This window comes from Pempheris klunzingeri, chromosome 9 (genome assembly GCF_042242105.1).
Source record: "Pempheris klunzingeri isolate RE-2024b chromosome 9, fPemKlu1.hap1, whole genome shotgun sequence".
In the NCBI taxonomy this organism is placed as follows: domain Eukaryota; kingdom Metazoa; phylum Chordata; class Actinopteri; order Acropomatiformes; family Pempheridae; genus Pempheris; species Pempheris klunzingeri.
This window is the reverse complement of record NC_092020.1, coordinates 21,243,377-21,315,465: the sequence shown is the minus strand read 5'-3', so window position 1 is coordinate 21,315,465 and position 72,089 is coordinate 21,243,377. Positions and strand designations below refer to the sequence as shown.

General features: G+C 40.7%; 1 protein-coding gene across 1 annotated transcript; it reads right to left on the bottom strand.

Annotated features, from left to right (window-relative positions):
• Positions 1 to 29,287: 29,287 nt before the first annotated feature.
• On the bottom strand, positions 29,288 to 63,821 carry ankrd50 (ankyrin repeat domain 50). Its single transcript, XM_070836749.1, has 5 exons — positions 63,604 to 63,821; positions 61,072 to 62,210; positions 48,938 to 49,170; positions 31,310 to 34,854; positions 29,288 to 31,009 (listed from the first exon to the last, which is right to left on the bottom strand). Exons 2-4 carry the CDS (start codon positions 61,575 to 61,577, stop codon positions 31,313 to 31,315), a joined length of 4,281 nt encoding a protein of 1,426 aa, XP_070692850.1. The 5' UTR covers positions 61,578 to 62,210; positions 63,604 to 63,821; the 3' UTR covers positions 29,288 to 31,009; positions 31,310 to 31,312.
• Positions 63,822 to 72,089: the final 8,268 nt, after the last annotated feature.

Sequence of the window (72,089 nt, the reverse complement as noted above, 5' to 3'; positions counted from 1 at the left end):
CAAGCTTTTGAGCTGGGGTTTGATCAAAGCCGGGCTCACTCGACTTTGTCTGGTTCTCCCCCGTAGGCTTTTCATCACATCACTTCACAAGGACAAGCCAAAGCCTTGAAAGGGTAAGAACCCAAGTCAGAGTGATTACAGCAGACACAACATGCCACCGCTGCCAGGTGTAGAAAGAAAAAGTATGTATTAAGTGAATGCTTTTCAGTAACGGTATGTTGCCTTGATATTGGTATTTAATAGCTTTCGGGGGTCCAAGGGTCATCAAACACAGTGAACATGTAACTGTTTTTAACTGAAGTCTGAAAAGAGAAAAAATTACAGCTACATGTTCCTTTCTGTGGGAACAGCGTATCCTCGGGTAAAAATCCTGTCTTTAAAATGGCAGCTTTTCAAGATCAACAAAAACAACCTTGTTTTGAGCTTTGGCACTGTGTGTTTTAAACCTCATCCAACTGGTTTTGAAAGGATCGAAGGCGGGGCTGAATTTTCTCATCCCAAAGAGGAGAAAATTCTTAATCCCTCATCTAAAAATTGAAAAAATGAAACTCGTCAAAAACTGAAGGAGGAAATTCTTTAAACATTAACAGCTAAATATTAATGAGGATCATTAAGGATATCTTTGCCCGTGGTTTTTGTTCGACTCTGATTCAAGTTCAAAAGGGTGAATGTTTAAGACAAGGATTCTAAAATAACATTAATCTATTTTGGATATGCACTAATTATGCACTGGTCTCCTTTTTCCCACGTCAGGAGACTCACAACCCATCATGCAATTGTCCAGTCTTTGCACTCACCACATGAATAAATCACCTACTGTACACTTATGGTTCAGTTCACTCATCTTTCACATCCCGCCACCTCCCTTTCTCCTCTCAAATGACATCAGACATCACATCTCCATTGTCCTCTCAAGAAATATGAAATACAATCCAGCTGTGGTGTTTCAACACAACCTTGAACTGTGATCATGACTTCGATGCTGTGCTGCAGCAGAGCCAAATATGTTTCACAAGCATTCCACTGCACCATACCTAATGCTCTTCTCTCTTGCTGCAGTGGAAATATGAGAATCTCCAAGTGGTCAATTGTGATGTGAATGGGAATAAACTTTATAATATATATATATATATATATATATATATATATATATATAATATTCCCCTCAATGGTTCAAATACTAAGTGCAGTGGTGTTTCCACACTGCACCTTAAAAAGATCATCTGTCAATCAGAGTGCACCATAGTTCATCTTCTATTTATTGCAAACTGCTGCTGCAGCTGTTAGTGGTATAACGCACATCATCAGGCAGGGTTAGGGTTAGGGTTAACTAACCCTAACTGCTCAAATTAAACTCTGCTAATGTTAGCATTCAGATCAAAGCACAAGTGAGATTACCAAGCTAACAACATGTACCTGTAGAGTTATTTGAAGGTATCCCACATAGCCTAATGCTAAACCACATTCCATTAATCATCCATTAATTGCAGGGTTTGTGGTTCAGTCCCACGGTCCTCCTGTCCATATGCCATAGTGTTGTTGAGCTATCGTAACCTCTCGTACTTTTACATAAAAAGTGACATCCCTAAAATCAGTTAATTATTTTAAGCCATACTTTTCCAGCCTCGTGTTAGGATTCGAGGTTACTGTTAGAAATTAAAGTAAACATGAAATCATGCTGATAGTTTTGATATGATTTCCAGTTTTAGCATATTAATGTAAAGTTTAGCATGTTACCATTTAGATCAAAGTAGTTGTGGCTAGTGGTAACCTCAGTCATTAGTTTTTCTTGAAGAATCATCAGGGGATCACCAAAGTTATTAGGATTTATCCTCTGGGAACTATGAATGTCTACTCGATATGTCATTGAAAATCAGTCCACTACTTGTTGATTTCTGTGAGTTGACTAAAGCAACCTGCTGTAAGCTCTGGAATAGAAAGACAGATCTGTCCCTGGGAATTCAGCAGTGATGTCCTCTGAGCTTTAAAAATGCAATGCAGGAAGGGGAGCAGTGCTACTGGGGTTGTATTGGGTTAAGTTGTAGAACTTTTATTGATTTTGTCCCCATGTTCTGTGTTACATTGTTATAAAATCAGGTATTGCTCTTTTATACCCACTCAACAGACCCAAGATGGAACAATGCGTACTGTGTTACCTTTAATACCTAAATTTGGTTCTTTACTTTTCTCTTGATCTCACGAGAGAGACAGATGGATTTATGTGCTCTGCAAAATCAATTTTCAGCTTTCACCTGAATTCACCTGCACAGCCTAATTATGTTTTGTCCTTCATAATTGGTCACAACTTGCTCTTGGTACAGCAATTACCAACAGCGACAAACTGCCAAGACCTCTTAATTTTCTGACAACAATGGCACAATAACTCAGCTGGAAAGCAACGAATGCTGCTGAACCTTTATTTAGATAGAATCCTGATGGTGCAAGTCAATCAACAGGGCTCCAAAATGTGAAATATGAAAATATATTGTATTCAAAAGCTTGAAGTGCATTGATCTTTTTGTTGTTTTCCATCAGGTATACTGCCAGCCAATGGTCTGCCATTTGACGGCTGTTGACATCAATGACTGCTCTCCCTGGTGGATGTCTGATATGAATGTCAATCCAATGGCTCCTGGGAAATAAATCTGCTTGAGAATAGGTTATATGGTGGTGCAATGGTTGGTGACAAAGCTCCATTAGTGAAAAGGTTACACGTTTGAATCCCAAATATGCAGGATGGTTATGTGGCAGCCATGTCTTCTGAGAATATTTAAAGCAAGCTATATTGGCTGAATTACTGAATGAAATCAGATACTAAATTGATTAAGTAGATCGTTTTACCTACATGATCATGGATACACATTGATTTGATTGATTTATTTAAAAGTCCAATGTAAAAACACCCATAAGGATGCTCTGCTGTAGGGCATTGCCTCGGGTACAATAAGATATTCAATTTAATAACTTTCAAACTGATTTTTTGTAGTTTTTACTTGTTCGAGGGCCATGTAGCCATGTGAAGAGAAAAGAAAATAGACCAGCCACATAAAAATATCGGCATGATGTCTGTGCGGCTTCATAGGTCTGACAGACGTGTTGCACCACGTCCGTGCCCCAAGTATGTCAGCCGTTAGTTTTTATAAACTCCTCAAAATGACTGTTCAGCTCAATGGGAGTGTTATTGTATCTCTTCTCACACTGACTTTATTTTTATTGATGCTGTCTGTGCTTCCACTGTTAGAAAATCTTTACAATAGAGTGCTACTTTAAAGCCTAGATAAAGCAGCACGATGGCATCATCTGTCACCTATATTGGTGTTCTTTAGTGCTGTCATTTGTTTCAGGATTCAAAATAGGTTGTTCTGTTGTTACTTTCTTATATTTTGGTCAGGTACAGTATTTAACTGGGCCAGCATGGCAGCACATGCATCACATTGTCAGTGCTGCAGTCGATTTTGTGACATTACTTGTTTGGGCGAGAAGCCATTAAGTTGGCAGCCTGGTCAATCAATCAAAACAACAGAAATTACATTGTTACAGTCACCTCAGCCTACGTGAAATAGAGAAATATGGGGATTTTTAAAGACTTGATAGTTAGGACACCTAACAAAAATGTACAGGTGACACTGATTGATATAACTGCTGTCTTGTTGATACATTGATGATAGATAGGTGCCATTAGTCGAGAATGCAAAATTAGAAGCAAGGTGGCAAAAGTAAGACAAAAAATATCATTCTAGTGCACATGGTACTTGGTAAATGACTTATACACCCTTTACAAATGATGCCTCATTATGTTGTACTGCTGATACCTCGTCACCAGCTTGCCACAAGCAAAGCAAAACCTTTTTACATTTTCACTTAATTTCAATATATCAGTTGACTAATGTAGGAATGACTAACTTAATGGTGTTAAATAAAGTTGAGAATTTGAGTCTGTATATTGGTTGGAAAAATCTGGATAGGGAGAGTAAATATTTATTGCTTCCATAGAAAAAAAGACCTTTAGAGTGTTTACCCACCACCTGCTATAATGCAGCTGCTCAGTAGCCAACAGAAGACAAACTAATTGTACTGCAAACCTCCTGGGTGTGAATATATGCAACTCACTGAATTACAATCACTGCTGCCTAAACCAGCATGTGGGCTAAACCTTCATAGAAGACCAAATCTAAAAGATGCACAAATAGATAGGTGGATAAAGATCTGCATGGATCTAAGTTCAAACACAGTAAAATCACATTCTATCCTAGTATCCTGTGCGATCACCCTCTGGTTAGCTTTATGACAGATGTGGCACTTTGGCAATCAATTTCAGGCAGGCACCCCCCTGTTTATCTGGAGGCAGGGCACTCTGGTCCCCATTCACGGTATTGATGGTAGGTCCAGAGAGGACTCTAATCTCCTTCTATGACATGTCTGCGACGGCAGCCTATAAATCATCTTCTTTAGGGAGGCTGTAGTAGATCTCACAAAGTACAGTACAGTCACATATGTGCTCACACACGTACACAAAAGCCTACATATTTATTGCTCATTGTTTTCTTCTTTTATTGATTTTTCAAAGGGAAAATATGCCTACATAGTTTAAAAGTAGCAGAGTTGTTCAAACTGATTTTTCACATTTAATTTCAGCAGTGCGTCTTCTGCATTAAGACACGTCCCAAAAAGAATCAGATAAAAGAAAATGTGGGAAAAGAAACTTCAAATAAATGAATCAAAAAATCTAATTTAGATTTAGAATATCCGCAATTGTCAAATGTCTTTCAATGTTTTTTTCAAAAACTTTCTTCATCAAAAAGGAATCTTGATTAGATTATCAAGTTGTATTCTATGATTTAACCTGCAAGCTCCATAACATGGTTCTGCAAGTCTGTAAAAAGAATAGGTCCTATCTTTCTTAATCCATCAAACATACAACACACACAACTGTGAGAGCACTTGCACATGCACAAACGCACTGCTTGCACCTTTATTACAAGGTGTCTCATTCTCTTTTGTCTCTCTCCATCCCATGACTTTTTTTCATCTGTCTTCATCTCACTTCAGAGTATTTAATCTCTCTGTTTTGCCCCTCCTTTCACCTCCACGTCTTTCTCTGGCTCACAGGAAGTGTATCTTAGGTCTTACCAAGCAGCTCCACTTAAGCACGATAAGAGGCCTTGCATGCAACGCCACGAGCCAATCAACTGTCAGCTCTGGCTGCAGGGCCACTGCGGGGACATTGCACTGCCTTACAAGTAAATAAGCCACTTGGGAACTTATGGAGTGCCTCCCTGGAGAGACAGAGGGTGCGGAGACAAAGAGATGAGGCCAAGAGAGCAAGCTTAATGGAAACACTATTCTGCCACCCAGGGGACCCCATAACCTTCCTGAAAAACACTACCATTATCAGCTCATTAGCTGTAACACTGAAGGATTTTATATAGCAGAATGCATCTTATATGAAGAATATATGCATTTTCTTTTCCCAAATACATGGAGAGAGAATCACTCACATGCCTGCCCTCCCAAATTTAATCTGATTGTTTGAAGTGTTCGTAAAGTCAGGATGAAATCCCAGTCCACCATCTGTCACTTAAAAAGCCAGTTCTTCAAACAAGCCAAAAAAAAAAAGCCTCCTCATTTAGATTTAGCTACTGTATGTGTTACTCGGACTAAATGAGCTTTCTGTGTTTCCTAACCGTCGCTTTGTGTTCAGACAGCCGCAGATTAGATTTAGTGAAAATGATTATTATTAAGTCTTCTTGCGGAAAACTTGACTCTGTTCTTCAGTGAAATGGCAGATTGTTTTCTTTAAACTCTCCAGGCCCTCCCAGAGTGTGCCAACACTACAGCTTCCAATGTCAGAAAAAGAGTTTTGCTGGCAGTGACCTTAGTGTGACCATTTTTATCAACAATGCTGTAGAGTAAGATTAGGCAGTTTTCAGATGCCATGAACCACGCATACCCAGCGAAACAACTTGTCTCACATTAAGCGACTGAAAACCGATATCTTGGTAGCTTGCTAGCTAATTAGGTCACTCGCTAACGTGCTTCTTGTAAACAGAACTTACCTTTGAATCAGTTTCAGTGCGGTACATAGTATTGGGCTTTCACAGATGCAGCCACCTCTGTGTGCATTCCCCGGTTTGTGGATATGGAGAAAAAAACTGAGTGAGAGAGGGAGGCTGCATGGCCAGAAGGAGAGGGGCAAAAAGAAAATTAACTTTTATTGAATAATTACACGATATAATTCAGTTCAGTTCATTTATCAATGAAGTGATAATATGCTCACAGACACACACAGACACACACATACCATTGTGCACTACATCTGTGCTAGCCAGTCCATGGAGAATGCCCAATGTGACAGCTGTTGGCACATTTATTTTTTGTCTAAATCAGGATAAACACAGTCGTTTCCCATGAACCATTTTCTAGACCTTGCCAGCATACAATTATACCCCACATCAGCCTTCATTCACACACACACACTCACACACACACACACACACACGAGTGGTATGTCAACAACTGTACACAAGCTAACATACGTTCTCACTTAGTAGTTAACTTTACACTGGATATATTGTTAGATTAAATTCACTGTAGGCACAATCACTCATGCTAAAGACCACTGAGTGTTAAATGCCACACGTCCCAGTCTGTAGCTTTTTATCTCACTACTGCAGAATTAGATGATTTGTTTGCCCTGTTTTAGCTTGGTTAATCAATGTAGCATTTATTGTCTTGCTTTCATAAGAACAAGCTATATATGCAGGTAACTTCCATTTATAAATGCAAAGAAACGCCACATTGATATGGACACTCACTATAAAGTGCCTTTTCAGTTTATCTACATCCAACTATGGGATGCTAGATAGGAAAAAAGCAATTCTCTGCCACCATGAAAAAAATATCTCAGCATAAAGTCTTTGATTTGTGGCGTAAACAAAGCTGCGGATCAAACCGGAAAGTCTCTGAAGTGTCTTTTGTAAAATGGTTTATAACTGACAGAATGAACATCTGACCCCTGTAAGCTTTAGGCTGAAAACAAACACTCGAGCGCTGTCTGTCTTTGAGAGAGCACTGCACTCCCTTAGACGCAGCATTCAAAATATAACACAGGCGTCACATCTGACAAGTGGGTGTGAAATATTTTCATTAATATATTAAACTGAAGGTAACTGAACTGATATAATAGAACTGATTAAATCTCCTTGATTGCATGACGTGGATGCCATTTACATGTAGTTTGTATTTTTTTCTCTTTGAGTAACAAATACATATTGATAAATCATGAATTTTATATGTATATATATATATATATATTTAGCTGGGATACAAACCGGCAACTTAGTGTTTAGTTCATCAATGGCTTTATCTTTGGACTTAAAGAAAATCACTGTCAGATAGGCACGAAGAAAGTTATGTGTATTACATCTGGCATAAATAAAGAACTGGGCAGGTTAGCATGAGCAGCGATAACGTGCACAGGAACTCAAACATCATCATCTTGAAAACAAACAAACAAAAAAAGAAAAAAGACATTACGTAGCCCTTGTTTTCATCCACAGGTGATCTCTGTTGCAGAATACCTGCAGCTGTGACTGATCAAAGGTCAAATCAAGGTGACCTGACAGGGTTATGTCTGAAATCTCTGCCTATTTAGTAATGTACTGCATGTACTATGAGCTGGCTAAAACTAGCCATCTGTTTTGGTTGGAAGGCACAATTGAATAGTCGGCTTTAATGATAATGATTATCAGTTAAAATTTGACAGCTTTGCTACAGATGATCAATCTTCAAACTATACCGGTTAAAAACTATAAGTGTCTCTGGGAACAAATTTTAGATTAGCATGCACATTTTTTCACGTCTGTCCTTAGCGGGTACAAACATGTCTGCACACTCATCACAATGTACTGCAGTTTCTAAGTCTTGCTGTAGATGGTGAATAGAACACTGTATAATACTCTTCTGTTCAATATCATATTGACAATTCAAAAGAAAACTATTTGAAGAATTTTTGACACTTCAATATGGAATTTTGTGGTCTGTGTTTAGTAGTGACTAATGCCATAGCAATCGGTTGTTTTGCAGCACAAAGCATTAGACACAGCCAAACAAAGGGTGAGTCCATCCCAGAGCAATAATGAGAACCCTAACTGGGGAGCAGTTGTAAAAGGTTAAAAGGGACATGACACCATTCGATGAGAATCTTTTTTGGGGGAGGGGCTGATAATGTCTCAAGCTTTCTCTCCGTTTCTCTCCTCCAGCATGGTGGCCCATCCCTCATAACCACCAGTAAACACCATGTAAACAGGCCACAGTTGATCCAGTGCTTTGTTTTAACACAGAGATTTATATAACTAAAGTACTGTAATGTCCGCTGGCTTAAATAAGCATCATGGCATATGAACGTAATAGCTTAGCAAAATCCTATTCACAAAGTTCATTATCATGCTGATTATTAATTAATTATCAGAGTCCTCTGAAGACAAAATGGATTGTTTTTGGTCTGATAGTTCCTTTCTGCTCCACCACATTGATGCTGGTTCATGCAGCAGCCAATCTGCAGCAGCTGTTTGTTTTCAGCAAAATAGTTAGCAGCCAAACAGCCAAACATTTCCCTGAGGAGTTGGTGGAGACCCAAACAAAGCATGTAGTGTGGATATTCAACTTGCATTCATATATATATATATAACAGGTAATATTTTGCTTTTGTTTGTCTGTGTAAGGTTATGGGAAGCTTGTGGTCAAAGCAAATAGTCTTAAGGGCTGAAGACAAAGACTCCATGCATCTATTTGTTACAAAATCTGTCTGGCAGTCAGGCTACAAATCTCTTTGTCCAAAAAATGACTATGGTACATCTTCAAAGTTTTTCTTATTGAGGAAAGGAAAATCAGCCAGTGGTCTGTCCTTTCTAACCTTAAAGCATGACATTTTAAGTTTAAGTTGAACTTTCTTAAGACCAGAAAGAAGATTTAGGGAGGCTTTAAACAGCCTCCTTACAGGTTGAGAAAAGACTTTGAACTATTTGATCAGGACACACTCAGCATTTTAAGGCAAGAGATTCTTTTTGTGAGTGCAGCAATTTAAAGTCTGCTCCAAGGTAAAGAGCAGTGCTGCAAGTACATTCTTCAAGTCTCTTCAAATAACAGCAGCGCTTGTGTTTTCTATAATAATGACATCTCCAGTGTATCCTTGTGTCTAGCACTGCCATATGTGACTTTATTTCAATCTTCTGTACAGTACTGCAAAACCAGAAAAAAACATCTGGTCATTAGGAATGATGACTGAAATAAAGCTCAATGTGTTTACCAATTTCCATTAATAAAATGAAAGTTTCATGAATTACACAGATTACGACTATCATGTCGTGGATGTCAAGACATTTCAACCAAAGCTGCATTGGAAACAGTCAGAATTAATTTTAGAAAAAAGATTGATTATTATACATGGAATATTTTCTCCAGCCTGTCTCTTACTTCAGAACATACTCTTTGGAGCAGCGAGCGCCTGGGTGGGAACAGACTACAAAGCATTACCAACCGGCTCCTGGCCAACAGCCTCCAGCACCCACATCTCTCTCCCAACCCCACCACCATAATTGCAGGGCCCTTGCACTCTTCATCCAAAATGGCTTCCATCCACTGTGATGCTGTTTGATTACATGAGAGTTCAGTTGTATAATCGTGGAAATAATCCAGAACAAGAGGACAAAAAAGGAAAAAGGGCATGGCAACTATAATCTCCTTTAAGAATGAGATGGCATGGAATACATGAATATCTGTATCTAAAAAACAAACGCAGATACAGAAGATAAAATGGATGGATGGAAAAACATATACAGATTAAAAATGGATAGATGGATGGATGAAAAAATGCATAGATTGAGGAATATAAAATTATACAAAAATGATAGATGGACGGAGAGAAATAGGTGGATGGATGGGGAAAATATTTGCAAAATGTGTATGCACACAAAAAAATGGATGGATGGAAAATATACTCATTGATGAAAGATGGATGGATGGATGGACTGATATAACAAGTGGTGGATGGATGTAAAAATGCATGGATGGGTCGATGGGTGGTCGGACAGGTGGATAAACTGACATAGAAAATTAACCAAAATAATGTTCATAATATTCCATAATCTTTATAGTTCTATATAGAACCATAGCCGACACAAAGTGGCATCCAACTAATGTAAACCTTGCCATGTGCCTGTATCATCCTAACATATGCACACTCACTGCAGACAGTGCATGTGCTGGCAGACAAAGACAAATAGGAACCAGGAGCCTTCCCACAGCTCGAGGTGAAGCTGGCCAGGCTCCCCTGCTGTGGCGCCCCACCTTCCTGTCCGGAGTAAACGGACGCAGGGTGCTAACAAGTCAAGCTTCCCTTTCATCTGGGCCTTGAGGGGTGGGGGGGTGGGGGTTGAGTGTGGTGGATTTGGGGGAGAGGACGTGTGGGTGGAGGTTGAGAGGTTCAGGCAGCCGGGCTTGCATCCGCTGATAGTCATGAAATATGTATACACACTGTGGCTCAGCCGGGACATAATTGATCAGAAGACAGCATTAATGGCGCAGCCTGCTTTGGCTGCACCTGTGAACCCCACCCCCATAGTTAACGAGCTATGACGATCAGACAGACACAGGGAGCAAGAGGGAGATTAATGAACGAGACACGCCCAGAAGCTCAGTCACAGCCAAAGTAATCATTTTCTGTCAACGTTAGCATTGTGTCATTAGCATATTGTTGGGTTGCTTTCATGCAGCCAAGCTTGGCTTTAGCAACTATTTGCAGCTGATAAAATATCAAGTGCACTATCGTGTTTATGACACGACAATATATATTGCAAAAATGAAACTGTTGTCACATTTTTCTTGCTGGATGGATTGCTGTTGAAGCACCATTACAGCTAACCTGTGATCAGTAACCTCAGTCACACTCTGTGAGGAAATTACACTGGAAAAGATCCATGTGGAACAGTTTCATTTCATTTACATCTTTACATCGAGGCGATTAGCTGACATTTTTCACCCCAGAGTGATTAACTGTATAAACAGAGAGATAGTGGTGCTTCAATGCTTCTTACAGAGGGCCACTTCATCAGCCCATGTTGATATATGGACGTGTTGGCTGTTGTGTTGTGAGGCTAGATGAACTGTTAGAGACAGGTTTAAAAAACAGAATAGGGAACTGAGATTAATGGATGAAAACAGAGTCGTTGCAGCAGCATAAAAATATAGATGAAGCAATAAAAGCTATAAAGACCGATAAAGCTAAATGTGCCTTTAGAAATGATTCATCCACATGTTTTAGCATAATGACATACAGTATTGATATTTCAATGTTAAATTATAGATTATTTCACTGTGGACAGCTAACTGATGGCAACAATCTCCTTTGCACAAAATAGAAAAGTCCTGTGCCTCTCAGGAACAACTCTGCAAAATACAAAATCAATGATCAGTGGAGCAGATCAGTTCCTCCTCTCAGAGACTGCGTGCTCATCACATACAAGATGCAATACCAGTTATTGTCCTGAGGGAAATTCAATTTGCAAGGCCACTGGAGACAATGGTTCCTATCAAACAAAACAGTGGACTACACTGGACAACAGACAACACACTGCCCCATTAAAAATGTTCAAGGTTCAAGTATTACTGCTGTCCCTGCATTACTGGTGATTTAGAGAGAACAGTGTCTTCATCAGCCCAAATGATGCCTCACTAACCTGCCAAATGAATGTATCTATGAACTCAAAATTGCTGTTGGTCAGTTTATTTAAAAGAAAAAAAACCTTCAGAAGTGTTCCTGATGCAGCTTACAGCTCAAGATAGCTGGTAACTTCAATAATACAACCTGTCTTAAATGTTGTAATTCAGTATAATTTGACACTGATCCATAAAAAATGAAAAGAGATGACATTCCTTTGAAGGATGTGGCTGTTGTTGTTCTTTTGTTCTTATTGTCCATAAATCCTATGACAAGAGGAAAAACAATGTCTGTCTGTGGCCCTCAGGCCCATTTTGTCCTACTAAGGATGTAGATATTTAAAAAAAACATTCAAACCATTTCCTAAATTCATGTGTTAGTGCCAGTGTTAGTGCATTTGTTGTGGACTATTGTTAGTAATACACATTTAAGGCTCCACTGAGTATTCATGGCAAAAGGATTACGTGTGTGGGATGGACTTAAATTAAACTTCAAAGATTGTGTTCAAGGCAATAAAGGGACATTAAAACATTATAAGGTGTTTAGTATCAATTGGTTCTGTATGCAACCTGTTATCAGGCTGTTTTTTTTTTAGTTCTGACCTTCAGTGTTAGGGGGAATGCAGTCTATCACGTTGAAACCGTCCTTTAACAAAGGGCTTGGTGAGTCAACAATAGAATCAGTTTCAAATAAATCCCAAACCTTCCCTTCATGATGACTGGCTGAAGGTCTGGGTGCACACTGGTAACAAAGGATGAATTATCTTCCATTCATTCCAATCTGGTGATTCCTTGTGTCTGTCCAGTATATATCATCTGTCTGTAGCCCGTCAATTCAGCTGTTGCCCTGCCTGTGTGTGTGTGTGTGTGCGTATGTGTGTGCAGGAATAGTGGGGGCTGGTAAGTCAGGAAACCTGTGCAACACGTTTGGACAGCCGCTGAGAGGATATTGATTGGCTCAGAAATTATTAAACCCCCAGGAGTCAAAAGAGGCTGTTTCTGTGCTCCAGGAGCCAATTTTAAAGCTCTGTCCATTAATAACCAATGTAAAGACCAGTCCTAACAAATATTAGTATGCCGCAATTATCTAGAATTTTTATGGAGAAAGCACAAAATCCTGTGAGGTAAAAAAAAAAGAAATACCATTTTGAAGAAATCCATTCCATGGAACCTAGATAACTGAATAGCAAACTGCCCTTCAACACAAAAGATTTTCAGGTTATAATCAGATGCCGTTGTTGAGACCATGCAGCCAACAGTTTAGTTGTCTCAACTTGCTGCTCAGACATCTCCATGGAGCTTACCCACTAAATCACTGTCTCTTTAACGTTAATCTGTTTTTCCTTTAAAGCAGCTAGCTGAATGCAAACAATAGGATTAGCTGCCATGTCTGCTGCCTAGTCATCTGACTAACTTTCTTAAGTTAGCTAATCAGTAGTGAGTGACATATTTGTGGCACAATAATACGGTCAACATAGAAGGTGTGGGAGCAGTTTTATAGGGTGTAATGAACATTTTTTTATATTGATAAAAGAAATGTGTAAATTTAAGAATTGGTATTTCTGTAATGTTAAGTTGACTTACAACAACTTGTTCGGCTGTGTTGATCTCAGCCGGTCTTTAACACCCCATAAGATCATTTTAAATGAACAAGGCCAACTCTGTTCTATTATGTGCAGGAATTATTCATTAAAGGGAATTCATTAACTAAGCTGAGGGTCCTAATCATGACTTTGTGCATAGCTACCTGTGATACCTGCGAGCCTCCACACTGCTCTCAGATGAAGGTGCCAACTGTGGTTGTCAGAATATTTCTGACTCAGCTGCAGAGTTCTTTACAGACATAAACCTTTGACCCACCTGATTTCCTACCTAATGAATAAATTATAGCAGAATCAATATGATTAACTCTAACTCATACACAATTGTGTGGCGAGGACAGTGATCCTCTGGTTTTCTGAGTGAGGTTTTCAGATGTTGCTGCGTACTTCATAGTCCCGTCTGATTGCAAACTGATTACAGGGTCTTGTTTTGTTTATTAGTATTCTGGAGATTAAAGGCCATCGCCTTTCCTCTCGTTTCAATTCCTCAGCCGTGAAATAAAACGTATTAAAAGTATGATGGCTGCATACAAATTGTGACTTTTGATGACAAATGCTGTGAAGTTATTAGAGATCAGTTCACTTCAAGAAACTTTCACCCATACATACGAATTGGAGCTGAAAGTAAATACACTTGAACATTCTGCTGTCAAAGTTGTCTCTTCTGACTTCACATTGTGTGTTGGTCCAGTTCAATGCACTTCCAATGAGGGTTTAAGACAGGAGTCAACCTGTTAGTGTGTAAACAGTAAGTTATCTGTAGCATGATTGTAACACAACACAATAGTACACCAGAGAAATAAAACAGTTCAATTGTCTGAATTATATTCATACTGGAAATAAAGCTTTTGAAGTTTCTCAACTTGAAAATATTATTCAGTGCTATAAAGTCAGTGGGATTTATATTTCAGTATTAAGTATTCAGTAGTGATTCAATTTGACAACTAAGAATTAAGTTGGTTTTAAGATTCAAATCGTGGCCATGGCCATTATTTGCTTCCATAGTCGTCACTAGCAAATTGCATTTGCAGTATTTAAAACAACACAACATTCAAAGATTTTCCTTTCAAAGTTGTGGTTTTTTGCATAACTGAGGCCCTGTGCATACCTGACAATAGCATGCATCTTGGGTGATCTGATCACAAGTGGACAGCTCTCCACATGCACTGTGAGTGGATGTCACGTCCTCGGTCTACATGAATTGTACAAACATTTATAAAAGAGGGTGAACATTTTATTTGAAATATGAAAAAACAAAAAACTATTCAACCTGTAAAGCTCCGATTGCCCCCCTGTGTCCTGAGTTAGGGTTAGGCTGGTTTGTATTTTTGCCTAATCCTAACCCTGGACATTAGCAGGCAAGTGGTGTTTAAGAGGTTAATAGCAATCTCTCCTCTATTCAAACAACAGCTGCCTTTAATATCTTTAATATCGCAGTCCTTATGGAGCACACAGCCAAGTTTTGCATGGCATATGGAGAATGAAGATGCATGGTGTCTGATCCATAGAAAGGAGACTTTAAGGATTTAATATTCACTCGTCACTCAGTGATCATTGGGGCTCAGCGGGCAGACGTGCCGCTCTACCAGAAACATCTTTAAATACACACAGATTTTAGAGATTATTTTATAACATCTTTTAGTTCTGATACAGAGTTAAAATTGCCTTGATATTGGCATGCGTAATGCTTAGGCAGAGGAGGTCAGTTGAATAGGCGGTGAGGCCCATGAGACACACACACACACACACTGCTGACAGAGTGTGGTCATATGTGGCTCAGACCATCTCTGAGTGTGGTCTGAGCAATCGGATCTCAATGTGTGTGTGCATTCACACCTGTACTTCAAGCTGTCCACTTGTGATCAGTTCATAAAAGACGCTTGTTAATGCCTGAGACTCAATCCCTTCAGTTCACAGACATAATAATAAATAGTAGATAATTAAATAGCCATAATATTGAAGATGTATAACTACGCCATGGCTGTCTTTTTACAATGTTCTGGCACTTTTCATGGTCCAAATATGAGACTACAATGTTTTGCTGTGAAATAACTCCACGTTAGATCCTCATTAAATCCTTGTTCTGATAACTTAAGTCTAACTCAAGTCATTTAAAATATATATTGCTGCAAAAAGTGATGATTGATTTCCTTTCACTAGACTTTAATAAACTTTATATTATCACATAACAGGAAATGGATGCAGGCAGCAAGCCTCTGACTACCGCATTGTTAAAAGATGGTTGTGGCGTGTAATGACTTCCTGTGGTAGTACAAGGCTAGTTGGATGTCCTTGTTGTCTCGAAGGATGTGATATAACCTGCTCGCATCCTGCTTGCACTGTGTGACCTATATTCTCATGCACCCGCCACCACCAAGTTCCCTCATGCCAGGAAACACAACGGTAAAGGTGCAATGAATCAAACAAGGACACATTGAGCGACAGACATGAAGCTCCTACACAGGTCACTGAGTTGAATAAAGGAGCTGAGTGAGTGATCGTGGTCCAGTGGGTTTTCTATGCACCACACGGTGACTCTTAACAGACACTGTAGGCATGGATAAACTATAAATGAATGAATATGTGAGTAAGCTTCTTTCTCCATCCACAAGTCACAGTATTTGAAAAATAACACATAAGTATATATTTTTCTTTCTGAGAAACAGACAATACAAGCAAAATATAATTCAAAATGCCCCCACCCCCAAAAAAATAAAGCATGTACAACATGTAATAAATCTCTCAATAATTGCAGATTTGGGGTTCAAACACAACAGAGAATATGTAGCTTCATTTAATTAACATTTTCCCTCTAAAGATATAAAGACTGGAGTTGCAATTGCAGTTTTAGGGCACTTTTTTCCTCTATTCATTGTCCAGTTTTGACATTTCACTGACCCATGTCTCATTAAGAATTCTCTGTCGTTCACCATTCATTCGCCCTCCATGCAGGCTGAGCAGTAAATTGCTGCAGGGGCGTTGATGTGCAAGAGGAGCCGGCAGTCTTAATGGGCGACATGAGTGGGTGGTCTGCACTCTGAGGGCCTTCTGCAGCCCCTTACCTCGCTGTAATGACTCATTCAGTTCAGCTTCGTCACCCTGCTCTTTGCTGGTTTTTGCATGGTATTGAAACATGTTGTAAAATTGCCAAAATGGGCTTTTCTATGCCTTTTATCAAGAGCTAAAGGTCACTGATAACTATCAGCCAGGAAGATTACTACCGTCCGAAGATGTTCTAGTGACTTTTTTGTTAAAATTGCACCTGAAGAAGATGGATATGATTTTCATTATCATTGGCCTTTCTGAAACATTGGCTTCTATTCACTTAAGGGGCCGGAGGAGGGAAAATTCCATCCTGTCATCCTGTTCATCCTATCTTGTATCCAAGATCATCTATATGACTGTTCCAAAAACTATTCATATTTGTTGTGTGTCATGAAATCTGCTTTGACCTCCATGGTTGAAGGAAAAGTCTGGCCTTGATCTGTTTTTCTTACTTTCTTACTGTCAACAGATCCTATAAAAAGGCCAAAACCAACAATGCACTAGTCAGTCTCTTTCCTTTTCAAATTCCCCATCCTATCTGTGCCAAGCCAATTCCAGACAAATCTTTAAAAGATGGGTAACAAATCATTTTTAAAAAGGCTAAAACAGCTGGGCACTGTATTTTTCTATTAAACTTCAGTCAAATAGGACTAAATAGTGCATTTGCTTGGGACTATTTTCAAATGCGAATTAACATGCACTAATAAATATTTGCAGCAGCAGGATGTTGTATGTGGGATTGGTGTAAAATAAACAGGGCCAACATTCATTGTAATCGCATATGACCCAGTGCAATAGTAGTAGAAGTAGTTCCTGTTAATAGTTATAGGTTAATAATTGAGCTTGATTCACAGAGGAATAAGATATATCAGAGTTTTGATACACGTTCATGATTCTTTGTTGGGTTTTGTCTTTTCATGGGCTTTGTAACAACATTTGTAATGAAATAGAAAATATCGCCAGCTTAAAGCTTTGTGAGTAAGATAAGAACTACAGTGGTCATGGTTAGGAAAAGTAATCCTGACCGTGCTGGTTAGAGAAAAAAAGCCGACTGTTGTTAGAAGATGGGGCACACTTTGCAAACCCCTTCATCCAACATCACACTCTTTAGGATATTGTTTGCATCAGTGTAAAGTGTGTCACACTCCTTCTGCCTTTGGTACTTCTTGAGTACCGTCATTATTTGCAGCACCACAAGAGGCTACATGTCGGGAAACGTAAACACAGATCATTCCACCGCTAAAAGCAAATTGCTGCATCAGTGCTACTTATCATCTGACATTTCAACTGATTTCATGCCTTAGACTTCAACTGACATTTCACCCGACAGCTGACCGTCAACTACTTTCAGCACTTAATGCAAACTGACATTTCAAGCTTCTAAAGGGCTTGAACTTGAAAGTAGCGTTACATTTCAACGGCTGATTTCAACCGCTTTGTGCCCTTACACTTTTAGAGTACTACAATACTTCAAACCATTTCGCTCCTTTAACGTTAACTAACACTTCAACTGCTTTAAGTGCACTTCAGCTGCAACGCCCATGCAAAGTTCCTTGTGCAAACATTTAACATTTTAGATTGTTTATGGTGTCCACACATGCTGTTTTCAGCACACTTCTATTGGTATAGGAAATTATGTCTTTTCGTGTATCATGTGTGTTTCAGTCGAGTGTGAGTACTTACTGTTTTTCTACATCACAAGCTGGTCTATATCTCGAGACAGGCATATATCTATTTATAATAAGGTGTTCCTCATTTCGAGTGAGATCAAAATCAAGTCAAATACCCCCTATTTTACTTTCCACATAACATGACAGTGTTGTTCTAAGTAGATATGCTAAACATTGTTTACTCACATGAGTGGACTGATGAAAATAGCAGCAGCTCTTTTAGTGTAACATACAATTATACAGGGATTTTGTTGGATATGCTGGTCGTTTACTGCACTGCATATTTGAAGGCTGCAACAAACACAGGGTTTAGCAAAGCTTTGCAGAGCACCAGTGAAGGAGTTTTCTTTGGTTGGGGAATGAAAGTTTGTGAGTTTAGAGGCTGCTGTAAAGGGAAACTAATTAGAGTTGATTTGCACCGTAAAATATGTCCATCTCCTCCATTCATTCCACTGATTATGAAGCCATAAACTCTGTTTTCAAAATAAACGTTAATATGCCATTACAGTAATATGCACCCACAAGGTCAAGTCATGTTTCTTGACCCAGAGATAACCAATTTGGAAAATAGACTACAGATACAGGTTTTGCCATTCAACAAATGATTAAATTACTTTGGACAAGGGAAGCTTTTCCTGGAGACAGCGTGCATTCATATTTCTCATTAGCATTATATCATGAATGCCAAAACTCAGTTTGATGAAATTAATGCCGCCAACAACTTCAGCTTGGAAAGTTTATTGAGGAATTAATCCTCAAGCTATTGATAAAGCTATGCTGTGCATTAATTATAGGTTTGTTTTTCTCTCAAGAAAAGCTCAGAAGTGCTTTAGTAGCTCAGTCAAATCAACTAAATACACAATATACAATTAATGAACAAAATATTTTGCTTTGCAGTTACAAACACAACTTTTTCAGGCTATTCCATTAGAGCATCATTCAATTTTAAAACAATGTTCCCTTCTATCAATGGTACCGAGGCTTGACATCCATTCCACGTGACACCTTGCTGTCTCCTCCTCCAAACCTCTCCGACTGCACGTCATTGGTGTAAACAGATAGGAAATGAAGGGCAGGATCTTGCCTGTAGTTTCATTTATATGTTAATCTATCTGTGGACCTTGGCTAGGATTTGAGTGATTCCAGCATAAGGTTTGGTAATGCATCCAACTGGACATATTCTGACAGCAGTGGAAAGCCTATACATCCTTGTATCGTAGAAGCAATCTGTCATTTGAGAGGTTTGGCAGCATGTCGGCCCTCCAGACTCCATAACTGTTCAATTTATTTTGAAAACTACCTGTAAAATATGTTGAATTTAGAGCAGCCATGCACACTGAGGTTAACTTTTGACATAAATCCAAAAGACGAAGTAGGAATTTTCCTGTGTATGATTGACTATACTCTTTCCATCTAGTATCTTGCAAACTGTAAATGGCAAATGTGGGGAAGAAAAGAGGAAACAAGATTATTCACGGGCTGCTAATGCAAATGCATGTCTGCATTTCTGCAAGCCACGGAAAGAGTGGCGTGATGGATGGAAGCTATTGTCTGACACAGAAGGGGAAAAGGCTTTGGACTGTGCTGTTAGCTGCTTTGAAAATGGAGCAAATTTTTAAAAGCTTTCAGAGTTAAGCAACAACAGAAGCTTGTCTGTCTAAACAGTTTGATAATCTAGCACTTGACACTAAAATGTTAATGCTGTTTATGTCATGTCAATACTCTTATTATGAGTCATTTCACATCAATTTGTTTCAACTTTTTATTGCTCTGTTATAGCTTTTTAATGCTTTGTCTTTATTTTACATGCTGCAGCGCAGATTTATAGCTTTTTCATAATGACATTTCTCTTGATACTCTCATATTCTATTTATTGAAATCTGTATGACAGCTGCAATTGCATTCAAAAACTGGATTTCAGACAAAACAAGGCTAAGAGGCTAGAACCGTGCTAGCTGCTCCATGTGGCTGGATTCAGACACTGCAGTGCTTTGAGCTAAATGGCTTAATGCTGATGTTTAGCATTTATAGCATTTACCATGTTCACTATCTTAGTTTAGTCTATTATCATGCTAACCTTTGCTAGTCATCATTAAACACAAAGGGGCTGATGGGAAAGTCATTAGTTTTGAGGATATTCGGTCATGAAACAAATTTTGACCTTATGATTGTGTGAGATGAAGAGTCAGAAGACCACCAGAGTGCTTACAATTCATCCTGGGGGACATAAATGTCTGGACCAAATGTATTGGCAATCCATCCAATAGTTATCCATCATTTTGGTCTTGACCAAAATGGCAAAAAAAAATTGATAAATAAATCATCCCCACATATTTAGGGAAGTACTGTTTATACAAATCTGTCTTCCATATGACGGCATCCAGCAGGGGAGGAACTCTTAGATCTCCTCCTGGCACTCTGCAGATCAGTCCATCCTGCCTCCTCACCAGTTCTTCTTGGCCATTCGTCGACAGACCCTCCCCTGGCTGGCTGCCATGGTTCCTAATGAGGTCAGACTCCTGCCTGTTCGGCTGCTCTGATCAGCAATTATGTGTGTCATTTTGTGTGTGTGTGTGTGTGTGTGTTGGAGAGAGAGAAAGCAAGCAAGACAAAGAGAGAGATTCACAGAAAGGCAGAGTGAGTGTGTGCGACTTTGAGGGAGAGAAAGAAAGTGTGTAAGAGAGTATGTTTGTGTGTAAGGGGTGTTTTCTCTGTGCCATAGGTATTGACCTGGAATTGGGTTAGTGCTAATGAGGAGAGAGAGAGAGGGTGACAGAGAGATGTGAGGGGAAGTACAGGGTTGCCAGGTCAGGCCTAATTCACATTTACGGGAGTCCAGATTGGAAAGGTCATGCACTGGTTGTGCTGAAAAGCAGCTACTTTCAGGGTTTGGTGTCACACACAAAAGCTTGGCCAGAGATTTGAATGGCGGTAAGTGAATGTCAAGAGCATGAATAGACACCCCAGGCAGCAACCATTACTAATACTGTAGCAACCGTGCAGCCACTTGGAGTTTCAGTTATGCAAATGTATCTGTGAGATAAACACTAGACTAGAAGGTCTCCAGCCTGCCAACATTTACTGACATGAAACACAGCTGATGGGAATTTGAATTTGAATCTTCTTTTTGTCAGTGTAAACTGTACTTTGTCAGTTACTGCTGTAGGATACTTATGTTCAGTTAAGCTTTAGACAGAATCAGCATTGTCAGATGTATGATAATTTGTACAATAATTTTACCCTCTTTATGATGTGTGATTAATAATGCCAGAAGTGGCATAATGTACGATAATGTGATAATTTTGTGACGCTTACCATTAGTACTTGATTTTAGACTATACTGTCCTTTTTCCCTCACAATGCAATGTAGTGTGCTTTTATCTCATTGCATTATTGTAGTGTTAGATAAACACACTGATATCTTTGTCCCAAAGTGGCCACCTTCCTCAATATCCATCTCTGTTGTGCTGTATACATAGTGAAAACTATCCGGTAAGGTATTGAGGCTGCTGATTAACATCTACTTCAAAAGTTAAATCAGGTCAAATCTGTTAAGCACTCAAAACAAATTTAAATACTGGCAGAAGCAAGATCACAAAATTCAAGCAAAGAGGGCAGAGTCTGTGCCTTTTTTTTTTTTTCATGTGTTCATTTGCAGTTGATCAGCAGCTATTTGTGATATCATGGCACTCCAGTCTTAGCATGCCTTGTCATTTTATTATTTCTGCCTCTGCTCTGTGCGCCAGTGAAACTCAGAGAGCGTCTTTGTTTCATCTTCACTGTTCTCCATCTGTCCCCGGGCCCCGTTACACCCAAGACTTTGATTTGGTCGACAATCGGTGTGTGTGTGTTACAGAAACAGCAGCAGAGCAGGGTTTTGTCCTGAGATGAACTCTGCAGCAGCCGTGGGGAGGGCTGCTCACTGCTGACGGAGGGAAGAAACAGGGTGAGCGAAAGCACAAGACAGGGGAGGGCAAATAACAGACATAGAGTGCGACAGAGAAGGCGGACATGACAAATAAGAGTAAGAAGGCAAGGCTAAAAGAAACGGAGAGAAAAAAATCCACAATAACAGAATAAGCAGCAAATGAGCAAGTGGTATGAAAAGAAAGAATGAGCCATAAAGTGTCAGAGCAACAGGAAAACAGCAAAGAGACAAAGAGAGACAGGAAAATGGGAAAATTATGGAATAAAGGGGTCAAAGGGAGGATGACAAAGCCAAGAAAACAGTGACAGGAAAAGCAAGAGAGGGGAAAAGGAAAACATGCAAAAAGTAAGAATCACAGAGTATGGAGGTATGGAAAAGGGGAAAAAAAAGGAATGACAGAGACAGGAAATGGAGAGAAATCAAAATACAGCGGTAGAGTGTGAGAGAGAGTGAAAAATAGACAAATACAGTGAGCAGGGGAGAAAGAGAGTGGCAGGAAGACGCACAGAGACTGAAAGCAAGTAAAAAAGAAATGAAAGAAGAAAAATAAAGGGAATTGAGCCAAGAAGAGAGACAGAGCCAGGTAGCGAGAGGGAGTGAGAGAGAGAGGACAAACCTTTGCCAACACTGTGAAATTTCCTCAACTCCTGGCGATAATAGCTCTGCATAATAAGCCGATTTAGCAGCTCAGTACCAATAAAACACCCAGGTGGTGCTCACTTTTCTCAGCTTGATGGGCAAACACTGTGTTTCAAGCAAATCTGCCTCTCATTGTTCTGTTTGCGCTGTACTCATAGTGCTCAGCTTCAGTAAGAGCAGGAAGGACGAGGGCAGTGTGTGGGGGATGGGGGTAGGAGGGTGTTCACAGGATGTCATTGATGATCATTCTGGCTTAGAGAAACATTAACATTATGGTGCTGCGCTTATTGATCTGTCTAGGCATTTGATAGAGTAGGACACAACCTATTGTTGAAATGCTTTACAAGAACTGGCTTTGATAATTCTACCTGTAGATGGTCCAAAAATTACCTGCAAAACAGATCTCAGTATGTTTTGGATAAAGTGCAATCTGAATTTTTTTCAGCATCAACAGTGAAGAGCAGAATTTACTTATAAATGAATGTCAGTAATTGTGGACTAAAGCTCTATGCAGATGACACTATATTTATATACAAACACAAACCAAACAAAGTTTTCAATGCTTACAAAGACCAGTCTAAAACTGATGGCATTCTTCACGTCTTCCTGTCCTACCGACCTAGAGAATTCTAAGTTCTAATTTCTTAGCCTTGACAGATCAAAATGTCTTTTTTCTTCTCCTGAAAAATGTTGCTTGTGGGTAATAATTGCTAGTGCAGTAATGTAATGGAACAGAGGTGTGTTGGATGTGAGTTGACAGATCACTGAAAGAACGTGGTTGAGCTCAAATTTGCTCACTTCATCCTTGACCCCCACAACCTGATCTAAGGAGGGGGCTGGAAGCGAAACAGGTGTCAACACCTTTGTATTGCTCTGATTGTATAGAGACTTGTGTTCTCACAACTATGCCCGATTTTGAGTGATCCAATCAACCAATTTGATCAAACATCTCTTGAAAAATGCACCCACATATTTTACTTCCCTCTGAATTACATCACATTATTAAAGTTGCTCTGCTGTTTCGCTGTCACTTTAAGCAGCTTCTGTCTTACAGTGCCATTTATTTCATGATTGGTGAAGGCTATGGTATTCTGCCTTTAAAGAAAACTTCTATTACATTGTGGCTCACCCATGCTCTGCTGGAAACTCCTAAGATTAAGACAAACCTTAGACTTCAGCAGTGGTATAACAATCACAATACTATTGGACTTGGCACACTTCATTACTCACAATTTTCCTCTTGTCAGTGAAACACTGCCACAAGCTGAAAGTGAAGTTAATCTTCACTTCCCTGCTTCACTTGTAAACTTTTTATCTCCACCTTTCAACTTTTGTCAATTTGTGTGCAATATTAATTTTGCAATGTTGTCCATTACCTTGCAGCTGCATCTGGTTTTGCCAATTATTATTTTGTACAACCTAGTAAGCAGGACACAGCTTGCACATGGCTCTCTGTCAGTTTCCCCTGTACATATTTAAAGCTTTCAACTCCCAGCTGCCTCTAACAGATTCCACTCTCCTACATATCATCACTGTTGGGTGCAAACCTCATAGCTTCAATGGGAGGGAATTGGAGGATTATATGCTTCATGATTTGGGAAAGTTCTATCAATTTCTTGGGCTTATAAAACCTTTACAAAAACATTGAGTTCAAAACTGGATTGTCTTCAAGCTGTAAACAAAGTTGTTTTCCTCAAAAGCAGACATTTTGGAGGTACAAGGTTTGCATCTGAAAAGTGACTGCGATGGAAAGAAAGCATGGAGCTATGAAGTGCTAACTTACAGGCAACTGCTCACACAAGAATATTTCACTCAGTGGAGCTACAGCCCTTTCATTGTGTGGAGCTCTAGTCTATTTATTGTCCTTGGCTTCAGCCATAATGATTAATGATGCATAGTATGACAGTGCACTATAGCCAACTCACCCACGCTCAAAAGGCCGGTGTTTCTATGTTTTTGATTTTAGATTTTACTGTCAGGTGTTTCACTTGTGCACACAGATGTTCTACTTTCACTAAACACTGAACAGAATGTTGGGCCACTGTGTTGAGCTTCAAAGAAGAAAACAGGTTTTCCACAGAGACTTGATGAAAGCTTTTCATCCACGCTCCTTGATGATAGACCAGGGATTATGTAAACAGGCAACAAAGAGGAAGACAGTGTGTATAATCTCTCATTCTCCAGCTTTGTTGGCCATAAGTTACTTCATTGTTGTTGAGCGGAGACGGCTTTCATAGCTGCCTGTTTTTAAGTGCAGTTTTTTCCCCCTCAAAATTCTCAATTCAACTGCTGCTGCACTGCCACAGATAGGAGAGGGTACAGTTTGAAAAAAGGAAAATCTTCTTTTTGTAAAATTTGCATTCATAAAAGTGCATGCATTCCATTTGATAGATCTGAAGAAGACCTGCGAAAACAGAAGAGCAGAAGAAGTTATCTTAGCCATGTTTTAAATGTGTGATTCCTGAAGGCCTCATGAATATCTACGTCCCCACCTGCTGTACTGTGCTGACATAAATCCAGAGTAGAACAGCGTTGTTTAACTCAAGCACTCTGTGTTTGAACCACTGCCAATAAAGAGTATAAAATTCAGCAGGCTGGCTGTCACAACAGCATCTGAAACCAACTTTGTGATTACTACTTGTTGGCATCGTGGGAGTCCAAAAGTTTATAGGAGCCATAACCAAGATTTATACTGCCCCACAGCACAAAATGATCATAATGTATCTGCAGGGGGCTGATGGGATTTTTGATCAATACCAATGACTAAATGACTACTTCTGGAGGGTCAGAGATTCCTGGCTTTAAAACTCACTTTGGAGGTTGTTGGAAATAAAGCAAAGGTTCTGTGAATTATGGCTGATATCCAGATCATCATTGATTGTTTACTGAAGGGAGGGGTGGAAACAGGCTTACACAGTTTCAAGTTTATTGTCACATGTATAGCCTCTCATGCATGAGAATCAAGGCTCGACTAGTCATTACAGGATACGTTTGGCCTTTTCAGGTCTATTTTTATTCTTTATACAATGCTGATATTTCATATGTATGTTGATAGTGTTATTTGTTGCTTTAATCTTTTTTACTTCCCTTACATGGTAAGACATGGGGGACAAAATCCAAAAATGCATTCTGAATGAGGTTTATTTAGCAGTCTGAGTTAGCCAAATCAAGTGTTTTCCAAAGCTATGCTGTTTTTACGATAAAATAACTACATAATGTCTCTCTGCACACTTTCCTAACTGAGGTCGAAAAAGGAAAAATTTTATTGTAGTCACATGTATGTTTGTTGCCGGGACAACATGTGGGCAGTCAACCAACATGCAACTGCCAGAACAAAGATACCTACTCAATTTGGCTAATTTAGACTACACAAGTCTTCATTTTCAATCATTTCAATCTTCATCTTCAAACATTCATATTAGCATAGCATCACGGAGCGTTTTAGCCATGAAGGCTCAAAATTGAAGACATAACATTTTTTCCTTCCGCCACAGATCAATGACGTCATGCAAGAGAGCTGTTGATGTTGCGACTCCTTGATCATTAAAAGAGGTTAGTAACAAATCACTTGACTTAAACAATCTGGATGGGAAATCTAAATAAGCCCTGCTGAGGGATATAAACTGACCCTGTCTTCACGAGATCCTACATAACTTTTGCTGAACAGAGGCCACAAGTGGCAATTAATAACATTAAAGACTAAACTGTAGAGCCACAGTTAGATAGTATCAGGCATCATTGGCAAATGGTGCTACAGACCAAGTGTAGGCTGAGGCAGCATAACCCCTGAGTGCATTGAAATGAGTAGGGGTGTTTTATTCCCTCTGAGTATAAGTCTTAATCTCTGAGAGAAATCAAGACTTCCTACTCCCTGCAAAACTTGACATCATCTCACTTTGAGAACAGCTGGTAGGTACAGGTGTGTGTATTAATTTAAAGCAGAGCTTTGGTGACCACAGGTGTGGTCAGAAAAAGCTTCTCTTGGATATATTAAGGTTAGAAACGGCATGTTATTAATAAAGAGTGGAAACAACAACAGGACTGTGATTGACCCTATGACTTCTAAATCATAGTAAAACATAATTTAGTAAATGTAGCTGTGAATGTATTCAAAGCCTCGCAAGGTCAGCGGACCTCCACCTACAACATGAATTTCCATTCAAAACACTTAAATTGCTGTCGTTTCCTCCCCTGAATTGTCAAGTAATTGCTGTGAGTTTGGAAAAAAAAATTACCTTTTCCAGCTCTCAGATTGAACAACCTCCTACACTGGCAACTCCAGTCAATCCAATTTGAAACCCGGTATGATGAAGGGCTCTGCATGGCTGCACTTGTGTCATTATAAAAAATGGATGGACGGATTTAAATACCCCTTTGTAAAATTTCTTCATGAGTCTGCCACTTGGCCGCCTCCTCACCAAATCACTGCTGGCATTGATATGCAGGAGTTGACTATTTATGCTTGTATGGACGCCACTTTCCCAGAACAGCAATTAAGAAAAAAAAATGGTCTGACAAGACACTCCTATACACTGTCACACATGCACTTACTATATACTATGAGTGGGAGAACGAGTCCGTTTATCATATATATATATATATATATGTGAATAAAAACATGGTCATATAAGTTAATTTATTATTACATTACATATTACATATTGTTACATTAAATGAGTCTTGAGTCTGTTTATACACAGTGTACAATCAGGGATATGACTGAAAAAGAGAAATGAGCATGAAATCTGTAATTTCTCCAAAGAAACAAGATTTGTGGAGCATACATGCTATTTTTTCAGCAATCCATACCACAGTCACATGGCTGAGGAGACATTTGTAAATGCACAATATTTGACACTTTTCTGACAATTGACTGACAATTTTCGGCCCCCTATCCTAGCATTTTACATGAAGTGACAACTGATTTTTTTTTTTTTTAACCGTCTCTGAAAACACCAGGTCTTAGTACTGTAGTTGTAGAAGACACAGGCTTGTCAAAAAGGCTTATGTATCACTGTCATGTGACAACATCTCTACTCTATCTGTAATCACATGTTGTGTGTCAGTATAGCTCATCATGACAGGGTTGGAAACATGACTCCAGACTCACAGCCCTACCAAACTGCAAAGTTATCTTTACAGTCAGTAATCTCTGATCCCATCCTCTTGTTCCTGCCCCATGTCAGCCAATCCACATCAAGAACACACTCCCAGACTGTCATCACTCAAAACCCAGCTCTTAAGGCTTGCCCAAGCTTTCTGAGGCAAGCTTGGAAAAATGTTCCCCACAAAGACACAAGACTCAACAGCCTTTTTTGATTTGATAATTACCTTGACCCTGTTTGGAGCTATGTGTATGTAGGTTTTCAGTGGAGCCAAAAACAAAGCAGCTGATTTCACTCAGTAGTTCCTGCTAGCCAGAGCTTAAAAGTGTTAATCAGAGAAATCTTTTGCATAAGTGTTTTTCTGGAATGAAAACCTGCACCCATATGGCTCTTGATGGCACATAGATGAAGGCCATCGGGTTTAAAGTTGTGTCTGGAACGAGTCGGCCACAACTGTCGCCATGTTTTGTATATTGCGTGGGAGCTTGTTAGCACTGTATCCAAAACAAGGGCATGGGTGGAGAAGAACCAGATGTGGCCATTGGCAGATGATTCACAAGGAGATCCTCCAAGCTTGGACAGTACACACTACATGACATCAGTACCAGATGGTTTACTCATTGACTCCCACCCTCTAAAAACACACAGAAAAGTCTGTGCTGAAAAGTCCAAAAGCATTAATGCCACTAAAGCTGCTCAAGCACATTTTTTCATGAAATGCTGGATGATGGCAGTTAATTGGTGTAACAACCTCGTCCTGTCCTCACTCTTTGGGCCAAAAGCTAAACTGCTTCTCATTTGTTTAAATGCATTTGAAACACAGCTTAACTTTGCATCTATTTAGAATTTAAATGAAATGTCAGATATGATTCATGACAACCAGTTATGGTATCTAATAAATAATGTATGCAACTTGTGAAACGTGTATTAAAACTAATCCTCAAACAACTGCCATCTCTGTTTTTGATCTCTTTTGCAGCTCCTGTTTGACTGAGATCAACAGTGTGAACTAGGGACGGTGATGGCACTTGGCACATTTGTTTGTTCCACTTCAGCTTGATCCATGTGTTGTGATGCCTGCAGTGTCCCAGTTTGGCTGTCCACCATCAAATGACCAACAGTGGGGAAGGTATTGACAGGACAGCCTGTGGTTTGCAGACCCAAAACAGGGTTAAATACTTCAGTGGATAAAGAATGGCCTCGGGATTCACTTTAGATCACTATAGATTTGCTAATCTCGGGTAGTTTCCATTCCCTGCTCAATCCCCAATCTTAATTTTTGCTGTCTATTTTCTGTTGTAAAAGTCAATGGAGCATCAGTGCTAACCACTTTTCATATTTATCAGTCAGCCTTAAATGTAGCAATATTTGGCACCTCAACTAGGAAGACAAAAAAGTGAAGAATCGTCTTCAGTATAACTTCAGATACCAGACATATTAATTGCACTCTGTCTCCATAATAAGAAGGCTTAAGAGTGCTAGAGCATATATGTATTGTATTCCCCAGTTCTATTTATATATGAATGAATTCGCAAAAGATTTATTTCTCAGCAGTAAAGCAAATATGTTTATTAAGCACTTTAATATACATCAGAAAATTCCACTTCATATAATACAGGAATTGTTTTTAAATGAAAGTTGAATGTACATGGTAAGCTATTTACAATCCAATCATTGACAGTCAAATCAAAGGTGACAGACAAAACACAGTCAAGACAAACAAGTTAACTGCTTAATAAGACTATACAGTATGTTTTCCAACACTGTTTCTAGACCTGATCCTGCCTTGAATCCTTCTATTGACCCTTCATGGCATACGTATGAGCTACTGTAGTTCTGAAGAGCTGAGAGCTTTCACTAGGGCTTATAAGTGTTTGTGCATGCGATTTCTACCCCCCCAATCTGAGTTCTTGGCAAAAAATAGCTCACTGTTGACAATATGAAAAGCCTGCAAAAATATGACACAGCCTGTAAACGCTAACGCAGCTCCACACAGTTCATGAGAAACAGATGTTTCAGTTCCCTCAGCGTCACAGTCGAGCACCTCCGCCCCTCCGTCTTCAGCGGGGTTAAATCCTGTTGAACTGGTATTCGGCTTCTCACAGGGAGAAGGTGGGACAGAGTAATGTTGTTTCAACTTTGGCTTTACAGCTCTGCATTTCAAAACAATATCATTCACAGCTATGAGTTGTTTTAATGGCTGAACCCTTTTTAGCCGTTTTGTGTCATGCCCCTGAAAAATCCAGCAGGAAATACTGGAAATTAACCACATGACAAGAAGGAAACAAAGCTTGAATTTTGTTTCTTGCATTGCAGTAGGTTATACATGTAACGCCGCACACAAATGCATTTCTTTAATTCGCTGCTTTCTCTTGAAATCGCTGCATTTAGCACCAAACGTTTGCTGATGGTACACAGTGGGTTATTTAAATATTTTTTTATGCACACACAAAATAAGAACACACGAGCAACTGAAAAATCCCATAGGGACAAAATGAATTTTTTTTTTTTTTACATTTTCAATGAACCTCCCTCCTTTCTTAGATATTTGTAATAAAACACAAAACGCACAAAGCCAACAAAACTGGGAGTCCAAAATAATTGCAGGCAATTTCTGAACACAGCACCATGGTAGAGCGTAATGCAACACAAAATGCAGCAAAAGTGGCTTTTTTCCAAAAATAAATATGCTTGTATATACTCGTGAAGTAAACTGCCATAGCTATTAACATATTACACACAACATAGGTTTAGCACACTGATCAAGGTTAACACAGATTATTTGGGGTCTCTAGAAAGGCAGACTATCAATGCGCTTAAATTCATAACCATGGCATCAGTTACTGCAATGTCTTCTGGTTTGTGACAATGTACTCAGTGGTACATTGCTGTCAGTGTGAAAAAGTAGACAGAACAAACATAATATAAAATAATAATAAAAAAAAAAGCATTGGTATGTTTCTCTCAAACAATTACTTTGATAAAACATGGATGGGATACAAAGTGAATAGAACAAATGCATGTCTGTCATTTAACTCTTTTAAAAGTGCATACACTGTTTATTAAATAGCATTACATTAAATTAAAATGATAGTTTGCATGAATACATGAAGAAGGCTGTAACAGATGTAGGCACATCGATGTATCAGTTCACATAAGCCTTGGGCAGCAATCAACAATTGACCCTTGGTTTTATTTTGCGGTCTCCCACTGATGAACAGAAATTGAGCATTTTTTATGCAGATGAAAACAGTTGCTTTGGCACATTCCCTCCAATGTCCACATGACGAATGGCATTCAAGAAATCTGAAACAGTATAGGAATGATTTCGGTTAATGTTTTGTTTGGGAGGAAAAGTCTGGTTATCTAGATTGAAGCATTCTTCATGCAAGTCTGAATAAATCCAACTAATGATGGTTGTGTTGAGCGCAGGCCAGTATAAACTAAAAGTTATTAGCCTCTGTATTGGCCACTTTAATGAGCCGATGAGCCGAGGTCTTGCTCTATGTGCTGCCAACCTGACCTTAATTTCAACTTTGAGACAAATGCTTGATGTATTTCAACAAAAGCACATGCTGGAGGATTACTTTGAAAAGTATCGCTTACCAGCTATAATGGAGTCTCCTTTTTGTAGTTAAACCCAGGGTCTGATCCTTCAATTTGCAGTTTCAGGGCTTGTTTAAGGCTTAGCTCAGTTTCCCCTACGGGATAGTTCTCTAGAACATCCTGGTGGCCCCTGTTCTGTACAGTCCGAGGAACTGATACCCTACTCAGGAAAACCTGATTACCCTGTAGATGATAGTTGGGGTTGGTCATGATGCCATTCCTCTTCTTCTCAGAACAGCTCTGCTGCTGGATAAAGAATTGATCTTGGCTTTGCCCCCGTTCCTGCCGAATCGAACCGCCAATCATGATCTTGCAATTGGGGTCCTTCACTGCAATGTTTGCTACTGATTTGTTGAGGGCAATCCTTTTGTCAAACTGTGTCATTTCATACTCCAGAACCTGACCTTGGGTCGATCCACTGTTCTTGACTTTTTTCTTGTCTGCTAGTGCCCCTTTACCATTCGATGTCCCATTTCCGGTCTTACTTCCCTTTGTTGACTTGACACTAGATTTTAACTGAGACCAGTCAAAGTCATTGGATGGAGATGATGGCTGTTGACCAATAGACTTAGTCGTAGAGGAAGGGGACACAATGGACTGTCTGCTCCGGCTGCGAGGCAGTGAGTGCTGTTGGATTTGTTCTGTGAATGTCAGTCCGTGAAAACTGTCGATTGGCACGGTTTGTGCTGTGGCTGTGGATGATGTGGTTCTCAAGGAGGAGTTTTTTGAACTCTTCAGGGAATTATTTGAAAGGGATGACTTCTGTCTATCAACTGTGGAATCAGGAGACTCTGACGGGGAACTGAAAGCATGGACAGGACCGTTGGGTAGACCACGTCCAGACGACTGCATATCTCCTGCCCCAGTGCTGCCAGAGCTACTTGATTTAATGGTGAGGGACTGCATTTTACCAGTCACAGCCAGTGGTGTTTTTTCATCCATGGTGTGTACTGGAGATGGATTGCAGCCATTTAGAGTTGTGCCCCCATACTTTTCCAGAAGTTTTATGATCATTGAATGGCCACCTTTTGCTGCAACTCTCATTGCTGTGCGTCCAAACTGATCAGCATGGTTGGGGTCAGCGCCATTTTCAAGAAGTATTTGCACAACATCAATGTGACCCTCTTGTGCAGCTATGCCTAGTGCTGTTGCTCCTTGGTTACATGTATGATCCACGTGTGTGCCATTCTCTATCAAAAACTGCACAACTTTTGTGTGTCCTTGCCAAGCAGCAGACTGGAGGGCCGATCGCTTCTCATTGTCACAGGCATTCACATCAGCATGATAGTTAATCAGCAGCCTCACCATTTCAACATGCCCTTGCCAGCAGGACACGTGGAGGGCTGTTCTGCCCTCAGTGTCACAAGCTTCCACATTTGCTCCATTTTCAAGGAAATACTCTGTCATGGCCAGCTGATTCTCAAGAGCCAATATGTAGAGTGTTGGGCGTCCATCTGCATCTTTGTAATCTATATCAGCACCGTGGCTCAGCAGCAGTTCTACAATGTCCCTGTGGCCTTCAAGTGCAGCCACCCTGAGAGCATTCCTCCCATCATATCCCCTCTCGTCAATGCATGACTTGTTTTCCAGAAGAATTTGCACACAATCATAATGTCCTTCTTGTGCAGATAATATCAGCGGTATTCTACCATCATTATCAACCTCAGTACAACGAGCTCCTTGCTCAATAAGGGCATCGCACACTTGGCGGTGGCCCTCAAATGCAGCCATGTGTAGCGGGGTCCAGCCTGCATCGTCCCTGTGATTCTCGTCGAGACCTCTGTCCAGCAGAGTTCTGACTACCTCCACATTACCCTGAGCAGATGCAATGCTCAGTACTGTCCTTCCCTCACTGTCAATGCTGTCAACAGCAGCCCCCCAGAAAAGTAATGTGTTGACAACAGAGGCATGGCCCATTGATGCAGCAGCAAGAAGAGGAGTACGACCATTGTTGTCTGTGTGATCCACATCAGCCCCACCCTCCAAAAGCAGGTCAACTACATCGACATGTCCTTCATAGCCAGCCACAAGGAGTGGAGTCATGCAGTCTTTATCACAGTGGTCAACCTCTGCTCCCCTGTCAATCAGAAGGCTGACAACAGAAGCATGGCCTTTACTTGCAGGAACACAGAGAGCAGCCACTGAGAGGGCAGTCCTTCCGTCCACATCTTCATGATTAACTTCAGCCCCGTGGTCCAACAGGTGCTCTACGATCTCTCTGTGTCCCATGTATGCTGCAGCAATGAGAGCTGTTCTTCCTTCATTGTCTGCCTTGTTGACCTCTGCCCCATGCTGAAGAAGGTTCAACACTATGTCTTCATGGCCTCCCCAAGCAGCAGCTCTCAAAGCAGTTCTACCATCAGCATCAGCACAGTCCACTTTGGCACCAGCATAAAGCAGTGCAGATACAACCTCTGAATGTCCACCCCAAGCTGCTGAGCGCAGGGCTGTCCATCCGTCATGATCCGTGTGATTTATGTTGGCTTCACAACCAATTAGGCAGTTAACCACTTTGGTATGGCCCTGCCTCGCTGCAAGAGTAAGTGCAGTTTGTCCATGGTTGTCTTCTAGCTCCATGTTGGCTCCTCTTGATATGAGCAAGTTGACCACATCTAGATTTCCACTGTATGCAGCATTGGACAGCAGAGTTCTCCCACTGGAATCACACTGGTTCACAGATGCCCCATTATCAAGTAATGTCCGTATTGAGTCCTCTCTTTCCAGGGCCTGCTGTACAATACATGATGCATGGTCATCCTCATTGTTTACATGAGCTCCAGCTTTGACCAGAAGTTGAAGGACCTCCTGTTCTCTTGGTATAGAGGTGGACAGAGAGTCTTTCGCAGGAGTTCCATTCCAAACCATCCAAAGAGCCAGATTAAATGGCTCAATCTGCAGATTGGAATTGACAAGATGCAGTGCAAATTCCTGCACTTCGAGTGGTTTGAGCTGCTTTGCCCGGCAAGTGTAACTCATTGCCAACATCCTATGTCCCTCTGCTGCATTACACAAGTACTTCTGGGTGCAATGCTTAACATCCAGTAGCCACTCCGCAAAACTGTAGTGAAAAAGGATTTTAGTAGTCCCGAGGCCGTCAACCAATAACTTGGAGAGTATGTCCATCTTTTTCTGAAACTCTTCCATAGTCAGTGTCATGTTTTTGGTCCAGACTGCATGGTACAGTTCCTTGACTGTGAGTGGCCTGCAAGTTGCCAGGATTACATTAAGGATAGGCTGGACTTTGGCAAACTGTTTTCTGACAAATAGTCTCTGGCAGAGCCACAGGTAGAGGCCGTTGAGTGTGCCAGGGATGTCACGGATCTCACGAAGCATGATAAAGTTCTCAACCACACCATCCAGTACACGCTCCAGGTAGAGGAAGCAGCCACTGCTTTTGATGTGGAGTTGGTTAAGCATCTCGGCTGTCTCCTTGGTCAGGTGCTGCCTCAGGGCCTCCTCCTGGTCCAGCCTGTGGAGGATGTACTGTTGCACGTCTTTGACAATGTAGGCCTTACGCAGATCGTCAAGGCTGATTTTGCGGAATCCTGAAAGAAAAGAAACGGACATAAGGGGAGCCTGATGAGAAATGGATACTGTATAGAGATCTAGAAGATTAAAAGGGCATTGCAAAAATAAATTGGCCAGAATATGAAAATATGTAAAGGATAAATGTTACAATGAAATGCAGTTGTTGTAGAAATCATAGGTGATGATGAGTAGTGTTACATTCCCCTAGAGTCATTATCTTAGGTCTAACCTTGAGATCATAGCCAGTATTTATCCACTGATCCTTGTGCCTTTGGATAATTAGGTTAAGCCAACCATTAATTTTCTAAAGCATAGGATAATTAACAATAAAGCCGTGTTGTTAAAGAAAAACCTTTCAGAGGAATTGAGAGCATAACCCCTCTGGCTGCTGGAATCAGACATGATCAGTAGGAGTTCATGATTAGTTTAGTCTGTTAAGAACTAAGGAAAACAAAATCATGGCAATTAGTGCACTATATTTTGTCCGATGCAGAGGCAATGTGCTTGAGCCTTTGTGAGGAACAAAACCCAATAATTTCAGTAAAATCATGACTGAAAAAAGGAATACGTTACATTAAAAATACCTTTGCTTATCCCTGCATTGAAACGCATAAATACTACATACATAAATACAAAACAGTAAAAGGGAAAGCACCACTCTCAGCAGAAAACCTTTGATATAACATAATGATAGCTATGCATAAAAAAACCCAGATGTCCTTATAAAAAAAATGTAATTTCTTTCACCACTACAGGCAGTGGATGGGTTGACTGACCAATCAACCCAACTCTAGGAGGTTATTAGCACTTAATCAGCAGGACCAAATCTGTAGTATAGGCTAAAGATTTGCAAGAATTAAAACGGAAGAGAGCAGGGGAGACATCACTTTCATGCCTGTAGCACATCAGTGGTCTGTAAAACATCTTTCCAGTGCCCCATTTATTATTGTGCTACATGCTCTCAGCACAGACCTTTAGAAAACCTTCTGAAAAAAAGAAAAACGAAATTATCACAGTGGGCCTTAATGAATGATCTTTAATGGGAATTCCTCTCTGAGACATGGAGAAATAGCTCCATAATGGCCTCAGCTAATGGGCTTAAAGTGAACTTTCTTCCATGTTAAAACAATCTGTTCATGGTCTGCGTGGACACCATCCCAAGGGCAAGGAGAGCATTTTGGCATACTTATATTTACAGTTCCCATGGTTTTCAGGGTTACTGGGACAAGAAAAAAAACATTGTAGGCTCTCTCAGTGTTATTGACATACTGTATTTTTTCAATTACTAACAGGCCTCCTACTATGGGAAAAACATTTGCTTTCTTCTCCCTGAAAAAGTGCACTTATATTCCAGGCTGAACATGTTCTCATTAACACTGACCTTTTTAAAGTTAAGCTAATTAAAAGGTTTAATTTTAGGCATCTCATTACCGACTGAACATTTCATGTACCGACGGGAAACTACTTACTTTTATCTTTAACAGTTAACTGTGATTGTTTGGATTATATAACACAACTTTTAGCCTGTGCATAATATGAATCAGACTCTGTCACCATGCCCGGGGCACTGCTGTGTTCATCTGACTGCTATTGTGTGGGTAGATAGGTCTGTGAAATCTTACACCACACAGGGCCGGTGCTAACCACACCTGGAAGCCAGATAACAAACCTGATGAGTTTAACAAGAGTTCCCAACGCAGGTACTGACGGTTTGGACAACAGATCATGGTAGAGAGAGGGAGCAATGGGCTTTCTTTATCATCTCCTTCTGAGTTTGTTTAAGATAAGCACATGTGCACCAACTGCGCCTCACAATAATCTTCTTTTACTTTGTCCTTGAGGCTTTTGCGATGAAATTATGGTATTTACCCCTCACATACTGGCAATGTTTATTAACATCATTAGGTACGTGGCAGAAAATTAGTCAGACTAGCACTGATTTTGATTCTATTAAGTCACACTCTTAGGTTGGACTTGTTGTAAGCACAAATTATCTTCCATTAAATATTTGTGAACAAAGTTTCTAACCCTAGACAAGGAGCTGTGGGGTTTGTGACTTCATTGTAATAGGGATCACACGGACTGATTTAGCTCTCATGTCTAAACTACAATAAAACCTTAAATAAATGCGAACAAAACCTTCCAATTAAAAAAAAAAAATCCATATTTAACTTATTCTGAATATTCATGTCTATAGCTGTGCATGTGGGTTCAATTAGCAAAGCTCTAAAGTATCACTACCCGGCATTATATAATATAATTGCCCAATCATCAACAAGAACTCAATGACCCTAACCCACTTTCAGTCTGTCATTGTTTTCAGTGACTGTGTGCATTTTCCACCCTCCCTTCACCCTCTCTTTTTCTGGCTCCGTGACCCCTTGTACCAGATTCCACTTCTCCAGTCCTGGAGAAATCACCCATACTACAAGGGGCAGATGCACAGTAAGCATTCATAGTAGCTATGGGTAAGTAAAAACACTTACGCACTTTTAGAATGCCATTGAAACCATTAAAGATGATTTTGTGTATATTCAAAACCTTTGTTCCATGAACTGGTTGATCATTTTGACAGGACCATGAGAAGAAATGTAGTGGGCCATTATGAGTCTGGCAATGGATTATTTCAGGGTTTTCTTTTAAATCAAAACATACAGAAAGATTTAAGGTACCTAATGATCCTAATGTGAATTCCTGTTCTCAGTGTACTCACTAGTCCTCTGGCTCAAACTTCAAGCATTAAAGATCAAATTTCAGCCTATCGTGGGAGCATCAGAGGAGTTCTCAGCCTTCCTCTCCTCATTTTTTTTTTTTTTTCAGGCTTTTCTTTCATGTCAGGTACTTAATATTCTTTTGTTAAGCTTGAAGGCCAAACTAGTTGGTGTACATGCTTCCTTCCGCTTTTACTGATATTTTTGAATTCTGCTTTTCAGTCTAGTGCCTCGGAGAACGCAGGCACATGGTATCAAATTTACATGTACGATTCATGTTAAAGAAAGGCATCTGATGTCTGGTGTGATTCCCTGTCTATGTGTGACTGGTGCTCTGACGTCACTGGCTGGTCCTCCTACTCCTTCTGGATCCAATCCTTCTTTGGACATTCTGGGTTTGCTCCAGTTGGGACAGGAAACCCACTGGCTGAGAGGGGGGAAGAGGCCATTGAAGGGGGAAAACAAGGACAAAAAATAAAAAAAAAAAGAACACTTCAGGGCACCAAAAAGAAAAACTATTTTTCATCCAGCCAGTGACTTCAGCAAAGTGTGATGTTTAATATATTGTCTTGATGTTGGTTTGTTCTATTCACAGAGGGGCTAAGAAAAACACTGAGCGTGCATTACAGCCCAATTCTGGAGATGTTACTCTATCATGAATATTTTCTCAGTGGAACAAAAGAAAAATGCTTCTGAGCTGTAGTTTATGATAAACAGTTTCTCCCACATTCCACGGTCGCTGACACACCAATTATGAGGATACAGTGACTAGTAAAGCTGGAGGAGGAAAGAGGAGACAGAACTTTGTCTGCAGCCACCATGAAATAAAGCACTTGTCTGGATTAAAAAAAATGCTTTTTTAAAAAAAAAATAAAACATTTATTTCTACATGCAAGAAAACAAAAGAACAGAAGCAAGAACATCCCGTCAGAGTACACCAAATAAATAAGATGTCCTCTTTCAGTTGCTGCACTTGGTAGAAGATGACCTACAATTTCCACTTTAGTCGTCTGCAGACATCACTTCATGAGGCTTGGATGGCAACTGTGAAGTCATTGCATTATTACAGCCCTACTACTGCAGATAAAGCACTATAACAACCACAACGGGATAATCATCCAACCTGTATTTGATGACTGTGGTGTAACAGGAACTACTATTAAGTACTACACAAGAATGCAAGAACTTTCATTGGCTCCAAATATTCAAATGCCGTCCAAGAACCATTTTCTTTCTTTCCAAAAGCCAATAGTCATGAAGGCCTAGGTTGTGCGCCATTATGAGTGGGCTACACAAACTGTAGCTGAGCATTGTGTGTGTTCAGGCTATCTGTGTGTGTGTGAGAGAGAGGATGGTCCAGAGTAATGAACAAAGACGACTGCTAAACAAGCAACAAATGACACATTCATCAGGGTGAGGGATGCAGCTCCCGAGTACAGGCCTCTGAGCCAGCTGCTGCTCGTTACAGAACTGGATACCAGCCACGGAAGACAGAGCCCCACGTACAAAAGGAGGACTGTTTGCCTTCTAGATTAATTTTTCAGATGACAAACGAGGCAGCGTGTGTGCATGTGTGTTGAGAAATGAGAGGTCCGAGCTCGTCAACCGAGATTTCAGGGTGGCAGCGTCTCCAATTCAGCACGTTCTTTGCGAGACACCATCTTAGGTCATCTGATCCATAAAGAAAACAGAAACCCAAGCCTCGCTGCCCTCTGCTCAGGCTCTCCAGTAAACCCGCGCTCGACAAACGTCTGTTCGACAGCTGCAGTGTTCCCGGCTCCAAAAAACACGAGAGCGCCAACCTCCTAAACACAAGTATGTGGGTGAGAGTCAGCTCCAATGGTCTGCAAACAACACTCCTTTGAAAAGAGCGCTGCAATTCAATCTTTCAAAAATACGGTTACATTCCTTGTTTGATTATATACACTCTCTAATTTCTACTCTAACAGACAATGAGACAACACTTTCTATTTTATCTTTGATGAATATGGCTTATTCACAACGGAGAGTAGACAAAAGCAGGCACTGAGAAGCTTCGACTCTAATGGGGCTCTAATTCAACTATGCAAAGTAACTGTTGCAGGAGAAAATCATTTCAGATTAGCAGCTACATTTTATGTGTGCTGTATATTTCCTGCCATACGAAACGACCACCAAGCAAGACACTGAAATGATTACACTTTTACACAATTAATTTATGTTACGCTAGAGGCAAAGCACATGAAAACACTCCGACCCAAACACGCCTCTTGCTGAATTTCAAACAGCATGCGAAAGCGTTTCCAGTCAAACCTGTTTGCCCTACCCCTCAGCTTGTGAGAGGTGGGGCTAACAGGAATACAGTTAACACACTTAAAGCCCTTTTCAAACATGAAATATTTAACATGTCTGGCTTCATCTATCTGTGAATGACAGCATTTTTTTCCTGTTATGATAGTTACGAAGAAGAGCGTTTTCTCTTCTCCCACAGGCAGCATCACTGATGGATTTTAAAAGTTATTTTGCTGGTGAGGCCTTAACTAATGACCATTATGAGCGTGGGGGATGCTTAACCCCATTTTAAAACTACTGATACATTTTCACATTGCTTTACTCATGTTATAGATGGCAAGTTCTCCTGCCTGTTTCACGATATCACAAACGCTGAACAGGAGGACAGTAAGTTGAACATTGGAAATGCATGTTTGCCAGGTTACTATAAGAGGAGATTTTTTTAAAACCTCTTTTGCTCCAGTCGCACCGAGAAGGGAAAAATAGTCTTGAAACGACTGATCTGAGAAGACTGATCTACTCAATTCTTTTTAAAAACTTAAGTATTTTCTACTTTATTAAACTGATTTAGTGCATAGGAGACAATGACTTAGAAAGTTAATTCATCATAATGATCTTTGAGGGCTGTACGAGACATGCATTTAATGTGTGTCTCTCTCGCTCTCTCTCTGCAATGTTTTTTTTCCCCTCTCTGCATGTTTCCTGCAGCCCTTATGCTAATGCCACGGCCTTTGATTCACACTTGTACCGTGTTGAAAGCGATACAGAAATGTTACTAGGTCTGAATTACTAAGATTGCTGTTGTGACTATTCAGAAGGCTTATTCAGAAATTAGGCTAACGTGTTAAATGGCCGTCAGATTAACGTAAAGGAGTGCATGTCTGAAAGGCTCAGTGTTAGAGGTGGGCTCTGATAAAGCTACCAAACCACCTGGACAAAGAATAATACATCAGTTATTTCAACCTCTATGCAGAACAGATCAGGAGCTTCTCTTTTTCTTTTTTTTTTTTTTTTAAAGAAGCAAAGAAAAAGTTGCTGTAACATGCTTCTGAATGACAGGAGCTCATTAAGATGGTGACAAGAGACTGAGCCATAAGTCTGTGCACCTGTGCACATGTGTATGCCTTCACTCACTATATCGCATAATGGATATATCTATTCCAAGACAGTTGTCACCATACATCATGGAGCTTGTTGCAGCTGCACGGATGACTGGAAATGTCTTCCAAGTGAAGAAATTCCAGAAGAGAACTGAAATAACAATATCAAGCCAAGAATACAGAGATCAAACGGGACCAGCATTCTAAAAATAGTATTACCGTCATTCCAACACTTTACCAATTTCTGTGATCGCTGAAAAAAGTAGGGCTTGTACAGCCAATAATCCCTCTTTTCATGTCACATGGCACTTTTCATTTTTTGATCTTTATGTTTAAATATATATTCTATGTGCCAAATATGTTCCATGATACTATGTACCATGAAACCCCAAAAAGAAAAAAATGCCCACTGAACAACCTACTAACTAATTTCTTTCTGAAGAATGGCGGTAAGCACTTGTAGTGCTGGGAGTTCCCTGCCCCACACAGGATCAAATTTCATCAATTCCTGCTCATGTTTTTGTTCATCATTACACCAGGCTGACCTCCCTGTGACCTCATTTAGCCCTACCAGCACATGTTTCCATTCACCTGCACAAGAAACTACTCAGTCTAGCATGTCACTAGTGTTTTATTAGCCATCAAGTCAAACAAGCCATTATCTACTATCGACGTGCAGCGCCGAGAAGGTCTGGAACCATTTTTGAAGCATCTCACAGTTTCAGCGCAAGGAATGCTGTAGCAGCTTGATGTGGAATCAGGTACTTGCAAAGTCATTCTTGGCATGCAGGTCAAGTGGCAGTGTGGTATAAAAAAAATCCCCCGTCTTTACCCCCACAGCAAAAGCAGCCGAACACGTGCCAGGAATTCCATTGCATTTAATCCAACTAAATTTAAAGTAAGAATTAATCTAAATACTCTTCAATTAAAGCAAAAACTGACAAGTCGTGGTCTGTACTACAAAAAGAAGAAATAAAAAATGTCAAGTCTATAAAAATTTGGCAGGGGCATGCCGCATACCAAAGGGCATCACCTCAGGAGGAAAGAGGCCAGCCGGTTCGTCTGCCATGTTCAAAATCATGTTACTGCAGTGCAGCACCCAAGGTGTTATAGATACAGACATAGTAGACCTGTAATTTGCCCGGCTGTCAGACTGCATGGTGGTAAATTACAGTATTCAGCAAGGATTATGGTCTTCAGCTCATCCAAAGTGAGGCTCAACATGCAGCCTCACAGACGACAACTCATACATGAATATGGACATAAATCCGCTTGTCTGTATAAGCCAATTTCAAGAAAGGGGGAGGTAAGCTAATTAAACATGTCATCCTTGCTCTTGTTGCCCCGGCATTGAGGCCCAGAGGTAATCAATAGTGAAAACTTCCAAAACAGAGGGCAGAGTGGGCTTTTATCATGCTTTGGTAGCAGTAGGCATTTGTTGAATGTGCCCTTTGGTTTTAGTGTTGTGCAATTAAGTCTCTCTAGTGAAGCTAAAGTGTGTTCGATCTGGTTTTAAAGCTCTTGAAAGTATTAAATAAAGACTTCCATTTCCAGTTCAAAAAGTGCCTTTGAGTTCTTTCTCCTTTAAGTACTGGAAATTTGTTCTTGGCATCCAATCTCTCATAAAACTTAAAATTTTATTTCATGGTTAAGTTAAAAATTCATCTGTTGCATCCATACAACTGTACATCCAATTGTCGACATGGTGCAGCAAACTGTCATTTACTAGGGAGTCAGAGCCATCTTTGTCTCTCTTCAGGGAGCATTCCATGGCCTTGAAGAAAAACCATCCTCGCTGCTTTACGACTGTGTTTGTGTTGTCAGTTGGCCAAAGGATCTCATGGTCCCTCCAGTGAGGTCTCACATTTGACCAAAAGAAAGTTTACAAAAAAAAAAAAACACACACATCCAAAGAGATGTTAAGAGTTTTGTTGACCTTTTTGCGAAGGAACGTCCAAGCCATGTGTCAGATTCACCCACAGGCCTCGGGACAAAGGGCTGCTCAAAGAGGTGGAGGAGGGCGCATTCTTTAAACAGGGCTCCTCTTTTCATTTGTGATCATTGGTGGTAAATCAGTCTCTTTCCTGGGTTGGGTAAAGAAAGCTCCATTCATGGCAGGCAGAGTGGAGGTGGAAGATGCGGTTCAAGTCCTTGCCAGGGTGGGCTACCCTCTCTCCAAATACAGGAAACAAAAACACAGAACCACCCCAGAGTCACATAATTTCCTGAAGGGGTAGCTTTTACAATACAATAGCCGTGTAATTTGTAATGACTTATCTGTGTACTGTGGGGTATGGAAGAAGACCTGCTGATTACTTTTAGGGGGAATTACACTCAGCAAGAGCAAATGTGTCATCTTAGGAAGGAAATGAGTAAACCTCCATCAAATTGCCGCACAGGATGAGTGTCCTCTTAAAGTGGCCACATGCTCCTGTAGCATTTCTTGTAGGATTCCTCAGACTGAGCCAGGAATATAACGGTCTTAATTACAGCTGTGATTCATAACTAAGGGGGGGGTTTTATGTGTGGTTCTCTGTGTACATTTGTGGCTATTTTCCAGGTTTCTTGCTGGTACATTCCCAATGGCTGCCAAATGCCCCCTGTGACCAACTGGCAGAACTAAGAGCAAAATTGGGAAAAGAATGAAAATAATAATGTATTTTATGTTAGTGGAAATCAATCTAATTGAAGTTTCTGTAACACTGGAGAGCAGGGATGTGGTTGTTTTAGGGCAGCTATTATCTTTCACGGCTCCAGTAACACACTGATACTATATTATTATAACTACTGGCACTGCAGTTGACAAATCCAGGCCTTCTCCATCCTTCCTCATCCCTCGCTCATGTTGGCTTTTCTCTCAAAATCTTAAGTACAGCTTGCACATGGTTTTGTTTTGCGTTTCCTTTAAACTGGACCATATCATTGTCATTTGGCTCCTCCTGAATTTGTGGATTAGTCATGACATGCTTCCACATGGGAGGAGAGATTTGAGTGGCGATGCACTATTCACTCTGATTATCTAGGATCTGAACGCATGCATTTTAACCCTGTAGAGCTGCGCTGTGATTGTTTGTAATTGCCATATTTGCTAAACCAACAACTAAAAAACTAACTTTAATTTAATTCCTCTTTTTATGTGGTTATTGACATTTGTTTAATAATGCTTTTGGGGTGCATTTTATACCTTTATTTGATAGCTGACAGTAAAGACATCATGGGAAGAGAGATGCAGAACGATATGCCCTGCAAGAGTTTTGGTTCTTTGAATATCAGGTTTAGATCTTAAATATTAAGTCATATGTAATGTTTAACTAACCTATAGCTTAATTAAGCTATTTCTCTAACTCTATCTGTCACAGTAATGTGATCAGAGTGCTACGGATGTGACCTGGGAGAGCGCCTTTACATACTTACTACTTGAGAAACAGTGACTTTGACAAGCATGCACCATAAACAGTGTTGGGCAGATGGTAGCCATTACAGTTCAATGATGCCCCCTCACGATAAAAGGATCACACACTAGGCTGGATCAAACGCTACGAGGGGATCACGATTAAAATTAGTCTGTAATTATTTTAATGGGACCATAAGCAAAGTGAATTTTCAATGCAGTCCACAATAAAATGTTTCATAATATCAAAATAAGGCTCATTTGATAGTTGAAAAGCTTTATGAAGAATTTCTGAGTCACTGAGTTCTGTCCAATTTTGAGATATCTTCCCTTTATCGGTCTTGTATGAATAAGAAAATGTGACTGAGATACGGTAGAAAAAAAAAAACACGTCTGAGAGGCTGTTTCTATTTAAATGCCCAACCCCCTGTCTCCCGCCTCCACCCCGCCCTCTCTTCCCCTTTCCCTTGCTCTCCCTTCTGCCGGAGGCCTTGTTAAATTGGCACAGATTCTACCCTGCTCCCAACCAAAATCGCTGCCTAAGTGTTTCCACTCCGCTACCCCTATCATGGCCTTACAGTAGCACAGCACACAGAGGGGGTATGCACAGCAGAAGGAGCCTAGTCTCCATAGGTCTGCTGTCACTTGGGACATAAAGAAGCAGCGCCGCTACAGATCGACACAATTTCAGCATAGTAAGACTGTGCATATTTACATCTTTTTTGTTCGGTTCAAAGATAATACCTGAAGGCTGAGGCTTAATCAAAACTGAGTGATCATATAATGCGAGTCAGCCAGACGGATACACTGCGAAATTCTTGTACTCCTCCTGACAAACAGAACAGCCTTTGTTTGTGAGGTTTTAGCAGAGCGGATGCGAGCGAGGCATTCTGCTGCAGAAGTCAAAATGCCTCCTTCTTCCTGCTCAGTCTCAGAGGTGTTGAAAACTTCCCAAAGCACATTCCACTCTGAGACAGACACAAGGAATAACACTTGAGCAAGGAAAGAGGAATTCAGAGTTCTGCTCCTGGGGAAAAAAAAGTCATCTCTTCTAGAAAAAAAAAAAAAAAAAAAGAACATTCCAGCTGATGCAGATAGTATGCATCAGATTCAAGTGAATTAGGCACAAATTAAAGACAACTGAAACTCTTCCATTTCTCTCTTCAACAAAAGGTCCTAAACACTTTCAGAAATCTAAAAAGCCTCTGAGCAGACTTACAGTCCAGCAACATTTCTGCAAAATGACCTTCTGGTTAAAGGTCATTCCTCAAACTTTATCGACACTATATTCACACAACCACAAAGTTCCCATCGCCGCAGACCAGAGTATACTGGGAAACCCACACAACCTCCACCCCAGACAAAATAGGCCACTCGTATAAAATAGGAGTTGGCTTTGCAGGGAGCATGAAAGTGGAGTCTTTTGGCAGGTCATTGCCATCTCTGACTTGTAAACAATATGGTGGGTATTTTTAGGGGACACTTGGCCTCAATTTGATACTGTGAAGTCCTTTGGTCTATTTTAGGTCCAGTGCTGCATGAATAAAGAGTATTCAAACTGCTGTATTCATAATAAGGCGCACAAGCTAATGGAGGACAAGGTAAGCGGGTGAATGTGTGTGCGTGTCTACATCTGTCTGTGTGTCAGGCAAAAAAGCAAGTCTAGCAGAAGAATTTATAGTGTTGAACTAAAAGCGGAAGACTGAATCTAGACAAAACAAAAGACGCTGCTAAAAGCATCGGCAAAGGAGAGAGGCCAAAGCTTACTGTAGGTCTGCAAGAGCATGCCTGTGCACAAAGTCAATAGGATTAGCATTCACTCTAGACAGCATGGTCACATAAACACAGCAACACAAGCCAGAAAAAAAAAAGAAAAACTAAATTACATATGTCCTTCACTCCTTTCAAATGGGGACATCACATCTGATGTGTGAATTTTGCTCTGATCCTCTGTTCAAAAGGAGAGTCTTTTCTTTAAATCAATTGCTGTGCAATTGAAATAAAGGCTTGAGAAGAGCTTGGCCATCATCAAAGAGGCAGCACAAATGGAAAGAGATGAGAAGCAGTCAGAAAGAGAGAAACGACTAAAGAAAGAAAGAAAACAAAAGACAGACGATAACTGTTGGTTATCAGATTGTTCCAAGATGAAATTCCCTTAAACCATATCTAAAACAAAAAGAACAGACAGCTCATCAGCTTGCATCATAGGATGGGGAAAAGCAAAAAGGCAATCACAGAACTCCCAGAGATACTTTGAACCGATAGAAAAAATTCCCATTAGCATTTACATCTGTGGCATATAAGACTATATATTCCCCTGGTGATGCCACTGTCGATTTTATGTGCAACAACAAATAAAATCTGACAATTTGAATCTATGGTTGAGGCCAGACACAGCAGACAGCACACAAACACACACACAAACACACACACACACACACACACACACACACACACTCGATAACCAGAAAGTACAATTTAATGCAAATTGCTACTGAAAGGAAATCAAATATAAAACTTCTCTTCCATCTGTGTTGTCTGTGGGCTCAAAGTTTTGGAAAATGCTGTGCGGATGCTTTATGCTACATTGCGATACCAATCCAGAATATAATCTACCACGGGCACCTACGTAGAAGCTTTGATGTTAGAGGAAAGTGTGGGTGGGCATGTCTTTGCAATTATGGAGTGGGCAGCTTGCATCACAGTTGGTTTGTTGAATTAGATGCATGACACCCACAAAAGACTCAAAGTGAGTCTGGTGTCCTAAATACACCCCCCCCTGCCCCCCCCGCCACAGTCAACGGTGATCACATCTACACTCATCTAAACTACACTTACATCAGTCTGATGCCTACACTTGAGATTTCCCTTAATCCCCTACACTGCACCCAATCATTTACAACATACTTTAAAACCACAACATTGAGTTAACATGACAATCATTCCCATGACAGACAGGTGCTCTGATATTGGGGACACTGAACTGCATCGTGACATTATACCCAATCGAGGTGATAATGAAGATTTGGTTAAAAGATGATGTTCAAAATAAGAACACAATGAAAACTATAATGATGCACATGAAGATGTAGGAATTCATATAAGTAGAAAAAAGTGTGTAACATCCAACTACGACTCAATGAAAGTATCTCATTTTGCACATTTTTTGTTTCATATGTTTAAAGGGCAGCCACTGAAAATGATCAATTAATACGCCAATATCTTAATCATCTTGTCAGTAGAATAATGAAAATGTCCATAATAATTTCCCACAAACCAAAATAGCACCTATAGATTCCTTGTTAAGCTGTGATGATAGAACACAGAGAAAGATCAGCAAATGCTAACATTGAGGAAGCAGACACCGCCCATCGTTTTTGCTTCCAGACGACTGAAATGATTAACTGACTACCAAAATAATTGCTGATTATATGCATTTACTATTCTGTGATGTGTTTTGAGGGATCCCAAAAGACCACCTTAAGAGAATCGCGTACAAACTGAAATAAGAGTAAACTGACAATACAGTTGTGCACAGGTCTGACTTTGCTACATATAAAATGGACATATGAGTATGTGTAGGTAAATCATTGATATTGACCTTGCAGCTGGTTTAAAACATGCCTACGCATCATCTCCCTTCTAGCATACCTGCAAAGCATCATGGCATTCTCTGAACATATGCCAGAGACTGAATTCTCCGCTCACTAAAAGCTAAATGCTGGTCAAAGTTATTGTTGGTGCTGAATATCAGCAGATCAAGTCCAGTAACATCTTAATGATACCATTTGCATGCCTAATTTGTGTACAGCGACATTAAATTAAATGTCCCTACTGGCCAGAATATACTCCCTGACACATAAATCAAAATGGGATCATACCTGCATCATAAAGGTCCCCGTTTGGCTGCCCACTGTGCTGCTCTATGCAACGCATCAGCTTCGAAATGTAGAAGCTGAAACTAGAAATTTTGCATCGCTCCTACATGATGACACAAAGGCAGGTGTTTGGGTCTTGTTTTGCTCACAATGTGTCTCTATGGCTCTCTGTTATTCATGATCATAATCCAATGATCGTTTATGCAGCAAAAGGAGGAAACACGTGTGGCTCGTTCAGCCCTGAACCTGATTTCATGCATCTCTCGAGAGGAGAGTAGCTCAGAAGTGATTGCTTAGACTGCTGGGATATTACGTAATGGTTTAAGAGATGAGCCGAGGGCAGGAGAAGCTCCCACACTCGGTGGTTTTGGAAAGGTAGAGAGGGCGCACACAGCAGTGCGAGTCTGCGGAGGAGAATTCCTCCCACACAGACAGGTTCTTGATTAATGTTATGCCAGCTCATCACCACAGAGTAGGCTGCTGGCCTGACAAGGAGATAATGGCAGCTGGTATGGTACAGTGTCAGAGGACATCAAGAAAGAGCTGCAACCATGTTTTCAGGTGAAATGCATCGCATTCACACAGAAAAACAGCTGCTATTGAGCGGAAACAAGCATGGAGCAGTACTGACAGGCGCAAATATTTTCAAATCAAACTGTCCCTCTACATCTGCTCAGTTCAGTTGTGATGAAGGAATCAATTATTTTGACATTGATGCACCGATTTTGATAATGACCCGGACGGTTTACCTGTAAAGAGTTTAGTGATGGCCTTGTTCTGTCGTCGCGCGGAACAGATGAGTAGAAGCCAGGGCGGCAAGAACTCGTGATGACTGGCCAGGAGCTCGGCGATGGTCCTGGGGGAGCCAGGGGAGGACCTCTGCTCCCCCTCACCCAGCTGACAGCCTTCATCAATGGAGTCCACCAACAGGAAGAGAGACTGCTGAGGAGGCTTAACACTCAGGAGAGGCAGGAGGACGCATCTGTAACAGCAACGAGAAGAGAAAGAAACAGAGAGTGAAATGTTGTCATGTGCTCATCTGGTCCAGATAATTCTTCAGAGAATTTTTTCCTAGTAAAAGTTCAATGATTTAGTTAGTACAGTATTATTTCTCAACAAAATTGGCAAATAATAGTTTTCTTCCTTGGAGGTAGCGCACTTTGGGGAAGGCACTGGTCTGTCAGAATTCATGTGTTTTGAGGCCAGTTTGATTTGTATTTTTTTTTAATGGGACTGTCTCACAGTCTCCTGTACACTATAAATTCTGTCTGGTACAACAACTGGAATCTGCAATCAACTGCAATCTAAGTGCAAAACATATTGGGGCGATGTTACTTTCTGTTCTTTGCTTTTCCACTACAACCAACCACACTTTTCAATGTGATCTACAGAAAACTTCCCACAACTGCATTTAAATGAAAGGAAACATCTTTTTGAACTTCATCTACATGTTGAGAACATTATGTTGTATAATGTCTAAACAAAATGTCACGAAAAGGTCTGGTTTCTTGTAGTTAATTAGTGTAACATTGTTTCAATGTATTAAAATCAACTGCGACACCCCTTTAGGTAAGGGGTAAATCGGTGTTGATTCAGTGCGAGTCGTGATTAAAAATCTGACATCTATTCAATCTGAAACATTGTGAGTACTTTTAGTTTGGTTTCAATATCGGGCATCACTGTAGATTCAGTCTAATTCAATTTTGCTATTTGAGAAGCAAGGCGACCATTACACTATACATATGGTGAACAACAGCGTGATTTTCTTGAGGCGTACCATTCTCAGTTCATCAGTCTCAATTGGTAAAGAGTGTGGGCGTTAAAAAAAAAATGTGCCCATGCAATCCAAACTGCATCCACTAACAGGCCCACTGTGGATGATTTGAGCTCACAGACTCACCCAGAGCAGATAGTCATTTATAATTCAGTGGGCAATTTTGTTCGACAAAAAACTTTGCCCAAGAGCTACATGTTCATGAGATTATATCAAAGATGTGGAGATAAATGTGTTCAGCAACTATCATGACAACATGCAAGGTCAAATGAACACCAAATCTCTATGCAACAAATATGGATGTTTAAATATATGAACACCCATTAAACCCAGCCCTGTGGCTTCCAGTGATGAAGCAAAGATGCTACATCAGTACTCAGCTGAGAGCCAAAAAAAAAAAAAACTCTTTAAATGCTACATTAACCTTTTATCAACGCCAAACTGCAGGCCAGACATGGAATCTACTTGCTCCAGTGCTAATGTGTAACTTCACACATAAACGCTCACTGAAGCGAGATAGGCAACGCGTGCATTTTTTGTTCTGAGGAGTTGTGTTTGTGCTGGCAAACCTCTGTTCCACTGTGACTGCCACCAACAGTTTGAAGCCAGCCCCTAAGACGTCCGTTTAGGAAAATGTCATTTCCCCAAGACTCATAAAATTACTTCCAGCTCCTCTGGTCGCTACACAGGATCTGAGGATTTCATGTTAGTGGCATTTTAATCTGGGTATAGGTTAATTAAACATCTAAATAGGGGGCTGAACAAATCAATTAGATGACATGAAAACTTGATTCAAGAGTAGAGACAGCTTCAAGGCATCTTAGGCTTTTTCTCGGGTAGCTATCATGCAGATAAAAATCGGTCACCTTCTGGATGATGGGACTCTTCAACGACCACTTATCCTTAATGGAACTGACATTGGTTGTAAGCTTTGTCATAAAACACTAAAATACAGTTTTAATGAGACTTCCTCTGGATGCTCAACAGACTGTCACTAAGCCTGTGGCTTCAAAGCCATTCCCTTTAAAGTATCTATGATTTTAGCCCAAGTTCCTTGAGCACATAGGAGCAGAAATGGCTGGGGAGAAGGTCTGTGCGATTTCCGTCCAAAGTACTGGGACACACGATGGAGGCCATTTTTACGATGCTTCCCCCTTGCTCACTATGGCAAAGTGGAAGTGTTGACACCACTTTAGTGTTTGACTACATTTCCCAGAGAGAAAGCATGCAATATCAGACAAGTCTGATAGCATTTCATGCTATGAATCAATTGCAAAGCATTTTTCCTTATTGCAACCGTGTACAATATGTCAGCGCAAAACAAAAAGTTGTTGTGCATAGTCTTGCAGGAAAACGACACTGGACTGTTAAAGTTTGTGTTGACGGTTTGCACTTTAAAGACTGCTTTATGTGCTTATTACAAGTCTCATTTCTAAGTGCACAGTTTGCTGTCAGGTCTTTTGAAATCACACTTTCCCATGGACAGCACTTCCCATATCATACCAGCAGGCAAGACTGCAAATTAAAACCCATGCTCAACTATTTGAAACATATTTTCCACAATAATTACCTTTCTGGAATTAAATTTAGAGCTGCTACCAAAGATTATTTTCATTTATAAACTGTCATTTATTTTCCCCCGACTAGCTAATTACTTTTAGTGTACAGAATGAACATATTGAATTAATTGGTGATGAATTCTGATCAGCCGTTCCCATAGCCCAAGGCAAGGTATTCAATTTGTTTGTTTTATCCCACAAAACAGTCCAAATCGTTTAAGTACTCACTTTATATTGTGAAAAGCAACAAATACACACATTTTAGAAGCTGGAATCAAAATGTTGTTAATTGTTTCAATTACCTCCTCTACTGGCAATTTCCACACTAAATGAAATCCATCAAAATGTCCCCTCAGGTGGACACCGGAGAGTTAAACCCATTTTTGCAAAGCTACAAACTTTAGCTTATATTCAAAACCTTTTCCAAAAAGTTTAAACCCTCAACAGGAAAGAAAGCAGTGCAAAGGTCTACAACCTTCACGCTGTGTCGTGATGTTGCTCAGCCTTTCAGAAACAGTCAATCACTCCCTCTGATGGCTGCAGCCCACTGAGAACCTGCAGCGCCATCTGGGAGCCTTGCCAAAAGGAATGTCCATCCACAGGGGTGACTGTGTGTGACTGTGTGTGAATGGTTGTGTCTGAGGCCATGTTGCCTACCGAGACAATCAAATCCATAGTGACAGCAAGTGGGCAAAACAAAGAGTCATTCTTCTCTCACAATTCAGCTACTTTCAGGCTGTCAAAGAGTCAAAAGACACGGACTGCAGACAAAGAAAACTCCATGGGTTACTGGAGATGGAGAGAACATAAGCTCAGGAAAAGCTGATTTAGTTTGCCAAACAAACCTGCAGCATACCTGAGCCAGAAAACTACAAGTAATTCAGCCCACACACCAGGTCTTGGACATTTGTAAAAACTATTTTGGTTCTCACTAAAGTCCTAAACATATGTCCACGTTAATGCCAATTTCTATTTAAGACTACAAAAAAAAAAAGGCGGAAGAAGGGGGATGTGAAACGCATCTAATGCACTCACCATCTGGCGCGTTGTGTTCGCGACTGCAGCGGCCGCAGCTTCCCCTACTACGTGCAAAGTGAAGTGCAAAGTGTGACGTTTAGTGAAGATGTCTGGGCCGACAGGGCAGCGCCGGGCAACGCGCCAGAGCCTTACAAATTTACACAGCCCATTTTATAGAGCGGGCGCAGAGCCTGAAATCCACGCCACATTCCCAAACACCACCACACTCGCACATAAACAGTGACCGGGATACAGCAAATGCGCAGGAAAACAGAGGGTGAAGTACACTATCTACGTCCGGCCTTGACACTGCTCTATTAATGGAAGAAGGGGCCAACTGGTGAGTCGAGCTCTCAGCCTCAGACAGATGACCACACAGAGTGAAACTGACAAAGCTTTCCACCATGATCGGTGGAAAACCAGGGAGGCCTTTTCGTTAGAAGAACCCCCATCTCTTCATTTAGAATCCAGTCAATTTGGAAGAAGCCTGCTCAGTGTCTTTTCAAAGTCAGGAGAGCTTAGTGCCACAGAGCTGAACAACAGCGGCTGACTCATGCACCGGCTCATCCAAAGTGAACGACAACTATCTGGCAAATTCATCCCTCGCGCTTTCTTATGCCATTCTTGTATTATGCATACACTACCGCAATCATCTTGTTCAAAGTAATCACACTGATGAGGACACAGAGTGAGAGCAAATGTTCCGAACAGTCAGACTCAGACACGTTAGCTGTATTCTTCCCGTTACATCGACCATATGCTCCTTTCCTCCTCAATCTGTTGTCATCTCACTTCAGTTTTATCTGATTGGACATGAACTCAAAATGTAAGGCTTTATTGCAGTTTTTTTTTTTTTTTAAATGAACATGTGTTGAATAAAGCTTGTTTTTAAAGCTTCTAACAACTGAAGGGTTTGATGCAGAGTGATTACACAGGTGCAGAACTGCAGTTACGCAAGCTGCAGACAGACATGTTTACATTAATTTCATTTCATTTATCAGACAGATAACCCTCTGAGGATGTCAAGCTTGTGGCAGTAAATTAGTTAATTTAAAAAAAAAATACAGAAATGCCCAACAGGGTTCCTATTGAGTGGAGAACTGGGCACCATTTAAAAACATTCCTATTATGTTCAAACAACTGCATAGTGTCTCGGTACAAATGAGCTTAACCCATGCTGACATTTTTTTTTTTTTAAATTTAGTGCACAATTTATGAACATCTCCCCTGGCATGAACATTCTCTGACATTTCATAACTCTGGGTTGTTTGCTACTTGGGTTAGGGTTGGGTTATTAGAGCCAGTTGCAGTTTGGAATGTGTGAAGCCTCTCGGTCTGTCTCTGTTGGTCGGCCCACCACTCTGGTCCTGACTTAAATATGTCAACAACTAGTGGATTGATTGTTGCTAACTTTTCTTCTTTTCTAATCTGACGCCATCATCATGCAAAACTTAGAACATTCCCATCGGCCTCAGCTGTACTTGGCGTTTAGAGCGAGTGTTAGCTGTAGTTGGTGAACATCTCAAGCATTAAACCTGCTACAGTTCAGTGATATCTAAGGTTGTCCTTACTCCAATAAAAAGATTTCTAAACTAATTTATGCTTTCACTGAGTGGTAAATAGTGTGTGTAAATGAGCCACTTTTCCTTTACTGAGTGAAGTGCAACGAGCCATTTTCCTAATAAGAATAAACCCATCCTTTGTTTTTGTGGTCTGTGGATGGCATTCCTTAAAATATATAGTCATCAGTTTTAGGGAACTAAAGGTTTTTTTGCTCACAAAGCTTTTATTGAACTTTCAGTAACAAGATTTTTCTCACAAAATGGAAAATCTACCTTCATTTGGCGCCAATCGGGTGTCAATTTATGACCCAGTCTGTGTGGTAGTGCTTGTGTGTGGCAGGGTGTGCCACGGTGTTGGTGGGGGGCTTTTAAATAACGATGTTACAAAGGTAGAGCGCTCAGTGGTCGATGACTGTCAGCCAACATCCATCGATACCTGCTAAACATCAGCAAGTTAGCATGCTGAAATCAGCATTTAGGCCCTAAATACAGTCTCCAGTAAATGGTAAATGATCTGTATTTGTAGAGCACCTTTCTAGTCATTTCAACTACTGAAAGCTCTTTGACATGACATCCTCATTCACACATCATTCTTACAGGAGGAATCTAAGTTGGAGGAGACTATTCTTTCACACACACTCACACACTGAAGCTACGCTTCAGGAGCAAGTTGGGGTTCAGTGTCTTGCCCAATGGACACTTCGACCCACTCTACCTCTGAGCCACAGCCGGCCAAGAGGTGCTTGCAGGGCTGTAGGCTGTTTGTGTTGTTTTATACGCATTCAGGTTGTCTATTAGTTAATGGAAAACATGAAATCTACCTGGAGAGGCTCTAGTTTTACTTCATAGTTGTGACTTAAATGATTTTTAAAAAAATCAATACTTTCTGAGGGCTAATAGACGAAGCATTCTATTGCCAACCTTTGCTATGTGAAGCAGTACTTGGCATTTGTTTAGGGTCTGATTCTTAGACTTGTTTCCTTTGAAAATATCGGCTATTTCCAAATTGAAATAAGGACTGCTAATTTCAGACTATTTTATTTATTTATTGTACTTTTGCTTGTGTATGGGAACATTATAAACTCACCATTTAGTTATTGGCTCTAAACTCAGGTATCATATCGGTGCCAATAACATAATTTTTGAGGATATCCAGCTCTGCTCTCTAAAAGCTGGAAATCTCAAGCATGTTCCACCTCAGACCACACCTCAGTCAGTGGTGTCAAAGGGGGAGTTTTCCACAAGCTGTCAAAGATAAATTTCCCCATATAATGACGTAATACATCAGCAAAAAACACTCCAATTACTTTTGAATGGTCCTGTGAGAATTTTAAAAAAGTGCTTGTTTCTGCTGTTCTTTAAACATGCTGGACAATGCGAGAATCTGATCTCGGCTTAATGGATTAGCACAATCAATTCTGTGCTGGACCTCAAGCAGACAAATGCCTCCAGCTGTCTGAGAAACAATGTCCTGGAGACTGCTTGGTCAGGGGGAAGAGAGGAGCGTGTGAGATCCAAATCTGGGTGATTTAAAAACAGCAGTTTCTTTTCTCTTTTGGGCCCAAAGTGGTTCCGCATAACTGACATTTACTAACATCCTTACTATGACAAACTTTATTTGATATCTGTCTTCAAGACGAAAGTCATATGATGTTTCTGATTCTCAACACTCTGTCATGGGACTGGTCACACGCAGTGATCACACTGTTTTTGTGAGGGCGAGGGCTGCATCTGGCCGTGTTGTCCATCTTGAAATCTAACCCATTCACCACCCTTTAATTACGTCACATCAGACTGTTTCTGGTAAAACAAAACAAAACAATTCTTCTCTCGACTTGCCATAAGTCAACTTGATCCATTTTGTGAAAAGACTACTAAAAATCTAAAGACTTTAAAAAGATGAAATTTTAAATTAAAAACAAATTGAAACTCCTCAATCATCAGCTAAACTTTTTTAACCCCTATAATACACTCTTAATTATTTGCAAAACTGTAAACATACTGCACACTTCTTCTCTGGCCAGCACATACCTCAGATAACTATTCCAAATCCCCAAGCTCTTCCCAACCCAGACGAGGTGTGCATTCCTGGCCAGCTATCCAATACTGTCAAAGGAATCTGAAATTTCATCCTTTTGAACCCCCTCCCTCATCTCCCCATCGACACCCCTGCCACAGTTTGCCTCCAAAACTCTCTGGTCTCCTGCTGCTATCCTCACACGTGGAAACACAAGCGTCTGTCCACAAAAGCCTACAAAAGCCTGCACACGTGACACTCAGTTCACATGGATTTCAACACCAACAGGTAAACCTGCAAGGTGTCCAGTGCAGATTTTGTACATGGCTTTACGTCAATTCAACAGATTTCTAGCAACAAAAGGCAGCAGCGTGAGTTGCCTGGCATGGATGAGACGCCCTGAAAACGCGTCTTCTTCAATCAGCTTCTTACTATGAGTGATGGGATCCAGCATATACGAAAATTTTAAAGAAAACAGTTTGGATGTTTCGCAGGAGAGATTTCGGTCTCTGCTTTTGCCCTCGCTTCTCTCACTGGTTTCAAGTGGGCAGACTCGGTTGGAAAAAGGTGAGGTCAGACATTTACATCAACCAGTCAGAGTTTAGCATCTAAATGTGATGACAGCTGTGAGGTTGTTTGCTTATGCTGCCAAAATGCTGTCTATCAAATCTGATGAAACCACACCCACACAGGCCTTACAAAGCAGATTAGCTGAATTTTGACTTAACGTTGGGTTCTAGGAACACATAATGAATATTTTACACCATTTTCTTATATTGCACAGAATAAAAAAATACTTAGTTATAGCCCTCCTTCGTCTTCATGAATGAAACTAAATTTGCATCAACTCTTCCTTTCTCTATGAGCTGTTACACAGCCTTGAGCCCAACCATACATGAGCTTTATTTATTGAATGGGGTAACAACAATATGAATGAGTTATGTGTGCCCACACAAGCAAGAACACACACACACACCATCCACCGGTGGTGTGGAGACAGAGGCTGGCCTTAGATTGCTGAGTCATCATTGCAGCTGCACCAGTGCTGCTGTTTCTCCTCATCTGCTCAACTGGAGTTGATGCGTCACATTGGAAGCATTTTTTTTTTGTTTCTAAAACGTGGCCCTAATCTGCAGCGGGTTTTCCACAGCCGTGCACCACATGAAAGGCATGGGGGCCGCTTTCATTTAGCGGCCTTTAACCCTCATAAGCAGGGCCGCCCAATGTGCAACAGTCAAAAAGTCCAAAAAAAAAAAAAAAACACCACAAAGCTCCCTTGCCAATTTAATAAAAAATGTCTTTGTTGGTTTTACTTGAAACTGAAGTGTGCCCCAATTTGAACTGTGCTCAAGAGGGTTTCTCCCATTTAGGTAAACGTTAATGTCAAGATATCTTTAAAAACATCTTCCTAAGTATTTATATCTCTGGCTTTGCTGCTCACAATTTCCTACATTTCCAAGAAGCAATAAGTAGAATTCACTTGTCAAAATGTACTAAAAAAAAAAAAAAGGTTGCTCTTTTGACAAATGTCACTACTTATCTGACTTATCAAAATTTATTTGGAACAACGCAACAGGCAAAGTTTCACGAAGAAATGTTTGATGTAGCTGCCAGAAAATCAACACTGTTAACCGTCTTGTAGAAAAATATCTGAACTGCTGCATCAATTTCCTCTGTGGACACACTCAGTGAATAAAACACTGCCAAGAAACTTCAAGTCCTGTTCACAAATTTAAGCCACGGCCATTCATCATTTCTGAAGTCTGTGCCCTTTACGAAGAAATAGAAACGTGTCCAGCTGCAATTCAAGCCGAACTCATGCTCAGTGGAGAACAGCCCACAGACAACAGATCCACATAAGGTCACACCTAAACTAAAAGGCAGCTTTGTCCCATCAGCAAAAAAAACTGTTGCCTTTAGTTTGACCCACATGACTGGGTTAACTCCACCTATTTGAAGCCAGCTCTTTTGTCCAGAAGGGAGAAAGTGAGGCATGTAGGATAGCAGGAGGCTGACTGGTTGTTTCAAACTCACAAATGTATTCAAACTGGAGGACTCCAGTCAAAACACAGCAGTGGCCTTTGATAAAGCTAAGACAGAGACGGTGAGGCAGAGGACTGTGCTTTGGCTCGGTCTACAAATAAAATCCTTGACGATACACTACAACCCAAGTGTCAAACCCTTCAGAGAGCACTAATGGCAATGGATTTGACCCATTCAAGCAGCCAGTGTACCACAAGTATCAAGTTTATTGTCTGAACAAGACATCAGCTTGTGCTGGTAGACTTGAAGGAGAAGAAAGGCAAGCTGAAAGGTGAAACTGCCTTTTATCTGGAGAACTGTGGCTCACGAACTTTGCTGCCAGGCATCTGCCCTGCTCATGCATCACATTACTTTCAGTGATACATGAAATACTAATGCATTCTAGAAAGGCCGGGTGATACGTCTGAACTCAATATAACAATATTGGTAAAGACAGTTTTCAAATATATATTGATATTTAGACTGCCACTGAAAATTATTGTAACACACTGTGGTATTTTTGCTGTTGCCTTGAGTGAATGATCTTAATACTTCTTCCTCTGCTGACAACCACTACTGCTAAACCCGGTTATATTTCATATGGTTTGGCTTTTTCATTTGCATATTTGCACACAGATAAAACACAGGGCTAGGTTTAAAAAAAAAAAAAGTAGGGGAAAAAAACTATGCAAGTATGTAAAAATGAGAGGGGGTTTTATTGATAGAAAACCATAAAACTCAACTTTAAATGCCCGTGGAGTGGTTGGCTGCAGTTGCAGATGTACAGATGGGAAACGCAATGATCAAGTTGCACAGGGTGGACGTAAACCCGTGTCTGAACCAGCTTCAATGTATTAACATAAGACTGGTGATTACTATCAGCAAACAGACTTGTTTGTCTTTGACTAGGCTAAAGAATCTGACAGGGCCTCTTGCACTCACTCCCTAGCTAACATTTAAAATCACAGCTGGGAAGGGGTCGGGGTGTGGGGGACAAAAGCGCCCCAAAAATCTGTGTTAAACATATCCCTTAACTAAATAAAACTTGAATAAACTTTTGGTGAGTAAAGTACTGGCCTGAATCTGTGAATTTTTCTCCCTGATGTTAATGAGTGGCCATGATGTTGGAACAATAATAAAGTTTAACGCCATTCCATTTTTTTTTTTCTGCTCCGTCTCTTTTTCACTGCCAGCAGATGCAGCAGACAAGTTTGGCTTCTTAAACCCAGATAGCATCAAGAAACAGCAGAGGAGCCGTTCAGATTATTTGTGTACAACGGTGCCTGGGACGCTGTTACACCTGAGATGGCGATAAGGCATTCACCGAAGTGCTTATTTGGCTCTCAAACAAAACAGGGGGCGATGATAAGCCGTGTGTCTTTGTTGTCAGCAGATTTAGGGCCCGAGGCTTCAAGTGCTACAGAATATTTGCTTCATGAGGCGAGGCTGAGCTAATGTGACTGTCTGCAAAAGGCCATCGACATCCAGCGTGACACAGAGCAGGGCTGAAGTGAGAAGTCCGTCCCTGCTGGGTTCACTCTCTGTTTATGTCCCTACAATAACCTGCCTTTTATCTGAGAGGGTCAAACTGAAGTCAGAGTCATCTGTAGAGCCCGCTTGATTACGAGCAGATGACAAGAGGAGCTCACTTCCTTGGGAACGAGTATGTTAAAAAAAAAAAAGAAGAGGAAAAAAAGCGTGGGTTGAGCTGTTGACTCTGGTGAACGTTTAAAAAATGATTTACCTTGCTGAACATTTGACCTACTTTTTCCCCCCCGTGTGTGATGGTGAGATGGTGCAATAAGCACCGCCAGATGGCCAGACAAGAAGCGTGAGTATGTGTGTTCAGTGCTGCATTCCAGCCTGTGTTGCATAGACTGCCTGACCTATACTGTGTAGACAAGTCGTGCAAGTAACCCACATACACACACGCTCACGCGCAGCTCCTTTTAAAGCCTCTGCCTACAATAACAGTCCATCTTGATCGTGTTACATGCCCGGGCAGGGCGCTGGAAGTCCTCAAGCCTACTGTACTTCAGTTTCACATGTGCACCTCATCTTTCTGCACTGCAGTCACTCAGGTCAGTCAGCCAGTGAGTCAGTCACAGTTCAAAGCTCCTTCCTCACGAGTCTCCGGCCACCTGAGCTTGGCTGCAACTTAAAAATATCTGACCTTTCTTGAATCAGAAGCCAAGCAGGGACAGTCCCACCCAGCATGCCACACCAGGGGGGAAAACCAACACAACCATGACATCAAATAAGTGGGGAGGCTGCTGAGGCGGAGCTATGCAATGACTGTGAGCAGTCAAAAAAAAAAAAGGGGGGGGGGAGGGGTGCATCAGGGTCAGGAGGTGGAGAGGGACGGGAGGGGGGAGGGGCTGGCTTTGCATTTTACATTTCTAGGCAAGCCAAATTCCTAGATTTCAAACATTACCTGGAACCACCAGAGGGGAGTGGAAGGATCAAATTTGACTGCTCTCATTTGAAAAGTCACAAACGATTATCTACAGCAAGTATATGTCACAGACAGCAAAGAATAGGCAGGTTTTTAGTCTTCATTTCATATAGGCCCACTGTCTTTTGTTTTTATTAGAGATTAACCAGTTATTTCTTGTCGGTTCACTCAATAAAATGTCAGAAAATTGCTCAAGGTCGCCTTTGCAAAACACGACCAACTGTTCAAAATATTCAGTTAATAATGATATAAAACAGAGAAAAGCAGCATATTCTAAAATCTCAGAAATTGTTTTTTGGCAGTGTTGCTTGATATGTGATCAAAATTGGTGCAAGTTAACTCTCCATCAATCGATTGCTTATCAGAAATAACTTCACGGATCATTCTTCCGGAAGGTGCTAATCAGTGCGATCATCTGTCTGTGAGAGCAATAAAAAAGGAAGAGGGGCGTTTGTGTGCGCGCTTGTTCGACCTTACCTTTTGAAAGCCTCTGTGGGGTTCCTCTCACACTCTCCAGGCTGCAAAGTGCTCTGCACAGCTGGGTCGCGCACCTTCTCCTCGTATCCCGGCACAAGCCCGCTGCGGCAGATCTGAGCCACCAGACCTCGGATGAACCCGCCGACGCACAGCGTGTCCGAGTCGTCCGCCCGGCAGAAGTGGAAAGCCAGGCTCTGCTGGTGCAGACCCCGGTGTGTTCCCTGGGCTGACGTGGGCCATAACAGCTCCGTGCACAGCGCGGTTTTCCCGCTTCCTGGTCCCCCCACCAGCAACACCCCCCAGGAGCCACCTGACTTTGTGGATCCCGATGTCAAGGTGCCAGGGTTGGACGCACCCCCGCCGGGCGTCAGCGGGGGCTGCTTACTGGGAGTGCTGGTCACTCCGCTGAGGCTGTTGGTTTTCTCCTGGAGGCAGTGCTGGATCTTATGGAAGACCCACTCCCGGCAGTAAAAGCGCTTCCCCTGCAGCAAACTGGTTTGGGCCATTTTGATATAGTGCTGCTTTTCCACCTATTCCTCCTCTTCAAAGGAGTCCCTTCATTCTGCCCCTCACATTTTCAACTCCAACAAAGGCCGGCAGTAAATTCGAACATCCATTTCGTTGGCTGAAAATGTGCTTCTCAGAAAGCAGGTTGCAGTCTAACCCTCCTTGGTGTTGATGTTACGGAGAAGCCAGAGTGAATGCAACTTGAGTGAAAGTAGAGAAAGAAGCAGAGCTCCTGCAGACGGCAGGAAAAGCAGCCGGGCTATGGTGCGTTACAGAATATCTAGGTCAAAATAAAAAAAAAAGAAATCAAAATTGAGGCTCAAACCATAGATTTTCCACCAACTTTTTCCACAGCTTTCCCACTGGTTGAACTGAGTGCTCCTTGTTATTATGAGTGTGTTGCTTTAGCATGGCGCTGGGCATGGCAGGGCACCCGGCTCTTGAGTGCATCCACTGGCAAACTCAAGCCACCACCGCTTGATACAATTAGCCATGGGAGTTGCTGATATATTTCCGTTGATGCATTTCAGATACTACCGGGGGTGACCAAAGCGCGTTTCCATTACATTAACATGGAAGAGACTGCCAGTGTAGTCAATTTCTCCAATAACATACTAAGCCTGGCTCTTCCCCTGGAAAACAGAGACAGAAATAAAGGCTAAATTAGGACAAATTTCAAATACAACTTCATGCTCATGCACAATTAACCCTTTTGCTCAGCCAGGGAAGTAGTACAGAGTAGAAAGTGAGTTAACAACCACCAATATGAACAGAAATCAGTGTATATATTGGCTTCAAAAACATATTCCCCACATAAGCTGCAACAGTTTGCCAATCCGTATCATACTGCACATTATTGTTATGGATATTTTTCAATTTACAAAGAAGGGTTAACTCAATTCCCACAGCTACAAAAGGTGGGTACGCTGGTTTCTGGTGCTTTTATCCTCCACAACCCACATCACTGCCTGCCTGCCCTGCAACTAAATTCTTGGCAGGGGTTCGTCCAGTTTCTCTAGTCTGTCCACCGACCCGACCCCCCCCCCCCCTTCCTTCCTATGTGGCTTTAAATCCCAAACAGTCCACATCTGTACTGAACTGTGTGTGTGTGTGTGGGGGGGGGAGAGTCCAAACGAGAGGACCCCCTTTCCTGCACTTAGAGGGGTCGTTTCCACGGGTGGGAGTGGAAGGTAACCCCATCTGAAAAAAATGGTTTAACGGCTCCTCCAAAAGGTGACAGAAATCTTGCAGAGCTTAATCTCAAGTGCATGTGATAGTCGGTGATTAGGAAATGGTGTTTAGTGCCATGATGATGGAGGTTTAAAAAAAAAAAAAATTTTAAAAAAAGGGGGGGGGCATAAAATGTAAGCTCCTTCTCATTTAATTTAACCTTTTTTTATTTGTCCATTCATCACTACCTAGCCCTGCTTCTCAACACTGGAGGAAATGCAAATATTACCCAGCAAAAAAAAAACCCTACACACACACACACACACACACACACACACACAGTCTTGCTGGTTACTTTGTAACGCTGCCAAATAACAAGGTTTAACACGAGCTGCGATACATTTCCACCTCTGTTTTTGTGAGGCGCTCCCTGCCTCCAGCACAAAGCTCACCAAAGAAATGTTAAATATCTCAATGGCCAGTTGTGTTTTTTTTTTTTTTTTTTAAAGGCGGAAGGCGACAAATAATCTATCAGAGCAAACGACACGAATTCACTCCAGTGACTGAAAAGGCAGCGCAAGTCTTTTGTATGGCAACCTCACCCATTTCAGATGGGATACAATTTGCACCTATGGGGGCTTTAAACACCCCTCCACACTAGCAAACAGTTGCATGCTTTAAGGACAAAAACACCCCCCCCCCCCCCCCCGAGATAAACGCTCAGTGTCGCCTGTCGTGTTGCTGCGGTCTCCCAAACTGTTCCTTAAACTTCAATTTAGCCAATTGTGGCGCGTTGCACTATTTTCGCTACAGTTTCAAACGTCTCACACATCCCCAAACGGTTTTCCCCCTCACCTCTTGCCGATTCCTCTTGGTGTGTGTGTGTTTTTTTTTTTTTTTTTTTGGAGGGGGGGTTTGCTGAGCCCGTGGTCAACACCGTCTCTGTCCAAAACCAGCCGCTTCTGATAAACCATCCGACCGTTTCCTCCGCCGCGATTCAAAGCTCATATTTCTGCATTTGAGCAACGTTCACGTCTTTCTTTGAATCGGTCTTTTCTGTCGGCGTCGGCTCCTCCTGCTGCTGCTGCCCGACACAGCTCCACAGTGAGCCTCCTGACTCTCCGCCTCCAAACACTCCACATCTCTCTCCGCTGCATGCAGAGCACACGCTTAATGAGCGGCGCAAGGTCTTATGGGACGTGGAGTTTTACCCCTCTTGTCGCCGTTAGTCATTAACACAATCGCATCTGATATTTGGGTGATAAAAAAAAAAAAAAACAAGTGTGAAGATGATTGCAAAAAAAAAAAAAAAATTTATCACCTTCCCGTGTGATCATAATTTAACCACCATTTTCTTTAAAAGTAAAGATGTAGTTATGAGTATGGATGTTTAAAAGGTTTATTCATAATAAAATCAGTTGTGTGTGTTAGCTGGAACGCTGCAGAATATGGTACTTAGGTAATGAAACATATTCTATTGTCTTTTTTTTCATGCCTTCATTGGTAAATTGTTATATTTTAAATTTTATTTCATAAATTTGACAAGTTTGCACCATGACCTGTTGATCTGTTGCACAGGCTGTGTTGATATGATAAGGTATGATGGAATGAGATATAATATATGCTATATAATATTGACTAATATCACATTTAAAGGTAAAATGATCAGATGTGACCTAACGTGTTATTCCAGTTACATCCGATAAAAAAAACCACAAGAATGCAAGTGCTGCTGCCCTTCAAATCTTTCTTTTTAATGAAATATATGTACCCTGGACAGCAGTGCTGATAGAGAGTGGATTATCTTGGTGAAATGAATGAACTTGTTGAACTGACTGAAATGTATTTTAAGTTTCATAACCGACTGAACATTCGCCTTTCTTCTCTGTCCTTGTCTCTCCGCCGTCTCAACGAACATATAAATTCCCTCCATTATAATGCCATTGTGAAAGCAGCATCGAGACAACAGCTACTGCCTTTTATTGTCTCTGAAGAACAAGGTAAGGACCAATTCCAAAACCTGTGTCACACACACACACACATGTTGTAAGTAGTGGGTGCACATTGCATTGCTGGGTTGAATGTTGGTGATGTTGCTTCAATGGTACTCTGGAATATTCCCTTTGGAGTTGGTTTAAGATACAACTCTCCTTTTTAAAAACATAAGTTATTGACTCCTTGTTTTCAATCAGCCCAAGGCCTTTAATTTTAGGGGATCCTGTGTATTCGCAACATCTGGCCAAGGTTGTTGATGAGTGGGTCCAGACAGCACTAGAGACTGATTATACAACATTGGACAGCTGAGCAAGAATCTTTATCAATGATATCTCGTACACAACAGACCTGTTGCCTACGGAAATGAATGTATTCCCTCATACCTCCCTCAGTTATGTATTTTTATGGATCATGCTGGAAAATAATGAAGCGAGCATTAATCGAACAATAACAGCACTTGCAGGGTGTTCCTTCCACGGTCTAGTCGTTAACAGTGGTGTGTTTCCTCACAGCTGACGCGCCAGATGTTGTCACTGTTAGTGAGCAGCAGGCAGGTGTGTGTTTTGGAATTAGGTTTTACTTTTTACAATTATTTGAGGAGCCTGAATATGAAGGCTGATAATGAATGTTTTTTATTTGGCAATCTGTGAGTTTTTTTTTTTTGTTGACTTGTTTGGATGTGGGAGTTTTTTTTTTCTGGTTGTGTTTTGTGTCGTCCCTGAAACAATGAAACTTATTGTTTATAGAAAATTGAACACTTTGACTTGTAGTTTGCCGTGTCTTTTGTTTAGAACAAAATCATATTTGTTACATAAGCCTTTAGAAATGAAATAGTGCAAGTGAGCAAGTTCTAGCTGAAAGTGAGATTTTTAAAAAAGTTTTTTTTTTTCCTTCCTTCTAGCAGGGATGCACATGGGGCTTCCAGGCTGATGGGTTTTGATCCAACTGGAGGCTGCTGATCTTACAACTTATTTATCACTCCCTGAAGAATTACTTCAGGGAGTTTTTCTTTCAGGTGTAGCTGCAGTGGGTTGTAATAACTGACAGCGTTACCTGCTGATGCTGTCTGTGCTCACATAAAGATAGTGTTGAAGTTAGCTTCCACTTCCACAAAATGTCTTTCCCATAGTGCTGCTCTGGGTTAGTTTTTGATTTAGGTGAACATTAGGAATTATGGTCAGAGTCACAGGGATGATTGGTTGGGGTTGGAGCTCAGTTTGGCCGATTTAGGAACAGACAGTGACACAACATCTGTCAAAGAACAAAAGAAAGTAAAGTAATGCTTCAAATGGCCACGTGCTCTGACCGGGCGCGCTTCCTGCAAGCAGCAATACCAAGCAATAAGTTGGCATCGACTGGACACGGTTTCTGGCCGAGCACATGTTCTAAACGGCCTCGCCCCGAATACTGGTGCATGTAATTGCACTAGTGAATGTAATTTCTAGGAGATAGGGTTGTGTCTGGCTGCAAACTCTACCCTCGACTACACCCTCCCTTTCAGAGGAAGCAAACTGTCTAACTGAGAAGTACAATGACGCTGTTTGATGAAGCAGAATAAGTGTAGATTGACTCAGTGAGAAGTGTGACTGTGATTTGCACAATTTACATAACCAGCACGTCAGGGTTGGTTCGCTCAAGCAAATGATGTAGAGGACTCTTGATGATAATGCAGAATTCAAGTGTTCAAAGCCCGTGACAGTTATTTATTATTACTAACAAATAGAGTGTGCACGAGGGGCGTCGAAAGTACCAGGCTCAGTGTTTGTTATTTGGTTGCACATAAATGAATTGATCGCAAATTTAGAAGTATTTGCAATAAGAAAATATAAACTAAGAGGGGCACTGCATTGTCATCGAATAGTTTTACCCTGTCTTGTAGAGGGGCCATGTTTTCAAATCTAATTTTAAGACCTCAACTGTCTAATTTATTTAGCTTATTATTTTGCTCACATGGTGCACATTCCTAGAAGAGATGGTCAACTTTTGGCCAACTTTTTGGCCATGCAGCACAATGCCTGCTGTCACTGAACCAGTTCATTTTAAGTAGCTCCCTGCAGCTTCATGTTCATGCTGTAAATTGACCAAAAAGTCTACTTCCTCATCCCCAAGTTTAAAAGACAAGGACAACAATTTAGAAGTTGTGCCACAGTAATACGCCTAAGTCTGATAAAGTCCCTATAAACCCATTCATTACTGAGTTCCACAAACACATTAGGAGCCCCTATTGGAGCACTGTAGAGAAATCATAGTGATCTTTTTGTTAGGTTTATCGAAGAGCAGAATAAGCACTTCATTGCAAAACTTGCAAGACAAGGGAAAACAAAACCCTCTCTGTATACTTACCAGTTGTCCGCTGTCAATTCCGTAACAAATTAAGCTTGACTCCCTGCAGAGCTTTTAAAACAGTAAATATTACATTAAGGACTCACATTATTGAGAATTTTGTGAACTTCTCTCACAGAAAATGTGTAGAGGTTGGTGTTCACTCAGTTTTTATTCTGGCGGATGTGTAACGTGTTGTGTTGATGTTGCCGTACGGTGCTGGGAACGTGGAGGTGCCCCCTGTGGATGCAGAAACAAGATAAACAAATCCATACATTGAACTGCCCTCCAGAGTTCCCACAAACACTGATCGACCTTACATGATACTTCATCTGCTAATGCCTGCCCTTCAGCAATCAAGCAAGAGAAAGACAGGAGGAGGATGAACTGACCAGGTCCTGTATTTCACCTCATACCCCACGTAATTGTAGGGCTGCAAATAATGATTAGTTTCATCATTGATTCATTCATAAGCTCCTTTTCCTGATTAAAGTTAAGAGCTTCAAATGGCTTGTTTTACCTAAGTCCAAAACCCAAATATGTTCAATCATACATTGATATGAAACAGAGAAGAGAACAGGGGAGTTTGAATCAGCAAAGGTTTGCTTTAATAATTAAGGAGTATTAGAATTGAAGAGTAATAATCCATTATCAAAGGTCCCTCCTGATTTTAATAACACAGTCATTTCCAAACTATTGCCAAGCCAGCTTTTGTAGTTGTTGTTTTCATCTCTTGTCTTGTAGTTATTCCCTGGGAGGAACAACACAACAAGTGAAGCACGGTACATCTCCAGTTTGTTTGTAATACACATGTGGTTATGTTGTACATGTAGAGCGTGGGATTTCCCTATTTCTGACAAATCAATTAGACTGGAAAGATATAATTCTTCTCAAGAGAATGGGAATGTTTTTCTGCAGCTGCAGTTCTCAATGTGCTTTCAAAAGAATGTCACTGCCTACCCTGTCGACAGTAAGAACATTTGTATCATTTGAAATTGGCTTAATGATAAAAACTGAAGTTAATTTCTTTAAGGCTTTTAGTACTTGCAGTGAATATATCACAACGAGTGTAATTCTAATACCTAGTCTGATTCCTGTCCTCCAGACTACACATTCTGGCTGCAAATGATCTCCATAAATTCAACAGGATGCAGGAAAACAGTCTCTGACATTAACAAGTTTCTGGGGGAAGATTCCCAGATACCCTGGCTAGGTTTGGTCTCCCAGCTTAGGCCATGATGTGTGGAGGTTGGGAAGAATACTGATAAACCATACTTATTCATCATTGACCAGGATTATTGACTTGACTTTTCGTCAATAAATGCTTTAAAACTGAGAATTTGGTTTCTTAACTCTTTTACCAAACGTTTGTCAGGGGGAGTTAAGGAGTGCTGACCCTGACTCACTTTGTGTTTGGCACTATTTAGCAAGTGCTGATATGCAAACATGCTAAAATAAGATGGAGATAATGGTAACATGCTAAGCATATTAGCAGATATGGCCTCTAGATACAACCTTACGGAGCTGCTATCATATTGTTATTACATGTTGCACACATTATGGCCTATTCTCAGAGAGTGCTCTCCAATCTGTCTGCCATTCCAACATCAGCAAGAGTCAAGTTACAAGCTCAGTCCTTCCCACGGATAAAATGCGAAGCCCAAGCTGCTGTTTATTCCATTTTTTCACACTGAGATGGATGTGTATATCCGCTCCCACCACAATCACCAATGTGCCAAATTCATATAATTACAATCAGTTTTTGTCCTTGTGTTTTCTAAATACCAACTGGACCAAGTCATAGTCCTCGGGAGACTGGATCAGCATCACTCACCATGATTATTTCCTCTTTTGTGAATATTCAGAAATATTCTCCACTTTGTTATTAACAGCATGATGACGCACATTTGGTGATTGGGGTTTGGCTCAGAAACATTAGGTTTGCTTTAGAAAATTGAGTCAGACTGGTCTGTGTCTTCTCTGTTGTGTCTCTTCTTCTCTCTTCCTGCTGTAAGACCTGAGTGCTGTAAGACAGAAGCAATGGATGGTGTTTGTTTTTTTTTTTTGCATGTTTGACTGACACTAGGGCCGATCATTATTATTAGTATTATTTGTTTTTTTGCTTTGATTGTTCCTCATTAGCAGGCAATTAGCATGGCACCATTGCAGCTATGTTCGTGTTTTATTAGCTGTTATGAGTCTTTGTAATGTGTATATGTTTTAACAAAGCTCATGCTGTCCAAGCCGTATTCATGCTATTCCATTTCTTTCATGTTGAATTAAACATCTTGCACCTCATATTTACTTTAGTACGCAACAATTTTTTTTTCTCCATTTGTTACTTTGAGAAATAAAAACATTTCTCTATTTAAAAATCCTTCTTTTTCATTCAGCAAAAGAAACCAAAGCTCTGTTTAGGGCTGTCTACACACAAGCTGCCATACAAGAACTGTGTCTGAATAAAATACTAATCTAAAATTGTCAATCTTGTCTGTGGTTAAACTAAAATTTGTGAAGGAGAGGAATTTGAGCGACCATTCGATGGCAACACTTGGGACTGGGCAGTTTTCCGTACTGAGTGCTATAATTGCATAACAAAAAAATTACGAAGTTCAATACTCAACCCTATAAAAGATTCAGTGAAGCAAAAAGCATCCAGAATTCACACACTGAACTAAAGCTCCTGAAAGTTATCGGACTGAACAAATAACACCTCTGTCCAGCTAGGTCGTAATGGCTGCCATGAGAGAAGGTAGAGATCAAATGTCATGCCCTACCAAGTGAGCAAATCAAAAAACATTTAATATGACAGCGTTGTACAAGTTTCAAAAGATCCTCTTTCTTGGAAAATAAGGAAAAGGAAAAGGAAGGAATTCTTCCAACAAAATGGAGAATTTGCAACTATTGCAGTTACAGGATGATTAGGTACATCACGATGCCGGAAAATAACATTCATCACAATACTGAAAAATGTCCTAACAACAATAATCTCAGTTCTTCTAAGTGTCCTATTAAGTCATAACAGTGGGCCAGCATGCACAATACCAGGATATCCCAAATCCAGTAAATAATGAGCCATGTAGGACGCACAGAAAGATGTCCATGTGCATGCGTGTGCATACGTATGAGAGCTGAGTGTGGTTGTGTCCTGGCATTTCATTTGATACAGATACCCTATGACTGATGCTAGAATGAGGTGAGTAGATCGGGAGGTGGGGGGGGGGGGCTTTTTTAAAATTCAGCCACCACCTTTCAAAATGCCCGCACCTGTCCCCGCAGAGCAAATACTGTGTCATATTATGGGAATGACTTCTACGCAATGACAAGCAAAATCAATATTTTACCACCCAGAATGATAATGTGGTAATAATGAACAATGAGGATGCTGACCGTGATAACTCATGCAACATCACTTCACTCGGCCCCTGAATAGAGGCTGAGTAAAACATAATTGGCAATCATGGAACCCAAAGCCACAGGCCTGTAAGCCCTAATTTGCAATCACAGGACAGGGGAAACGCAGGCACTCCAAGAGTTTTATTTGTGAGTCTGTATATAAGTGTATATATGTATATATATATGTGTGTGTGTGTGTGTGTATATTTATGTGTGAGTATATATACATATATATATATTTAAATATAGCTGCATGATCAATTTCTGTTACTGTGGGCAATGATAAGCTGTGTGAAAACAGATTAAACCTGGCATGTACCTTGGTAGCATTCACAGCTGATTAGGGTGTCCATTTATTTATAGAATAATACATCATTAAAGTGATTCATGGCGGCACGCACTACATTTATAAACCAGTACTCTGCTCCACTTAAATTCAGTGCATCTCTTTGAACGTCAACCAGCAAGCAAATACACTGCAAAAAATCCTATCAAATCACTTCTGACTGTAAGTGAGTCCATAAAAGTTTTATTTCCCTCAAACAAGTGAAGAAAAGCTACCAGCATAGTAAGTATGTTAAAGCGGTTTGAAAGTTTCCAAGTCGTGTTATATTTCACATGAATGTCAAGTGCATGTAAAAATGTCAGCATTAATGTTCTGTTCTGTTAATTTACACACATACATGGTTTAATTTTACATCAATTAGTTAATTATAGAGCATAAATGGCTCCATTTCTCATTTCACCTGATTAGAAACATAAACTCAAGTGTCTAACAATGTACTGGAAGTTTTGGCTCCTTGTCAGTATGGAAAATAGTTTTATGAAATAAGTTTTTATAGGTTTTTAGAACTGAAATCTGGGCAGAAATCACACTGTACAATGTGCAGAAAGTCAATGAGTGTCTTCTTACAAACAAATATGTATACTTGTCTTTATTCCAACACTTGTTTCTGAATAAACAGTCATGTCACTTCTTTTGGAAGAAGTGCAGTTTACTACTATGCTCTGGCATGATGTTTTCATTAGATCAATTTTTCCCATCAAATGATGGCTCAATAAATGAAATATGTTTCTTTTTCTTGCTCATGTCAGTTTGCAGAATACGTTGCTTTTCTATGATAGCTGTAGAGCCCAAAGCCCTTTGGAGAAAATAGAGATTTTCCTTTTTTTCCCCTGTCAGATTGGACAAGCCTTCCCTGCTCGGTATCCTCAGGCCTATACACAAACAGTTGACAGGCAAACTGCGTGATTCAGACGAGCGACCCTTCGGAAAATGAGGGTGCACACTTGGCAGTTACAAGGCTACTGAACTGCACGGTCTTTGAAAGCAGAAAATTATGTTGTGTTTCGCAGCACAGCTTTCCTCAGATCAGAGAGATGCGTGATAAATATGTCAGGAGCTGGAGTTTGGAATCAAATATAGATTTTTACTTTAGGGGAGAAACGTGATATGTACACTGGGAAGGTGAGGCCAGAATTAAAATGTCATGCTTTTAAAGAAAAGGAAGTGAAAATCTTTACCAATTAGCTCATGATAATGTGACACTGCAGGAAAATCCATCTGTTTCTGATTCTACATGTCAACACTTGCTTCTTTGAAAGGTGAATACAGTTGTCATCTTTTG

Bases quoted from the DNA above. Each gene is read 5' to 3' on its own strand.
- ankrd50 (XM_070836749.1), bottom strand. From the start codon at position 61,577: ATGGCCCAAACCAGTTTGCTGCAGGGGAAGCGCTTTTACTGCCGGGAG. The intron at 49,171-61,071 runs GTAAGGTCGAAC...TTGCTGTTACAG, and splicing joins CCCACAGAGGCTTTCAAAAG to ATGCGTCCTCCTGCCTCTCC. The intron at 34,855-48,937 runs GTAAACCGTCCG...CTTTTCTTTCAG, and splicing joins CATCACTAAACTCTTTACAG to GATTCCGCAAAATCAGCCTT.